Raw genomic sequence first — 72,089 nt, forward strand, 5'->3', positions numbered from 1 at the left:
TGGGATGAGTTGGCAGACAAGTTCATTGAAAAGTTTTTCTCACCGGGGCATATGGCAGCATTGAGAGATGAGATCTTACTTTTCAAGCAGGAGCCCACTGAACCTTTGCATGAGATTTGGGAGAGCTATAGAACAATGGTAAAGGAATACCCCAACAAGGATATGACTGAGGCGATGATTTAACAGACTTTCTACCGGGGCATTAACACTACAAACCAATACATAGTGAACCATCTTGCTGGGGGTAACTTCATGAAGCTGTCTTATGATGAGGCTTGTGACATTCTTGACGAGATGGCTGACACTTCTTCTGCTTGGCAAAGTAGAGCCAATGTGCCCCAGGGTGACCCTATGGTCACTCATTTGCACAAGGAGTTACATGATCATGGACAGGCTATAACTGAGTTGACAACTACAATGAACCAACTAGCAAAGACACAGTTACAACAAGTTCAAAATCCTTGCCAAGTAAATGCTATGGAGGGTGTCAACATGCTAGTCAACAAAAGAAGACAATGAGGTCAACAGAACCAAGGGAATTCAGAGCAATTTGATAATGATTGTGGTGGATTCCAAGATGATAGTTATGATGAGCAAAATGAAGAGGTACAATACGTGAACAATTATCAAGGCCAAAGGGGCAGTTCTTCCAACCAACAACAATGGATGCCCTAAGGCAATTGGGGAAATAAACAACAAGGCAATGATAATTGGGGGAACAACAACCAAAACTCCAACTGGGGCAATCAGAACAATAATCAGAACAATCAGGGTAATTGGAATGGGAACAACAACAACTGGGGTGGTAACAACAATCAAGGTGGGTGGAACAATGGGAACCAAGGAAACCAGGGGCAAGGCTTTCAAAGGCCCCCAATGTACCAACAACCGAACAATCCGCCCCCATTTCCATCCCAAGGTCCTAGTTCTTCTAACCCTAACACGAGGAGAATTGAAATGATGTTTGAACAAATGATGAAGAAGAGTGTGGATTCCGATCCTCAGTTATCTTCCTACAATACTTCAATTAGAAACTTGGAGGTTCAGTTAGGCCAAATCTCACAGTCCTTGAATACTCACCCTAAGGGTACTCTACCAAGTGATATGGTACTAAACCCGAAGGGTGGGAACAATCATGTTATGGCGGTAACTACAAGGAGTGGACGAGGCGGTGATGTGAGTGCCTCCAAACAAAAGCAAATTTTGAGTGATGAAGTTGAGTTGCAAGAAGATGAAGTTCCTTTAGTGGTTGAAAATGTGATTGATAAGAATGTGAATGAATAAGTGAGGATTGATATTCAAGATGCCGAGGTAGAAACTCAAAATGATGTGAACCCGTCTAGGGAACACGTAATAGACATGCCGGAGCCGACTGTGCCTAAAGCCAAGGCTCCTTTGCCAAGGCCACCTCCACCTTATCCTCAAAGGCTCACGAAGCAGAAAAATGAGAATCAATTTAAAAAGTTAATTGATATGATGAAGAGCTTATCCATTAATGTGCCTTTAGTGGAGGCTCTTGAACAAATGCCGGGCTATGCTAAATTCATGACGGACTTGGTGACAAAGAAATGATCCATGGATTGTGAAACTATAAAGATGACCCACCAACTTAGTGCAATAGTGCATTCAATGGCCTCGAAGCTTGAAGATCCTGGTGCTTTCACCATTCCTTGTACCATTGGGAGTGCGGACTTTGCTAAGGCTCTATGTGATTTGGGGGCGAGTATCAACTTGATGCCCTACTCAGTTTTCAAGACTTTGGGTATTGGGCAACCGAGGCTGACTTCCATGAGATTGCAAATGGCGAATAGAACGATGAAGAGACCATTGGGTATTATTGATGATGTGCTTGTCCGGGTGGAAAATTTATCTTGCCAGCTGATTTTGTGATCTTGGATTGTGAAGTTCCAATCATATTGGGGAGACCTTTCCTTTCTACTGGGAAGGCCTTAGTTGATGTGGAAGCTGGGGAACTCACCTTCTGGGTGGGTGATGAAAAAGTGGTCTTTCATGTGTGCAAGTCAATGAAGCAGCCCAACATTTCCGAGATGTGCTCTTTTGTGGACCTTGTCACGGCAATGATAGTTGATGATACCAGTGCAATGATCAATGTGGAGGACCCTCTGGAGGCCGTACTGTTGAATTTTGATGTCAATGATGATGAAGGCCAAGTGGAGTCTGTGAATGCTTTATATGGGATGAGCTATTACTCTTATGAGCCTAAAAAACTATCTTTGGACCTTGCGAATCGGAAGACTCCACCAACAAAACCTTTAATTGAGGAGCCTCCGGTGTTGGAGTTGAAGTCGTTGCCTCTACACCTCAGGTATGAGTTCTTAGGCCCTATTTCTACTTTGCGAGTTATTATTTCCTCTTGTCTTACTAACATGCAGGTTGATGCCACATTGGCGGTGCTTCAAAAGCGAAAAAAGGCAATTGGATGGACTCTAGCTGATATCCGGGGGATAAGTCCCGTATTCTGTATGCACAAGATTATTATGGAAGATGATGTAAAGCCCTCCTTGGAACATCAAAGGAGGTTGAACGAGGCAATGCAAGAAGTTATAAAAAAGGAGGTGATCAAGTGATTGGATGCTAGGGTTGTGTACCCCGTCTCTGATAGCTCTTGGACTTCATCGGTACAATGTGTATCGAAGAAGGGTGGCATGACCGTTGTTGCAAATTCACAAAATGAGCTGATTCCTACCAGAACTATCACTGGTTGGAGGTTATGCATGGACTACCGCAAGTTGAATAAAGTGACCCGCAAGGATCACTTTCCATTGCCTTTTCTTGACCAGATGTTAGACCGACTTACTGGGCGTGCCTTCTACTATTTCTTGGATGGATATTCTGAGTACAACCAAATCTTGATTGCTCCGGAAGATCAGGAGAAGACCACATTCACTTGTCCATATGGCACCTTTGCTTTTTCTCGGATGCCTTTTGGGTTGTGTAATGCACCGGCTACATTTCAGCGGTGTATGATGGCCATTTTCACCGTTATGGTGGAAGACATTTTGGAGGTGTTCATGGACGACTTCAGTGTTGTGGGTGATTCATTTGATGAGTGTTTGAAAAATCTTGATAGAATTTTGGCCCGTTGTGAAGAAACCAATCTTGTTCTCAATTTGGAGAAATGCCACTTTATGGTGGAAGAGGGAATAGTTCTTGGGCATAAAATTTCAAAGCATGGTATTGAGGTAGACAAAGCAAAGATTGATGTGATTTCGAGGCTCCCTCCCCTACCTCTGTCAAGGGAGTTAGAAGTTTTCTTGGGCATGTGGGGTTCTACCGGAGATTTATCAAAGAATTTTCGAAGGTAGTGAATCCCTTATGCAAGCTATATGAAAGTGAAGGCCAAAGCACCTTTCTCGTGGTATAGCCTACAGGGTGATGACAACCCTAAGGGCAAGCATTTCAAGGGGAAATCCACTACTTCAACTAGCCAATCTGAAGAACCAGTAGTGGTAGTGACTACTCCACAACCTCCCTCCACTTCAACAGACATGGACCCAGGCCCATCCACTTCAGCAGATCCAGAGATACCCTCCATCACTGCCTATCCATTGACTGCTCACCGTTTGAGCCAAGCCCTTATCAACATCAACAATTGGATGCAGACAGCTATTTCTAAGTTTTCTGTATTATCTACTACTGTGGCAGCTCAGTTAGCACCTCCTCCTCCCCAGCTCTCACAGTCCATTAAGGACACTCTCAAGGATCTTCTGGACAACCAGAAGAAGATCCTTGAGAACCAAAAATTGCCCATGGACGTTGTTGATTCACACAGAAAGGCTCTCAAGGAGCTTGCTAGGGAGGCTAAGAAGATGAGGAAGACTCAGGCTTCCAAAGATTCGGTGAGGGAGTTTCGGGTCGAGGTGGAGAGATTGAAGGAAGATCACATACCTTTGGATTTTCTATTACATGACCATGTGCCACCAGCCCATCCCCGTCCAGAGCAGTCTAAGAGGCCGCCTAAGAGGAAGAGGGTGATCTCCCAGTTCGATGATGCAGTTATCCAGTTAGCGGACCCACCGGAGACTTCCTCCAGTCAGCCAAAGGTTGCAGCCTAGGAGCCTGTCCAGGTCCAGGCCCAGGCCCCAGCAGCAGAGCCAAAGGTCACAGGGAGCCAGTCTCAGGTTCCCAAGCATACAAAGGTCCTAGGGACCACTCAGGATCCCATGCTGACGGACGACCCATAGGGAGTTTCTATATCCTCTTTCCTCTATTTTTGGTGCTTATTTTGCTTAGTTGACATTGAGGACAATGCCAACTTTCATTTTAGGGGGAATGCCCTACTTGGATTTGGATGACTATATATATGAATGATTTTATTTTTATTATCTTTGGTATGTGTATAATTTCAGCATTTCATTACATTTTTTGCACTTTTTACATTGGGTCTGTATATAAAAGTTGTGTTCCATTGTATATATTCATCTCCCCTATTGTATATTTGATTAAATCCCCTCTTGTACATATTTATTTTACTTTTTACATTTTTCCTTTTCTTAGCTTCTTATTTTATACTCGTAGCTTCTTGTTTTGAGTTTTTTGCAATACTCCTTTGGTTTTCTTAATGTCGCGGTTCTTTCCAAAGGTGGAATTTGTGTGAACCGGGTGGCTCTTCCCGATGATGGATGGCATGACTGTCACACCTCCTTTTTCCGCGCCCGGGGGCGCAGGGGAGTTTTTCCAATTAAAGGACAATCGAAACGGGATTCGTTTAATTATTTCAGAGTCGCCACTTGGGAGATTTAGGGTGTCCCAAGTCACCAATTTTAATCCCGAATCGAGGAAAATAATGACTCTATATTACAGTCTGCGTACCAGAAATCTAGATAAGGAATTCTGTTTAACCCGGGAGAAGGTGTTAGGCATTCCCGAGTTCCGTGGTTCTAGCACGGTCGCTCAACTGTTATATTTGGCTTGATTATCTGATTTTATACATGTTAAACCTATGTGCAAGTTTTAAACTCTTGACCGCTATTATTATTATTTTTACGAGAATTGCAACGTCGTGAAAATATACCTCGAACCACGTTACATCAATGCACCCGTGGTTATTGATATATCTCGACTCGGTTGAGATTTGGATTTGGGTCACATAAATGTGCACCCGAATTAAGAAAAATAGATTATTTAAGACGCGCCTAAAGCAACTAACGTATGGTTGTTTTGGGGAAGGCCGTAAAATTTGCTAAACGGCATGTCCCGAATTCTAAGTATTTTTAATATATATGCATTTAGAGGGCCCCGCAGCTTCTACATTTTTGTTTGTCGAGGCTCGTCTCATTTATTATTAAAAGGAATTTACAACGTCATGGAAATGCATCTCGGGCCACGCCACAATCAATGCGCCCGTAACTAAAGACATATTTCGACTCCGTTGAGATTTGGATTTGGGTCACATAAATGTGCACCCGAGTTTAGGGAGATAACATTATTAAAGGCGCGCCTAAATCAACTAGCGCATTATTATATTTTTTTGGGTAGGGCCGTGAAATTTGCTAAACGGCCCATCCCGGAATCTAAGTATTTAATACATATATTTTGTGAGGGCCCCGCAATTTGTACATTTTTTATTTTTTGGCGAAGCTTGTCCCGTTTTTTTTATTTTTTATTTTTATTATTATTATTTTTTATTTATTTTTATTATTATTATTTTTTTATATATTTTTAAAGGGATGCCATTTTTACGCCTTTAACAATGCTAAACCTTACGGCTTCTTTACAACTACAATCTCATAACTTGTCAAATCATAAAAGAAGTTAAGCGAATGAGTGTTTCGGGCGTAGCAACAACAGGTACTAATACTAATTTTGTCCAAATAAACTAAGACAACAATAACATAACACATTGAACGTAAATAATAACAATACTAATCTTGGGACTACTAATACAACTAAATCAAATGACGTCAAGTAATCAATAATAACATAACACAAAATGAACCAAAATGCAGACAATGAAACATAGGCAGAAAATTTCCATACCAATTTTTATATCGCGTCTCAAACATTCAACGTAAAGTTTATTTATCTAATACATCGAGGTTTACTAACCTTTGCACCTCGACAAACTCAGAGCGACAAACACGATTCCGACAGAACTCAAACCGGACCTTTCTGAACGAAGAACAACGACGAAACCTCGGAACAAACTCGACGCACCGGACCTCGACTCAACCTTTGGACCTTGGACTGGAACTCGACCTCAACACAAGGTCGAGCAGCTCACCTCCATGAACTCCGGCTCAGCTAGTGGCGTGAAGCTGACGGACTGTTTAGTCGACGATTGTGGGGGTCGACGGGTAGTGTTCAATGGCTGGATTATGGTGGTTTGGACAGTAGGGTGATGGTGTTGCGACGTGAGGGAGTAGAAGAACGTAACGACAGCGATGCCACTGCTGGTATTTTTCTGGTGGTTGACGGGGAGGGCTACTAGGGTTTTGCTAAGTTTTTTTTTTTTTTTGTGAGGAAGAAGGCGACGGGGAGCTGGTTGCTACGAGGGGGAGCTGGTTGCGACGGGCCTGTTTGGTGGTCTGTTTGGTGCTGGTGTTTGGTTGGTGGTGTTCGTTGGTTGTTTGGTCGTGACTGGTGTGGTCGCAACGGGGGTGATGGAGCTGGGCGTCGTTGACGGAGGTTTCGGGTAGTAGGGGTGTTGGTCCGGTGGTTTTCCGGCGTTGATGGAGGTTTTGGGCGTGGAGGTGACGGGTTCTGCTCGGGGGAAGTAGGGTTTTCTTTGGTTTTTTAAAGAAGATGGAGGAACAATCGTTCTTTTTTTTTCCGTAGGTTTACTCACTTCTTTCTTTTAAGAAGAAAGAGGAACAGTAGTATGTTCCATTTTTTAAATTCCCATTTTTCAAAAAAAGTCCCTTTTTAAAATTCCCCCGGTCCTTTTTCGTTGGTCCGTGTTTTTGTAATACAATGCCCATGAAAATGAGCCCCACGCGTGATGGGGTTCGAGGCATATGTCCCCCACGCGTGGTGAGGTTCCCCACGTGTCCTGGACACGGTTTATTATGGGCTAGGTCCGAAAATTAGGCCTAAAACCGGGTAGTTTGAACCCGAATATTATTCTTTTGCCCGGACCCGAGAAATAGGAACACGTTGCTTAACTAGTCCTATGTAAGCAAAATAACTACCAAAAATAAGACTAGTATTTAAACAAAACTATATCTTTTTAAATATTTTTCAAGGTTTAAAATAGCTACAAAATATTAATAAAACTATTTGTAATTTTCGTTTTTAAGATAAAATATGAAGTAATTTTTTTTTGTATTTTTCAAAGTTAAAATGACTATAGAATATTAATAAAACTTATATTTTTTTTGTAATTTTCGTTCTTTAATAAAGACAAAAATATGAAGTAATATTTTTTGTATTTTTCAAAATTATAATGACTATAAAACCTTAATAGAACTATATTTTGTTTTATTTTTTTGTAATTTTCGAAATTATATAAAGTAAAAAATAAAGTGCAATTTTTGATTTTTTCAAGTTTATGAGGGATACATAAACTAAAATTTATATATATATATTTTTTGTGATTTTTCTTTTTGCAACGAAATAAAGTAAAATAGTTAAAATGACTATATTGGACCCAATTTCACATATTCACGCTAAAAATGTGAAAATTCTCGGGGAGGGTCAAAAATCACGTGCTTACAGCTGCCCCTCTTTGACTGGAAACACGAAGAGTTTTCCGACAAAGAATGACTAGACGTGTTTTTGACCCGACCATTACTTGGACGGACTACACTTAAGGAAAGGGAGGGAATGTGACCGAGCCCTGGTATCTGAGCTGCCTACATATCCTTGGTTATACAGGAATCAGGCCACGTGTAGTTCGGGATGAGAGAGATAGTGAAGTGTACCGAGGTGAAGAGCCGATCGAGGTGCCGTTCCGTCGAGGTTCCAGTCCGCGGTCCTGTCATTACAACAAAAATGAAAACTGAAAAAGACTAACTAAGCCTATCAGCTACTTGTTACAAGGATTCCTATCTCTTAAGTCTTCTGAAACTTGGTCTTGAGTCTTGAATGGTGCTTCATGCAGACTTTGGATCTGAACCTTGATACTTGCTAGTTGTAGGTGCTAGTTCTTGAGCAGACCACATTTGTTCTCCACTTCCGTAATTTGGGTTCTTTTTTTTTTCTCTTTTCCTTCTTGTTTTTTTTTTGTTTTTTGGTGACCAGCTTTTGTTGATCATCCCAGACTGTTGACTTGCATTCTTGGGGCGAGCTTCTTGTTGCTTCTATCTTGGATTGAGTGCTGGGGATTTTTGTTGTAACCTTCTGCTTTCCAGTGGGTCACTGCTTGATCTTGAAACATGCTTCTCCGTTCTACAGTCGGACTCCTGACTTCTTCTATCTTCGACACGCCACAACCTCCATTCTACAGGCGGGTCCCTGACAATCAAAACAAACAAAACAAACAAAATTTTCTAACCCAGTTTGTACTGGGAAGATTTGTGAGTCGTTAGCAAAATTGTAACTCACTTACACTACTGATGCAATGATGAGAGTAAACTAAAGACTAGGCTAGGATGTGCATCTCCTCTGAGTAAAACCAAAACTCTTGCTAGAAAATGTGTCTGCAAAAATAAAAACCTCAATGACTCAAACTAGAAAGTGTGTCTTCTATGGTTGAATCGGAATGAGCTAAACTAGGAAGTGCGTCTCCTAAGGGTGAAAACTTCAGTGACTAGAACTAGGAAGTGTGTTTCCTATGAATAAAATCTCGATTAGGAAGTGCGTCTCCTACGGGTAAACTTCAAAAACTGGACTAGGAATTGTGTCTCCTATGGTCGAACTTAAAATGAATCAAACTAGGAAGTGCATCTCCTAGGGTGAAATCTCAATTCCGGAAGTGCGTCTCCTGAAATAAAATATAATCTAAAAAGCCAAACTCGGGAGGGTGCCCCCTAAAGCAAAAGTATAACCTGAGTGAACCAGACTAGGAAGTGTGTCTCCTAATAATGAAAACTTAATTCAGGAAGTGCGTCTCCTATTGGTAGAACTAAACTTAGGAAGTGCGTCTCCTATGGGTGAAATGAACTTAGGAAGTGCGTCTCCTATGGGTGAAATGAACTTAGGAAGTGCGTCTCCTATGGTGAAACTGAACTTTAGGAAGTGCGTCTCCTATGGTGAAACTGAACTTTAGGAAGTGCGTCTCCTATGGTGAAACATATCTTAGGAAGTGCGTCTCCTATTGGTGAAACTGAAACTTAGGAAGTGCGTCTCCTATGGTGAAACTTGCTTAGGAAGTGCGTCTCCTACTGGTGAAATATTTTTAGGAAGTGCGTCTCCTATTGGTGAAACTGAGCTTAGGAAGTGCGTCTCCTACTGGTGAAACTTATCTTAGGAAGTGCGTCTCCTACTGATAAAACTTGCTTTAGGAAGTGCGTCTCCTATGGTGAAACTGAACTTTAGGAAGTGCGTCTCCTATGGTGAAACTATTCTTAGGAAGTGCGTCTCCTATGGTGAAACTATTCTTAGGAAGTGCGTCTCCTATTGTGAAACTGACTTAGGAAGTGCGTCTCCTATTGATGAAACTTGCTTAGGAAGTGCGTCTCCTATTGGTGAAACTTGCTTTTAGGAAGTGCGTCTCCTATGGTGAAACTATTCTTAGGAAGTGCGTCTCCTATTGATGAAACTTGCTTAGGAAGTGCGTCTCCTATTGGCACAATGGATCTAGGAAGTGCGTCTCCTATTGGTAAAACTTAACTTAGGAAGTGCGTCTCCTATTGGTGAACCTATTCTTAGGAAGTGCGTCTCCTTATGGTAAAACTGAACTTAGGAAGTGCGTCTCCTATTGGTAGAACTAAACTTAGGAAGTGCGTCTCCTATGGGTGAAATGAACTTAGGAAGTGCGTCTCCTATGGTAAAACTGAATTTTAGGAAGTGCGTCTCCTATTGGTACAACTATTCTTAGGAAGTGCGTCTCCTACTGGTAAAACTTGCTTAGGAAGTGCGTCTCCTATTGGGTGCAATAAACTTAGGAAGTGCGTCTCCTACTGGTGAAACTTTTTAGGAAGTGCGTCTCCTACTGGTACAATGGATTTAGGAAGTGCGTCTCCTACTTGTGAAACTTTTTAGGAAGTGCGTCTCCTACTTGTGAAACTTTTTAGGAAGTGCGTCTCCTACTTGTGAAACTTAGGTTAGGAAGTGCGTCTCCTATTGGTACAATGGACTTAGGAAGTGCGTCTCCTATGGGTGAAACTGAACTTAGGAAGTGCGTCTCCTATTGGTGAAACTTTTTAGGAAGTGCGTCTCCTACTTGTGAAACTTAGGTTAGGAAGTGCGTCTCCTATTGGTACAATGGACTTAGGAAGTGCGTCTCCTATGGGTGAAACTGAACTTAGGAAGTGCGTCTCCTATTGGTGAAACTAAAACAAACTTAGGAGGAAATGCATCTCCTATGGGTAAAGACGTGGAATGTATGCCTCTGTTATCTGGGCGGGCTCCCAATTTCAACATTTGAAAAGTAAAGACTGAATTTATGCCTCTGTTATCTGGGCGGGCTCCCAACTTCAACACTTGAAAATAAAGACTGAATTTATGCCTCTGTTATCTGGGCGGGCTCCCAACTTCAACACTTAAAAGTAAAAACTGAATGTATGCCTCTATTATCTGGGCGGGCTCCCAATTTCAACGCTTGAAATAAAAGACTGAAATGTATTCCTCTCGTTATACAGGTGGGCGCCTGGAACATGAAATGCAAATACTGAAATGTATTCCTCTCGTTATTCAGGTGGGCGCCTGGTGGTGAAATTTAAAGACTGAAATGTATTCCTCTCGTTATACAGGTGGGCGCCTGGTTTCAACAAAATGTATTCCTCTCGTTATACAGGTGGGCGCCTGGTGGTAAAGATATGAAACATGATATGCCCGTATTATACTGGTGGGTGACCTAGAACAGAAATGTATTCCCGCATTATACTGGTGGGTGACCCAGAACAAAAAATAAAAAGACAGAAATGTATTCCTCTCGTTATTTAGGTGGGCGCCTGTCTTCAATAATAAATTTGAAAATAAGATCCTATTTGAGGGCGGATTATCCCAACATATCCTATTTGAGGGCGGATGAACCCAACATATCCTATTTGAGGGCGGATGAACCCAACATATCCTATTTGAGGGCGGATGAACCCAAACATATCCTGTTTGAGGGCGGATGAACCCGACATATCCTATTTGAGGGCGGATGAACCCGACATATCCTATTTGAGGGCGGATGAACCCGACATATCCTATTTGAGGGCGGATGAACCCGACATATCCTATTTGAGGGCGGATGAACCCGACATATCCTATTTGAGGGCGGATGAACCCGGCATATCCTATTTGAGGGCGGATGAACCCGACATATCCTATTTGAGGGCGGATGAACCCGACATATCCTATTTGAGGGCGGATGAACCCGAACATATCCTGTTTGAGGGCGGATGAACCCGACATATCCTATTTGAGGGCGGATGAACCCGACATATCCTATTTGAGGGCGGATGAACCCGACAGATCCTATTTGAGGGCGGATGAACCCAACATATCCTATTTGAGGGCGGATGAACCCGACATATCCTATTTGAGGGCGGATGAACCCAACATATCCTATTTGAGGGCGGATGAACCCGACATATCCTATTTGAGGGCGGATGAACCCGACAGATCCTATTTGAGGGCGGATTAACCCAACATATCCTATTTGAGGGCGGATTAACCCAACATATCCTATTTGAGGGCGGATGAACCCGACATATCCTATTTGAGGGCGGATGAACCCAACATATCCTATTTGAGGGCGGATGAACCCAACATATCCTATTTGAGGGCGGATGAACCCGACATATCCTATTTGAGGGCGGATGAACCCGACATATCCTATTTGAGGGCGGATGAACCCGACAGATCCTATTTGAGGGCGGATGAACCCGACATATCCTATTTGAGGGCGGATGAACCCAACATATCCTATTTGAGGGCGGATGAACCCAACATATCCTATTTGAGGGCGGATGAACCCGACATATCCTATTTGAGGGCGGATGAACCCAACATATCCTATTTGAGGGCGGATGAACCCAACATATCCTATTTGAGGGCGGATGAACCCGACATATCCTATTTGAGGGCGGATGGACCCGAAGTATCCTATTTGAGGGCGGATGAACCCAAAATATCCTTAAGACTTGAAAATGTCTTACCTTGAATACTTGCTGGGGATTGGGATGAATTTTCCTTTTCTACCTTCCCCATTTTTATTATTATTCTTTTTTTTATTCCTTTTTTATTTTTGTTTTGTTTTTGCATAGCTTCTCCCTTCAAAGAATACCTCCCTTGATTTACTTACCTGTTGGGGGGTAAAATGTTATCAGCTGGGGGTACCTGACTTCCAGAAAATTTTCTAAATGGAAGGAAAATTTTCTGCCCCAGTTTGATAATATCCCTTGTGGCATGCAGTTCTGGCATCAATGCCATTTCCTTTACCTGTTTCAAATCAAACAAAATTGTTAGTTTAAAACATGGTGGTTGGTTGTGATACTCCCAACGGGATGGCTTTTCCTCTTTTCCTTCCTTGCTTTGCGTTGCACAACTTGTTGGGGACGATTTTATTTGCTGGGTACAATCCCTTTCTGATGGGGATATCCCTCTTCTTTTGTGGCATAGCTCGGAAACTGGCATTTCCCCGACCTTTTAGTCTAGTATGGATTTCGCCAAATCATGCTCACTGCTCTCCTTGCTTTGAGGTTTATAACCTTGGTTTTGGCAGGGATATCTCTCTTGACGCTCGTCAATCCTTTTGTCAATTCCCTTCGCTGGGGATATCTTTTTGACACTGGCCTCGCGCTTGTTCCTCGCTGACTATACCATTTGGATATACTAGTCAGATCTCATCTTGGAAAGATGATGGCATATTTTGAAGTCATTTCATACTTGTTCTGACTGGACAGACTCTATTGGGGAAAATATTTTATGAAAGGAGAAAGATAACAGAAACAAAATAAAGGAAACGATGACTCTTTTACAAAAGAAGCTATAAATAAAAACCTATCAAATGTAGATACCGACTCTAATGGCCATGACATGCATATGGGGGCCTATCCTTTACCGTCAATCATCTTTCGAGATCCTCAATTGGTGATTCCCTATCTGATTCTTAACCTTATTCGACTTGCAGTGCACGAAGGGTTTTCACTAGCAAGTCTCTCTCATTTTTGGTTCTTCTCTCAGCTTTCATCGCCTTATGGTGCCTGTGAAGGTTTTCACCAATAAGACTCTCTCGTTTTATATCTCTCTCCAGCTGGGGATTTTGGAGTGTTTCTGGTATGACTCTTTCTGTTGGAGATTAGAGTCCTTTCTGCTGTGGAACAGAATGTTATGTTCGCCGGTAAGACTCTTCATTTGTCTGACTTGGCATCTTTTGAAGACTGATCGGAAGGTCTTTCTTTGGACCGTAATGTGGGTTTTGGATAGGGCTAGAAAGAAAGGGTATTAAAGGCTCAAAAATGCATTAATTTTGGGTTATTAATTACAACCTTCGGAATTAGATTTATTTACATCAAACGCAACTTTTGCCCCAGTTTCTTGCTTGGGGATATTTTGATGTTTTTCATTTTTCAAAACTATGACCGAGCCGTGAAGCGCCTACGTATCCTCTTTGAGGAATCAGGTCAAACATAGTTCCCAATTCCTCTTTTTTCATTTGACTTTCCTTTTTTTTGGTTTTTGTTATCATTTTTCTTTTCTCTTTTTCTTTTCTCATTTTCTTTTGTCGTTTTTTTTTCTTTCTCTCTTTTCTTTTATTCTTCTTTTTCCATTTTGTTGTTTTCTTTTCTTTCTTTTCTCTTACCCGCCATGCTCGCGTATTTTATTCGTTGCTACTAATTCCGAACGAGGGGTATGAAAGAAAATAAATAAGGCTCAAAAGGGGTAACGAAGGATAAAGTGTTTAGGTAGCAGAATAAAATGCCTTCGTCATTCCAGTCTTCAAAACATGCCAAGTGCAAACAACACAATTGAACAATAGATTTATAGTCTCTTCCGATGGTGCTGGACTTGACAATTATATTCAACATCTGTTTGTTCATTTGTCACTTCTAAAGCACCGTTGGGCGACACTCTCATTCTCATTATTATGAACGACCCTCATGCCAATTTAGGCGAATCTTTCTTTAACGGTTTTCTTTGTGTTTAACTTGCCCCAGTTCCACATGACTCGGGCTCCAAATAATCTCAAACCGTCCTTATTTTCTTTAAATGGTTTGATCGCCTTTCTGGGGTTTTATGATTAACTTTAAAGACTAGGCCCAAAGTGTGTGCGCATGTCATGTCACTAGAATCGGTGCTGAATAAAAATGACATAAGGACTAAACAAAAGATGACTGGATATAATATAAGACTGAATTTTTTGCATTGGACTGAACAAATGGTTTTAAAAACAAAGCAAACCGGAATAAAATCCTAAACAACTTGGACAAAACTTAAACAAACCGCTATGACAAAACGGAAAGATAAGCGGAAAGATATTGACACAAAACAAATCCGAATTACAATCCTAATAATCCGAACAACGGAAATGACAACAAAATAGACCATCAAAGATCCTCTCCGGTTGACCCAAAATGGAGTGTCTTTCCAACTGCAAAGCATGACATTTTAGCCATTGAGCTCTATATCAACATTGCCAAGACCATCCCCAACTTCAGTATTATCAACATCAATCAACAAGTTCTCAAGATGATTCGCCTGCTCCCTGTCACTGTCGTCGATCACAATTGCCCCTTCCTGAATCATTCTTTCGATTTCCTTTTTCAAAGAACGACAGTCTTCAATGCTATGTCCTTGGACATTAGAGTGGTACATGCATCGTACAGCAGGATTGAACCCTTTTGCATATGGATCTGGAGTATAGCCAAGGAGCGGCTCAATCAGTCCTGAAAGCTTTAGCTTTTCAAACAAACTTGCGTAGGACTCCCCAATTGGCGTGAAATTGTTTCCTTGCCTTTGTTTTCCCCCATGCCCCTGTTTTCTAGGGTCGTTGGGTGCTTGGAAACGATGTGAAGGCAAGAATGCATTATGTGGTGTTGGCTCTCGCCAGCGGGGGTGACCTGATGGTTGACCCTGCGACCGGACCTTGTTCGAAGGATAATACTGAGGCGGATTATGTGGAGCTCGGGGGCAGGCTTGGGCATGATGGTCTGAAAAGAGTGGCTCTGATGGTGGGTAGTAGGGTTGTGGAAGGTTGTATGGAGTGTGTGGATAATTTGTATGACTGGGCCTGGGCTGGTAGTGAGGGGAAGGACCTCTGAATTTGGACCCAGTACCTGCTTCGACTGATGCGACCTCGAGCACACCTCCCGCGCCGCTCTGAATAGCTTGGGTCGTTGCCTTGAGCGCTGAGTAATTTAGGATTTTGTCAGACCTTAGGCCCTCCTCTATCATGACCCCTATCTTTACCACTTCATTGAAGGATTTCCCAACCGTTGTCACCAAGTGACCAAAGTAAGTTGGATCAAGTGTTTGCAAGAAGTAGTCCACCATTTCTCCCTCTTTCATGGGAGGATCAACTCTGGCCGCTTGTTCTCTCCAGCGGAAACCAAACTCACGAAAACTTTCCCCAGGCTTCTTTCCAGTCCTCAGCAATGTGAGACGGTCAGGGACTATCTCGAGATTGTACTGGAAATGACCTGCGAAAGCCTGCGCCAGATCATCCCAAGTATACCACCTACTGGAATCCTGCCTGGTATACCATTCTAGCGCAGATCCGCTCAGACTCTGGCCGAAATAAGCTATTAGCAGCTCATCCTTGCCGCCTGCCCCTCTCATTTTGCTACAGAATCCCCGCAAATGTGCCATGGGATCACCGTGCCCTTCATATAAATCAAACTTAGGCATCTTGAACCCAGCCGGGAGTTGGACGTCTGGGAAAGGGCATAGATCTTTGTATGCTACGCTGACCTGGTTGCCCAAACCGTGCAGGTTCCTGAAGGACTGCTCCAGGCTTTTGAACTTTCTCAACACCTCATCCTGTTCAGGGGCTTTAACCGACTTTTCGATCTCTGCCGGTACCTCCAAGTGTGGATTGTAAGCATGTGGTTCGGGGGCATGGAATGTAGGCTCAGGGGGATAGTATTGCGTATCGTGAGCCTGAAACAATGGCTCACTGGTCGTTCTGTGCAAAGGGGCTGATGTGGGTCCCACAAAAGTGGGGATATCGGGTGTGGGGAGAGGTTGATGGGGTGGTGGAGCCTGGGAATCATGAGGGCTTCTTTCTTGATGGTAATGGGGATTTGGGAGGCTTGTTGAAGGGCCGGAGTGAGGGTATTCCGGCATGTGCCCCAATGGCTCAGGGCTCTTTTGTGCTTTGGCTAGAGCTAGCTGCATTGCATTCATCTCTAGTCCCATCCTTTCTATCTTTCCCATCGCTTCCTTTAACAACTGGCTCATCGGCCTTTCTTCCTCGGTACTATTCTCTGAAGTAGTCATGCTTGTTGTTATCGGTCCTTTGGATCTAGTTTGGTAAGGGTGTGTTGCCAGAATTCTTTAACAACTAACTGTTTGAGATTCGGAAAACAACAAACTTGTTAGCGTTTAAAGTTTAAAAGATTTGATAACAACACATTGAGGATGCAATGCCCCTAGGCAGTTAACGGTTCCTAACATGCTTTGCTTCAAAAACATGCGTCATCCCGGCTTGCTTATTCGCCCCTTTGAAGTACTTTGGGAACCCCTGTATTTTATTATATTTTGTATTTTCTTTTTCTTTATTTATTAAAAGCGGTCGAATCTTATGGGGATTGCCTACGTATCACGTCCCCGCGTGAATCAGACCAGGCGTAGTTCTGCCCAATAAAAGATAAACAATAATGAACATTTTTTCAATTTTCATATTGAAACAAACTGGGTTTCAAAGGTTTATAGATGACCTGCAAACTTGAAAATCAAACAACCCGCCTATTTTAATCAAAAGGTTTACAAACTTCACAAACAAAAGGCTAGCTCCCTTTCTCTGTTCGACAAATGCGCAACCAAACGGTTATTTTTGCAAATGTGGCCCCTTCCAAATTTCACATAAATTTGAGGCCGGGGAGGATTATTTTATGACACTTTTACAAACTTGTCCGTTCTTTTACGAAAATAACCCTTCGACAACTGAAAGATACTCTAAGGCTATTTCGGCAAGAACGGTTTAAGACGCGGCCGAAACTGGCTCGGCTTATTTTATTTTTTCATATATTTTTTGACTAAACATCCAAACGGCATTCACCCGACCGTTGACTCTTTGTTTTTTTTTTCAAATTATGATAAAAACTTGGTGTTGCAAAACACGGCCCTTCAGCGTCTCGGGGATGAAGCTTTCTTAAGGCTGTGTGGGTCCATATCTCAAAATGACCCAAAGGTGTCTGTTTATGCCAAGTCAGCCTTCCGGCGTCCCTTTCGGGAACATTCGGCTATTTATGACAAAACAGCATCACCTGACTTATTTATAACTCTTTTTTCATTGTTTTTCAAATTAGAAAAGTCAATATTGCAAACACGGCCTTTCAACGTCTCGGGGACGAAGATTTTTAGGCTGTGGGGGTCAACTGGACCAAGTCTTAAAAATGACCCAAAAGTGGCTGTTTATGCAAAGTCAGCCTTCCGGCGTCCCTTTCGGGAACATTCGGCTATGTCTTGATAAAACAGCGTCACCCGACTTCTTTATGAAATTTGACATATATTTTTGCTATTTTTTGTAAAAGGGGAAGTTGGACATCACCCGACTTATTTATGAATAAAAACTTGACATGTTTTTTTTATTATTATTATTTATTATTTATTTGTTTTTTGGCTTTTTAGCAAAAGGGGGGTTGGACCCGATGAGGGTTGCCTACGTATCTCACATCCGGTGAGAATCAAACCCGCGTAGTTCGGGCAAATAAACTATTTTTGAGAAGACCCTTTTCCATTTTCTATTTTTATTATTATTCTTTTTTTTCCACAACAATCAAATAGACTATTATTTTTCACTCATAACAAACAAACAAATTAACGAAAAACATAAAACATTCCTTCTTTTTGAGAAGGTGGGGTTGGACCCGATGAGGGTTGCCTACGTATCTCACATCCGGTGAGAATCAAACCCGCGTAGTTCGGTCAAATAAGAATAAGTAGGCAAATAATAATAAGCAGATGAACTAACTTGTTTTTTGAATTTTCGTTTAAAAGAACTACTTTAAAAGAAACAAGGAAATATTATTTTTTGATTGATTTTCTTTTTAAAAGAAAGACTAATATTTTTTGAATTTTCGTTTTTTTTTTATTCTAAAGAAAGGAAGAAAATATTTTTCGGAATTTTACCTTTAATATAAGAAATGCTCCTAAAATGTTTTTTTTTGAATTTTGAATTTTCTTTTCAATTTCTGAAAGAAGAATCAAAATATTTTCGGATTTGTTTTTTTTATATATATATTTTTTTTATTTTATTTTTTAAAGAAACAACTAGAAAGACTTTCTAAAGAAGTCAATAATGGAAAATATTTTTGGATTATTTGTTTTGAAAATTGGGATTCTAAAAACTTTTGGTAAGACAAATGTTCTTGCAACAGATAAAGATATATATATATATACATATTTTGGAAATAAAGAAAACTTTTTGGATTTTTTATATATATATATATATTTGCAACAAATAATAAAACTACTTTCAACGCCCAACTCTTTTTATTTTATTATTTTTATTTTTATTTTGACATTTTCATAAACAGATAAATAAATAAAAACCCATTTTAAAACAAAACCTTTTTTTTATTTTCATTTTTATGGCAAAACAAACTATTTTCTTTTCTATATTTTTTTAAAAACAAGACAGAATGATGATTTTTTTTCTCTATTTTTCCTTTGCTTTTAATATAACAAACTAATAAGACATTCATTTTCATTTTCTCAAAATTTCGGCAGAGTTTCGATACTACTCGGACATTGATTTTTCTCTAAAAATAAGTAGTTATATCTCTATACTGTCATTTTTTCTCCTTTTTTTCACGATTTTTTTTAATCTGTGGAAAATAATGAAAACATACAAAATCTTTTTGAATTTTCATGCTTCGTTTTATTTGTAATTTTATTTTTTATATTTATTATTTCTTTAAAAAATGTGGCATGAGAGACATAATGATTTCCAAGACTTCTTGGATTCCGCAAATGCTCCCCATGCGCTTTTCCCAACATATGAAGCGTGGGGGACATATGGGAATTCCAAGACTTCTTGGATTCCACAAATGTTCCCCATGTGCTTTCCCAAAAAGCAAGCGTGGGGGACATAGGGAATTCCAAGGCTTCTTGGATTCCACAAATGTTCCCCATGCTTTGATTAAAATAACATCATGCTGGAAATGACCAAATGACCCATACGCCCTTGACTAAATACAACATGTAGCACATAGGATGCCGAAAGATTGTCTATTATTTTCAGGTTGCTTGTCCTAGACGGACCCAACCCCTATGTTGAGTCCCCTAAGTCAAATGCACATGATGCAAATAAACGTTCCTACTAGGGATCCGGCATGTGGCTTTGTTATACTAGGTTCAAAAACCTGGGTCGGTGTTCTAGACAGTGTACCCGAGCGGACAACTCGAGCTGAGGAAGGAGCTCCTTTCCGGGAACCAAAAGGCCAGCCGGCTTAGAAACTTTCCGAGCCTCTTTTATTTAGGGTATGACACTAACAGAATAGGGAGTCTCAACCAGTAAGCACATCCCCGGAGGTAAGAAGAGAAAGGTTTCGGCACAGTTTATATACAGTTCAAATAATATCAAAGCGGTAAAAGCAGCATTTAGCACATTAGGCTCAAAACATGTAATAATCAGATAATAAATAAAGCCAAATAATAACAATTATTCTAAGCTCGAATTCTTAACCCTGAACCAGTGGTTCTGGGTGTAAAATCCCCAGCAGAGTCGCCAGAGCTGTCACACCTCCTTTTTCCGCGCCCGGGGGGCGCAGGGGAGTTTTTTCCAATTAAAGGACAATCGAAACGGGATTCGTTTAATTATTTCAGAGTCGCCACTTGGGAGATTTAGGGTGTCCCAAGTCACCAATTTTAATCCCGAATCGAGGAAAATAATGACTCTATATTACAGTCTGCGTACCAGAAATCTAGATAAGGAATTCTGTTAACCCGGGAGAAGGTGTTAGGCATTCCCGAGTTCCGTGGTTCTAGCACGGTCGCTCAACTGTTATATTTGGCTTATTTATCTGATTTTTAATACAATATGAACCCTATGTGCAAGTTTTAAACTCTTGACCGCTATTATTATTATTTTTACGAGAATTGCAACGTCGTGAAAATATACCTCGAACCACGTTACATCAATGCACCCGTGGTTATTGATATATCTCGACTCGGTTGAGATTTGGATTTGGGTCACATAAATGTGCACCCGAATTAAGAAAAATAGATTATTTAAGACGCGCCTAAAGCAACTAACGTATGGTTGTTTTGGGGAAGGCCGTAAAATTTGCTAAACGGCATGTCCCGAATTCTAAGTATTTTTAATATATATGCATTTAGAGGGCCCCGCAGCTTCTACATTTTTGTTTGTCGAGGCTCGTCTCATTTATTATTAAAAGGAATTTACAACGTCATGGAAATGCATCTCGGGCCACGCCACAATCAATGCGCCCGTAACTAAAGACATATTTCGACTCCGTTGAGATTTGGATTTGGGTCACATAAATGTGCACCCGAGTTTAGGGAGATAACATTATTAAAGGCGCGCCTAAAGCAACTAGCGCATTATTTTTTTTTTGGGTAGGGCCGTGAAATTTGCTAAACGGCCCGTCCCGGAATCTAAGTATTTAATACATATATTTTGTGAGGCCCCCGCAATTTGTACATTTTTTATTTTTGGCGAAGCTTGTCCCGTTTTTTTTTTATTATTATTTTTTATTTATTTTTATTATTATTATTTTTTTATATATTTTTAAAGGGATGCCATTTTTACGCCTTTAACAATGCTAAACCTTACGGCTTCTTTACAACTACAATCTCATAAATTGTCAAATCATAAAAGAAGTTAAGCGAATGAGTGTTTCGGGCGTAGCAACAACATGTACTAATACTAATTTTGTCCAAATAAACTAAGACAACAATAACATAACACATTGAACGTAAATAATAACAATACTAATCTTGGGACTACTAATACAACTAAATCAAATGACGTCAAGTAATCAATAATAACATAACACAAAATGAACCAAAATGCAGACAATGAAACATAGGCAGAAAATTTCCATACCAATTTTTATATCGCGTCTCAAACATTCAACGTAAAGTTTATTTATCTAATACATCGAGGTTTACTAACCTTTGCACCTCGACAAACTCAGAGCGACAAACACGATTCCGACGGAACTCAAACCAGACCTTTCTGAACGAAGAACAACGACGAAACCTCGGAACAAACTCGACGCACCGGACCTCGACTCAACCTTTGGACCTTGGACTGGAACTCGACCTCAACACAAGGTCGAGCAGCTCACCTCCATGAACTCCGGCTCAGCTAGTGGCGTGAAGCTGACGGACTGTTTAGTCGACGATTGTGGGGGTCGACGGGCAGTGTTCAATGGCTGGATTATGGTGGTTTGGACAGTAGGGTGATGGTGTTGCGACGTGAGGGAGTAGAAGAACGTAACGACAGCGATGCCACTGCTGGTTTTTTTCTGGTGGTTGACGGGGAGGGCTACTAGGGTTTTGCTAAGTTTTTTTTTTTGTGAGGAAGAAGGCGACGGGGAGCTGGTTGCGACGAGGGGGAGCTGGTTGCGACGGGCCTGTTTGGTGGTCTGTTTGGTGCTGGTGTTTGGTTGGTGGTGTTCGTTGGTTGTTTGGTCGTGACTGGTGTGGTCGCAACGGGGGTGATGGAGCTGGGCGTCGTTGACGGAGGTTTCGGGTAGTAGGGGTGTTGGTCCGGTGGTTTTCCGGCGTTGATGGAGGTTTTGGGCGTGGAGGTGACGGGTTCTGCTCGGGGGAAGTAGGGTTTTCTTTGGTTTTTTAAAGAAGATGGAGGAACAGTCGTTCTTTTTTTTTTTTCCGTAGGTTTACTCACTTCTTTCTTTTAAGAAGAAAGAGGAACAGTAGTATGTTCCATTTTTTAAATTCCCATTTTTCAAAAAAAGTCCCTTTTTAAAATTCCCCCCGGTCCTTTTTCGTTGGTCCGTGTTTTTGTAATACAATGCCCATGAAAATAAGCCCCACGCGTGATGGGGTTCGAGGCATATGTCCCCCCACGCGTGGTGGGGTTCCCCACGTGTACTGGACACGGTTTATTATGGGCTAGGTCCGAAAATTAGGCCTAAAATCGGGTAGTTTGAACCCGAATATTATTCTTTTGCCCGGACCCGAGAAATAGGAACACGTTGCTTAACTAGTCCTATGTAAGCAAAATAACTACCAAAAATAATACTAGTATTTAAACAAAACTATATCTTTTTAAATATTTTTCAAGGTTTAAAATAGCTACAAAATATTAATAAAACTATTTGTAATTTTCGTTTTTAAGATAAAATATGAAGTAATTTTTTTGTATTTTTCAAAGTTAAAATGACTATAGAATATTAATAAAACTTATATTTTTTTGTAATTTTCGTCCTTTAATAAAGACAAAAATATGAAGTAATATTTTTTGTATTTTTCAAAATTATAATGACTATAAAACCTTAATAGAACTATATTTTGTTTTATTTTTTTGTAATTTTCGAAATTATATAAAGTAAAAAATAAAGTGCAATTTTTGATTTTTTCAAGTTTATGAGGGATACATAAACTAAAATTTATATATATATATATTTTGAAATTTTTCTTTTTGCAACGAAGTAAAGTAAAAATAGTTAAAATAGCTAACTGGACCCAATTTCACATATTCACGCTAAAAATGTGAAAATTCTCGGGGAGGGTCAAAAATCACGTGCTTACAATGACAACCTTCTTAAGGGTTTGAGTCTGTTTTTCTTTTCCTTTTTGCTTTTTAGTAGTTAGTGGTAAGGGTACCTCAAGCAAAGCTTCACTTGGGCCTAACACATTTGCCTTTGATCCTTTGGTCAAAAACAAATCGTTGTGTATAGGATGATGAAAGTTGTGACCTTGAGACTCTTGTGTTGGTCGATAGTCATCAAGTGATTTTTTCGGGACCATTATGTGTTCAAATCTTATCTAAGGTTGTTGTGGGACCCCGACTCTGTGTCTTTAGCGATCCCATAGCTTGTGTGGTGAGAAATTGCATTGCAAGTCCAAGTCCCGAGCCATTGGTCTAGAACTTGCCCTGAATGTTTGTCAAGGCAAAATCCTAAGTGTAATTTGACTTGAGACATGATTATAGGCTCTCCTTGATCCAAATAATAGCTTGAACACTTCCATAGCCTACCAATGATAAAATCCCTAGTCAACCCTTTTGAGCCTTAGACCTTTTTCCTTCAAGAACCATGATACAAGCCCTTACCCATTCTAAAAGATACCCTCTCTTGGCACCCGATCTTTCCTTAGCACATGGCAAAAGTATAAGTTGGGGGGGGGAGACGAGGATTGCAACAAAGTGGTAAAAAGGTACAAAATGAGGAAAAAGAAAGGCAATGAAAAAGAAAGAAAAGCAAAAAGACAAAAAGAATGTTCAAAGTAGAAATGAATAAAGGGATTCAATGAAAGCAAAGAATGAAAGGTGTGGAAATTTGAGAAAGGAGAAAAGATTTGAAATGAAAAAAAAAAAGCGACAGTGTGTCTCTCTAACCCCTTAGAAAGAAGTGAAATGACTCAAAAAATCGAGTGACTGTGCGCCAAAATGAAGTAAAAGAAGTGCTAAAGGGAAGATGGAACCTACTTAGACCAAACATTTCCTACCCTGAACCAAAAGCCTTCACTATGTCTCCACAAAAGCCCTATATGATCTTGAGTTGAATGAAACTTTCATTAGTGGTGACTTACATAAGGGGAAAGAATATGGTACTTAGAGCCGGACTTGTGACTTTTCCTTGAGAGAGATGAATGTAGTTCTATTAACCTCGTTCTGAGTGCCACTATCCTAAAGGTAAGGTTTGCTTAGGGAGAGTTGAGGATGTGTGAGTTTAGGTTCCACAATGACAAAAGTAATAGAAAGAGTTTCTTTGATGTGTTGAGTCAACTCTTGATGCTCTTGTGTCGCACTAAATCCATGGTGTTTAAAAGAGTAAATGTTATTAGTGATTCATTTGTATTGAGGACAATTGTTAGTCCCAATTGATGCTAGATGCGGTCACTTTAGGACAACTGAATTTTCTTGGATTTTCTCTTAAGAGGTGGGTCTTATTTTGTTTGCTTGAGGACAAGCAAAAGCTTAAGTTTGGGGGAGTTGATGACTAGGGATTATGATGCATTTTACACTCCTTCTTGCTTAAGTTTTGATTAGAAATGTGTACAAAATAGTCCCAAAGGCTCACAAGTTGTGCTTGATTGCAGGTTTGATCAACATGGTGATAATGTGTCAAAAACCAGCAAAATAAGGAGTGAAACTTGCACAAGTACCAAGACAAGATCAAGCTCAGTCAAATAGGGCCAGTGCGGCCGCACACCATTCTGTGAGGTCTACAAAGATGAAGTTCAGAGAGGATGCTTTTCAGGCCACAAGGCAATGTGGCCGCAAAGGGTTTTATGTGGTCCGCATTGGGTTCATTGCGACTGCACTCGATTTTGTGCGGTCCGCAGAACCAAGGTTCAGAGAGGTGGCATTTCGGAGGAACTGGCCAATGCGGTCCACAGTCCTTTTTGTGCGGACCGCAATAGAAGCCACCGTGACCGCACTCGACTTTGTGCTGTCCGCAAAGCCAAAGTTCAGAGAGCAGATTAATCAAACCAAGAGCCTTAGTTCGTCGGTACTCGATTTTGTACGGTCCGCACTAGCCCTGCAGGGGTATTTTTATCCAGAATTTTTAGCCTTGTATAAATAGTTTCTTTTCCAGTTTTTAGGTTATCAGATAGTTTTGGACGTAGAGCTGCGCTCGTGAACTCATTCCTTTTACTATTTTGAGCAATTTTAACTTAGTTTCAACATTGAATCTTCAAGTTTTATTTAGCAATTAATTATTATGGCTTTTTCATCATCTATTGCTTTGTTTTCTTCTCTAATTATGAGTAACTAGACCCATTATCTAGGGTTGTTGCTCAACCCTAGTGTGGATAATTGATGGGTCTTGTGTTTTGATGCTTGATTGTCTATGTGTGTTTGATATTTGGACTAATTTAGATTTTAATGTGAAAAGTAGTGGTTGCAAACACTAGTTTATGCCTAGTAGACTTTGGCTCTTCTTGAGAAAGAGAGTCTAAGTCCATGAAATTAGTCCAACAAGGAATTGGGGCGTATTCAAGAGATTAATAGCCCCAATTAAAGGGTTAAACTTATAGATAGTAATACCCCACTTGAGCCTTGATTACTTGCACAAATTTGCATACCCAATTGGTTTTGAGAAGGTCAATTCGGGCAAAATCACTCAAACCACCGAGAGGTGTAGAGTGAGTAGAATCGTGCAATGGTTATATCATATTCTCCAAATGTGACAATCTAGCCTTAGACTCAAGAATCCGTCAATTGACCACCTAGGAGAAAGTCACTACCCTATGCCTATTATCTATTTGAACAACTCGCAATAGTTTAATCTTAGCTTTACTTAGCCTAATTTAGCATTGTAGTATTATAAAATTAGAATTAATATTAAAACCAAAAATGTTCAGGAGTGCAATTAGGAACAAATACACAACTCCACTTTAGATAGAAACTCAACTCCAATATCTAGCTCCCTGTGGAAATCGATCCCGAACTTCTCGAGTAAAAGCTGTTTCGACCTTTCTTGCTACTCAATAGTAGTATTGGGTTGGCCTCGATCAGTACTCATAGCTGATATTGAGCTAGTTCCGGTGCGATTAACATGAGACACTTCACCATTAGGTAGACATACCCTCTTAGGATTAGTATTTTCAACAATAGAATTCTGATTTAGCATTTCAATATCAGACACCATATGGTTTGTTGCACCAGTTTCATTAATCCATTCTTTTGGACAATTTGAGACTAACAAAGCAGTATTCATAAATGTTATATTTGCTGCAGAATTAGTGTTGCTGCTTTCAGTGTTAGTTTTGTTGAGAATTTGCAATATTTGTTCATATTGTTCTTTTGTAAAATCTCCTATTTGTGGAATTGGCATTGACTGTGAATTATCAGTATGACCCAAGTTTTGAAAAGAGTTAGTCATCTGGGATTGTGCCTGCTGATAAGTTATAGTTGAGTTCACATTAGGCTGTTGATTTGGTATTTCTGCAAGCACATTATATGATGCTGGTCCTCCTGTTCCACCATTACCTTTCTTTTTAAACTTGAAATCTGGGGGGTAACCAACAATTTTGAAGCAGTTTTCCTTGCTATGACCTTTGAGCTTAGAGAAATCACATTGAACATTGTAATTTTTTTTATATCTCTGATTTCCCATATTTCTTGTATACATTGCTACATCATAATTTCCTGCTGGATTTGCACCTAAGATTCCAGATGTTGCAGCTACTGCCTTTTGACTTTCATCACTTATGATCATTGAATATGCTTGATTAACCGTTGGGAGAGGGCTTCTCATGAGAATTTGACTCCTAGCTTGTGAGTAGGATTCATTAAGACCCATAAGAAACTGATACACTTTTAGCTTTTGCAGATACACCACACAGTCCCTAGATCTTGGACAATCACATCCCCAGGAACTGGTATTAAAGCTTCAAATTCTTCCCACATGTCCTTCAGTTTTGAATAATACACAGATACAGAGGAAGTTCCTTGGGTCAGTGTGGCTATTTCTTTGTGAAAATTAAATATTCTTGCATCATCTACCTTATAAAACCTTTCATATAAATCACCCCAAACCACCTGAGCATTAGATGCATACATTATGCCACCAAGAAGACTGTTATTTACAAAATTCATGATCCATGACAGTACGATAACATTCACTCTCTCCCAATGATTTCCCATAGTTGCAGGAAAGCTTTCTTTCCTACAAGAACCATCTACCATCCCTAATTTGTTCCTTCCTAACAGAGCAACACACATAGATCGATACCAAACTGAGTAATATTTTATCCATGTCAGTTGAAAGGAAATAATCTGTATACCACTCACATCTGAGAGATGAAGAAACAGAGGATGATTATAATCAATACCTGCTGGTTGATTTGATACTCCAGTAGAAGTTTGATTCAGATAGGAAGTATTGTCTTGTTGATCACCCATTTTGTAAATCTTGAATTTTTCTGATACAACCAAGAATTATGAAAATTGAATTTGAATTGCGGAATTGGATCAAATCAAAGCTGGATAATCTTGCTTTGATTGCTCTGATACCATGTTCTGATTACAAGAGGATTGATGAATGTCACTGATTTAGTAACTGAAAGAAAAAGAAGAAGAAGACAAAGCAGAGAGTAGGAAGAAGAGGAAGAAGAAGAAGAAGAAGAAGAGTTCACTACTAAAAAAATCATGTTTTAGCGACGGACAAATTCTGTAGCTAAAAAGAAAAATCTGTCGCTAATATCATTTAGCGATGGATTAGCAACGGATTATCAAGAAATTCTGCTAGCTATGAGCATTTTAGCGACAGATTAACGGCGACGTTCGTAGCTAGTTCTAATTTTTTTTGTAGTGGTTGTACGATAGAGAGAGTTTAGAGAGAGAATAACTAGATCTTTATTATTTTACTTAAAAAACAAATAATGATGTATACTGTGTTATTTATAGTTGCTAACTAGCTTAGACTAATTAAGACTAACTAACTAACTTACTAACTACCATCTTAATAGAATAACTAACTAGCTGATGTAATTACTAAACTATCCTTATTAGCTAAGTAATATTTTCTTTAACAGTTCTAATTCATATGAAATTAGTATAATTTTGAATTTCAAGAATGGACAGGATATAAACTGGAATTTTGATTGGGATTAGAATTCGACGCCAATCATATTATTTTCTACTTCTTTATGGTCAAATTCTTTTTCTATAACAATTCTTTATCCTAGTATGTAGTATTTCTAGTTTTGTCCTTTTCAAATGACATATTTTGAATATTAAGGTAAATAATCAAGGGTATAAAAGTCGATCAAAGTTTCGGGGATATTTTTGTCGTTCAACATTTAGCATAAAATATTCGTGCTTTTATAATAATATAGATATAGATAGATAATATGATGATTTGATGTAATCGCTAGTTAAGGAGACTTACAGGATTTTCTGCAAACTATAAGCGGATAGATTGCAACAACCTGGCTCGAATTATTGGTCGTCAGGAATCTTCATGTGGTGGATATATCCCTTATTTCCACAGTCTAAAACCCTTTGTGTAATGTAAAGAACTCCTAACCCTAGACTCTCTTTGTTGTGTGTATCATTCTCTAAACACCCATAATGGTGTTTATCTAGACATACCTAGGGTTAAGGTCAGATTGCCTAATGGGTCATCTTATGCTCGTATATATTCAAAAACTTGTGCATTACTACTATTAAAATTTTCTAAGTACATGCATTAGATTCGATCCACAAAAAATGCTCTTATTCATGTTGACGTGCATGTAATTTCTAAATGTAATAATCTGAATAAGGAATAAAAAGTACAATGCTGTGAAAACACAAGAGGGGGGGAGGGGGGGTGAATTGTAACTCTTTTAAAAATAATTGCTTATTAGTTGACTTATTACTTGAGTAGTCGACTAGATATGATAAATTGACAAATATAATAACAGAAAGTAAATTGCAGAAAGTAATTCCAGGAATTAAAGACACCAGGATTTTTATACTAGTTTGGATTCAATGTGAATCCTAGTCCAGTCCTCTTGGGTTGCAAGGGAGTTCTCTTTAGTAAATGAGTTTCTTCCGAGTACAGTTGTAGTGAATTTCACTCAGTTTCTCTAGCACTCGTTTCTGATACAATGACTCACCAGTGTTATGCTCTCTTTCTTTCCCTGACTTGTTACACAGCAGATCCTAGTGAACTACAATGCTTGTTTGCAGTAGAATAAAGAGAGTGATTTTGGTTTGATCAAAGTATAAACACTAGGGTTTACAACGAGGTATAAATACTTTGATGGATGGTAGAGGATTGACAACCCAAGAGATTTGATCCCTGGAAAGAATTGATTCTTTCCAAGAATAAGGAATGAGCCGTTACTTCTCTTGATTGCTTTCCTTCAGTAGAGATACGAATGAAGATTGCTCATTGATTGTTGGTTCTTCCAAATACGGTCGCGTACCAAATCTCCTTGTATCCTTCAATCTTCCGTGATTCTGCCCTTGATTTGTGCCTTTACTCAAGGCTTATTTGATTCTTTCGAACTCAGCTAATCGTTGTTATTGCTGATTGATTTGTTGATTATATTCCGCCCAGATTTGCGAGACCTTTCTAGATTTGCCGATTGTATGCTAATTGATTTCTTTCCTTATATATCATGAACCACTCCAGCAGTCTTCTTTACTTCTTGTAATTGATATCCTGCACATGTATAATATTTGCATCATTAAAACAAGATCTAACAATCTCCTCCTTTTTGATGAGGGCAAAATAATATAATAATGTAAAGAAGTAAACACCAGTCGACTTCCCTGTGTATTACTAGTCGACTTGACTTGTCCATGATACCCCCCCTCAATGTATGCAGTCGACTAAATACCCATTTTGTTTCGATTACAGACACATTATCAGGTTTGGGTATTAGTTTCCACACTTGATTCTTGCTGAACTGATCTAATTCCTCTTGCATGTCTTGTACCCAGCTTGAATCTTTCAGTGCTTCCTCTATCTTTTTTGGCTCAATTTGAGAAATCAATGCAATATTTGCTTTCTTCTTAAGAGCAGCCCTGGTTTTCATTCCTTCGTCTATAATAAATTTCTAAGGATATTCGGGTTCGCTTCTCCATTCATTTGGTCGAATTACATTTGTATTCGACTTGATTTGTGGATCTAGAATATTGCTGCTATTTTCACCAGTTGACTCGATCACCCCAGCTGTATTAGTCGACTCTTGTGATTTTCCTTTATCCTGAGCTTCTTGAGTTTGATGTTCGTCACCTGCAGTAGTTCCTTTCTCGACCAAGGGATTATTTTCATCGAATATAACATGTACAAATTCTTCTACACATAAAGTACGTTTATTATAAACTCTAAAAGATCTGCTATTTAATGAATAACCAAGAAAAATACCTTCGTCACTTCTTGGATCAAACTTTCCAAGATTATCCTTACCGTTATTATGAATGAAACATTTGCCTCCAAAGGGATGGAAGTGACTGATATTCGAACGTTAACCTTCCAGAGTTCATATGAGGTCTTCTTCAGAATTGGCCTTATGAGGCAACGATTGAGGATGTGACAAACAGTACTTATACTTTCTACCCAGAAGTGGTTTGGCAATGAATGTTCTAGTAGCATGGTTCTTGCCATATCTTGGAGAGTTCTATTCTTTCTTTCCACAACCCCATTTTGTTGAAGTGAGCGTGGTGCAGAGAAATTATGAATCCTTGATCGTTACAGAAGTCTTCAAAAGCTCTGCTTTCAAATTCTCCTCCATGGTCACTCTGAATTTTTGAGATCAGATGTCCTCTTTCTCTTTCAACCCTTTTGCAGAAAACTTCAAAATTTCTTAAAGCTTCATCCTTATGAGACAAGAAGATTACCCAAGTGAAACGTGAAAAATCATCAACAATAACAAATGCATACCTCTTTCCTCCTATGCTAGCAGTTCTAGTAGGCCCAAATAAGTCCATATGAAGTAATTACAAAGGTTTTGAAGTAGATACTATATCTTTATTTTTGAAAGAATTTCTGGTCTGTTTACCCATTTGACATGCATCACAAATATGAGTTCTAGAAAAATTCAATTTAGGCAAACCAACAACTAAATCATGTTTGGACAGTTTTTCAATCAAATGCATGCTAGCATGACCTAGTCTCCTATGCCATAACCATGGATCATCAGACATAGAACATAAGCAAATATGGCCACCTATATTTTCAAAACCATCAAGTATATAAACATTTCCATACCTTTTTCCAGGAAGAATTATCTTACCTGATTCGTCTTCAATAGCACAACTTGTTTTCTTAAACTTTACCTCATATCTAGAGTCGTAGAGTTGACTTATGCTCAAGAGATTGTAGTTTAGTCCATCAACGAGATAAACTTCAGTAATATCACAATTGTTATTGAAGGTAATTGTTCCAGTACCGACTATTTTGCCCCTTGAATCATCTCCAAATTTAACACTTCCTCCATCGATTTTTGTAACTTCTTTGAACAGGTTTTTGTCTCCTGTCATATGACTGGAACACGCACTATCTAGATACCATTTTCCTTTGCGGCTTACTCTGTGGTGTTCCTGCAAGACAAGATGATTACTTTCTTTTAAGTACCCAAGCTTGCCTGGGTCCTGGAAGGTTAGTAGTACTAGGTTCAGAATTTTTTGGTTTCCAAACCCATCCTGACACATTTGATTTACAAAAATAACAAAAGGAATATTTATGCCCACTTTTATTACAGTAATGACATGTAGCTTCAGACCTGCTTATAGGTCTTTCATAAATGTTTGAACTAGCTGACTTAGTTCTAGCTGGTTCTTTCCTAGTTGACTTGTAAGTCACCTGGTCCGACCGACTGGTTGACTTGGTTCTGGATGGTTCCTTTCTAGTCGACTTGTAAGTCGTCTGGTTTGACCTAACAAAACTATGACTAGTGGATTTGCGCAAGCTGTTGAGCTGCATTTGCAAACCCTCAAACTCTTCCTAAAGTACTTCCTTTTCAATGTCACATACTTCATGTTTGAGTTTCCAGTCTTTAACCTCCCTAGTGAGTCTCTTAAGCTCACTCATCATTTTTTGAGACTCTTTCAAGGTTGAATCAAGAATATCCTGCAATTCATTACATCTTTCACAGTCATAAGATCTTACCTCACTAGTTTCACCTCGTGCCATGAAACAGTTCTCATTCTCGTCATCTGAATCGTCTTCATCTGTCCAACATGTTGAAGTTTTGTTTATTTCATTTTCCAAAATTGTCATGAAGCAAAGATTTGCTATTTCTTCGTGGTCAGAGTCATCCTCATCGCTCCAGCTTCCGAAGGATTTGTTCTTGTTGAAGCCTCTAGAGATCTTCTTTTTCAGTTCTGGGCATTCAACTTGAATATGCCCAAATTTTCCACATTCATAGCATTTTCCATCGTTCTTGTCCTGTTCGTTGTGGTGTCTGGATCGTTTTGGTGGGTATCTTACTTTCTTTGTGTTTCTGTATCTTTTCATCAGTCCATCCATATTTCTAGACATCATAGCAATCTCTTCTTGTAGAGCTTCAAGATCATCAATTTCATTTTCAGCCATTTCAGTAGAGGTTTTGAACACAACTATTTTCTTTTTCTCTTCTTGATTTGTCTTTTTCAGATGCGTTCTTTCAAAAGCAATGAGTTCTCCTCGTAGTACATCACAGGATAATTTGTTTAGGTCTTGAGATTCCAATGTGACTACTTTGGTCTTCCAAGTGGTTGCCAGACTTCTGAGAATTTTTTTTACTTGATCACCACTGGTGTAGGGTTTGCCAAATGCCTTTAAGTCGCTAATTATTTTGCTAAACCTGGCAAACATCTCTTCAATGGATTCTCCTTTTTTCATTGAGAAGAGTTCATAATCATGAACTAGCATGTTGATGTGTATTTCCTTTACTTTGCTGGTTCCCTCATATGTGACCTCAAGTTTGTCCCACATCTCTTTGGTTGTGTCACAACTCGATATTTTCTCGTATTCTTCACCATTTATAGCATTATGAAGCAGGTTTCTTGCCTTTTTATTCACTTATACCGCTTCCAGTTGCTCTTTTGAGTATGAATCTATATCATCAGGATCAACAAGTGGTGGAGTGCTAGCCGGTAGGGGATAGTTTCCCTTTTTGATGACTCTCCAGACTTTGACATCGTAAGCTTTAGCAAAGATTTCCATTCGTACTTTCCAGTGAGAGAAATGTTGTCTATTGAAGTATGGTGGTCTAACTTGTGAAGTTTCTTCCTGGAAAAGAGCTCCTATGATAACCTGATTTGCCATGATCTTTAAAAATAATTGCTTATTAGTTGACTTATTACTTGAGTAGTCGACTAGATATGATAAATTGACAGATATAATAATAGAAAGTAAATTGCAGAAAGTAATTGCAGGAATTAAAGACACCTAGGATTTTTATGCTGGTTCGGATTCAGTGTGAATCCTAGTCCAGTCCCCTTGGGTTGCAAGGGAGTTATCTTTAGTAAATGAGTTTCTTCCAAGTGCAGTTGTATTGAATTTCACTCAGTTTCTCTAGCACTCATTTTTGATACAATGCCTCACTAGTGTTATGCTCTCTTTCTTTCCTTGACTTATTACACAACAGATCTTAGTGAACTACAATGCTTGTTTGCAGTAGAATAAAGAGAGTGATTTTGGTTTGATCAAAGTATAACACTAGGGTTTACAATGAGGTATAAATACTTTGATGGATGGTAGAGGCTTGACAACCCAAGAGATTTGATCCCTGGAAAGAATTGATTCTTTCCAAGAATAAGGAATGAGCCGTTGCTTCTGTTGATTGCTTTCCTTCAACAGAGATACGAATGAAGATTGCTCTTTGATTGTTGGTTCTTCCAAATGCGGCGCGTACCAAATCTCCTCGTATCCTTCAATCTTCCGTGATTCTGCCCTTGATTTGTGCCATTACTCAAGGCTTATTTGATTCTTTCCAACTCAGCTAATCGTTGTTATTGCTAATTGATTTGTTGATTAGATTCTACCCAGATTTGCGAGACCTTTCCAGATTTGTCGATTGTATGCTAATTGATTTCTTTCCTTATACATCATGAACCACTCCAGCAGTCTTCTTTACTTCTTGTAATTGATATCCTACACATGTATAATATTTGCATCATTAAAACAAGATCTAACAATCTTCCCCTTTTTGATGAGGGCAAAATAATATAATAATATAAAGAAGTAAACACCAGTCGACTTCCCTATGTTTTATTAGTCGACTTGACTTGTCCATGATACTCCCCATCAATGTATGTAGTCAACTTGTTCCATGATATTCCCCCTCAATGTATGTAATCAAATTGTACCTGTACAATATACCAATATATGCTACCTATACACATAGATTTTCTCCCCTTTTTTGTCATCAACAAAGAGGAAATAAAAGAATATATAGTAGTAAAGCAGAAGAGGTAAAGAGATTATCCAGCGGCTGGTAAAACATCCCACAGTAGCAGCAAAAACATAATTATCCAGGGGCTTAAACCACAACCAACAAACCACCAAAACAAATTGTCAAAAAAAAAACATAGTCTTAAAAACATCCATACTAGCGGCGTAAAAAATAGGTAAGGGTGTTGCAGATGGCCTCTTTTAACTGTTCGAAGCTTGTATTTGCAGAGACGCTCATACCATCCAGCCTGTCCTGAACCTCCTTGAAAGCTTTGACAGCATTCTCCCTCACTCTGAGAACAACAACTCTGATTTTTGACACGTCATACCCTATTTCCTTGGAAATAGCATGAATGTCACCCACAATAGACTGAGTGGCGGAAAGAAGGTTCTTGATGTCAGAGAGTTGGGAGTTAAAAGTTCAAAGCTTATCACTATGCTCAGAACTGACAAGAGTAGGAGGAGGAACAACGGGTGAAGGTTTGGATTCTATAGGGGCCTGCTTTGCTTCACTCTCACTTTTCTTAACCCAGGAGACCTTGATACTCACATAGCCCATACTAGTAAAAGCTCTAGAATTATAGGACTTAGAGACAGTGATGAATGGATAGTTGGACAGAGAAATTTGATGGGCTTCCAGAATATGAGTGATTGCCATGCTATAGGGTAAACTAGTGGGATCTTCAGCACTTTCTATCATGAAATTGATAACCTAGGAGGAAAGCTTGATTTTGAGTTTGGTGATAAGGCAGTAGACAAAAAATGTATCTCTTTGAGAGAAGGTTGAAAAGGAACCAGTGCGGGGAAGCAGGGTGGTTGCCACAATATGGGCCAGAACCCGAGTTTCAAAATTGACATCACTGGGGCCCAATTGGTTTGGAAGGATTTCAGAGGGACACTCAACAATGCACTATTTGGCTTGGTCAAAAGAGATTTCAAAGTCATCAGGCCACACCTTTTTAAATAGAGTAGGGAAACCAGAGCAACGACATTGAAAAAGTGAGTCAAACAAGGCACAATCAAGAACAATGCGCTTACCTAGCACTAGAGATTCCAACCTATCCGGTTTACTAGAGCGAAGATTCGCATAAAACATTTTGACCAGGGGTTCATATACCTTAGGCGGAGGAATAGAGAGGAATTTTTCCCATCCTTGATAAACAAAAAGTTCTTTAACCTTACAGTTAAAGGCTTCCATATCATCAAGATCCATGACCCTTCCATGGGCGATGGGCTTGTCTTTAAGAGTAATGAAAAGATCCTTATTTGGGGTATCCCAGAAATTTAGGTCAGACTCGAGTGAGGCAGAGAAATCAACCTTTGATTTCTTTGGGGTGGATGAAATAGGGGGATCTTCCATGGGTCGCTTGCCTAAAGCTTTTTCTCCTAGAAGTTGGGGGTGTTCAGAGAAATCTCCCTGAGATGAGGCGAAGCCTTCAGAGTGATCAGACCCTAGGTCTACTTGCTTAGGAGGCGCAGAAGGGGGTTTTGCTTTGGAGCGAGTACTCTTTCTGGTGGAGGTAGAGGGATTTTTGGAGTGTTTCACCATTATAAAGAAGGGGCTTTGCTAGAGGTATTTGAGAGGAGATGGAGATGAGAGTGACTGAATGGTTTTTCTAACTTAAGAAGAGGGTTTTGATGGATGAGTATAGGAAAGGAAAATTTATCAGTTGAGAAGACGTGATGATTGGCTTTCCATCTTCGAACTGTGAACTGATGTGAAAGAAGCGAAAAGAGAGGGAAAAATCGGAGATGTAATTAAGGCATGGGAAAAGGACAATTATAGCACTTTAAAAGTAGCTGAGCACATAGGTCCTAAGAGTTATTATAAATGCAAATAATTCCAAGTAATTTTCTCAAAGTACAAAATCTTTCTTCTAACAAAGGCTTAGTAAAAATATCAACTAATTGAGCAGAAGTTCCAACAAAGGATATTTCTATGTCTCCCTTAAGAACATGATCTCTAATAAAATGATGCTTAATATCTATTTTGCTCTAGAATGATGCATAGAATTTTTTGAAAGACAAATAGCACTAGAATTATCACAAAAGATTTGTATAGGTTTAAATGAAAGCTCATAGTCACCCAATTGATGAGATATCCACAGTAGTTGTGCACAACATTGTCCAATAGCAATGTATTCAGCTTCAGTAGTGGACAAAGTGACTGATGCTTGCTTTTTACTGTTCCAGGATATTAAAGCCTTTCCTAGTAATTGACATGTGCCGCTTGTGCTTTTTCTATCTTCTTTATCACTTGCAAGATCAGCATCTAAAAAACCTTCTAGTTTAAAAGAGTTAGAGCGTGGATACCACAATCCATAAGATATAATTCCAATGAGATATCAAATGATTCTCTTTACAGCAATCATATGTGACTCCTTGGGATTGCTGACTGAAACCTGACACAATTACATATGCTGTACATAATATCTGGTCGACTTGCTGTCAGATATAGCAGTGGTCCAATCATTCCCCTATATTTGGTTTCATCAACAGGGGTACCCTGTTCATCTTTGTCTAGATTTGTAGCGGGGCTCATTGGAGTGCCAATTGATTTTGCATTGTTTATACCAAATTTTTGAATCAGCTCTTTTGTATATTTGGTCTGACATATAAAAGTTCCTTCTTCGGATTGTTGAATTTGTAGCCCAAGGAAGAACGTGAGCTCACCCATCATGCTTATTTCAAATTCGCTTTGCATAAGATTTGAAAATTCCTTGCACATAAGAGGGTTAGCACTACCAAATATAATATCATCAACATAAATTTGAATAATGAGGTTACCTTCTAACGATTGTTTAATAAATAAGGTAGTGTCTATTTTACCTCTTGTAAAGCCATGATCAATAAGAAAGGTACTCAACCTATCATACCAGGCACGTGGAGTTTGTTTCAACCCATACAGTGCTTTAGTAAGCTTGTATACATGGTATGGAAATTTTGAGTCCTCAAAGCCTGGAGGTTGTTTCACAAAAACTTCTTCCTCGATAAATCCATTTAAAAAGGCGCTTTTAACATCCATTTGAAATAGCCTGAATGCTTTAAAAGATGCGTATGCCAGAAGAATTCGTATGGACTCCAAACGAGCTACTGGGGCGAAAGTCTCATCATAGTCGACTCCTTCTTGCTGTGAATAGCCTGAGCAACTAGTCTAGCTTTATTTCTTATGACCTTTCCATCCTCGTTCAATTTGTTTCTAAATACCCACTTTGTTCCGATTACAGACACATTATCAGGTTTGGGTATTAGTTTCCACACTTGATTCTTGCTTAACTGATCTAATTCCTCTTGCATGGCTTGTACCCAGCTTGAATCTTTTAGTGCTTCCTCTATCTTTTTTGGCTCAATTTGAGAAATCAATGCAATATTTGCTTTCTTCTTAAGAGCAGCCCTGGTTTTCATTCCTTCGTTTGGATCCCCTATAATAAATTTCTAAGGATATTCGGGTTCGCTTCTCCATTCATTTGGTCGAATTACACTTGTAGTCGACTTGATTTGTGGATCTAGAATATTGCTGCTATTTTTACCAGTTGACTCGATCACCCCAGTTGTATTAGTCGACTCTTGTGATTTTCCTTTATCCTGAGCTTCTTGAGTTTGATGTTCGTCACCTGCAGTAGTTCCTTTCTCGACCAAGGGATTATTTTCATCGAATATAACATGTACAAATTCTTCTACACATAAAGTACGTTTATTATAAACTCTAAAAGATCTGCTATTTAATGAATAACCAAGAAAAATACCTTCGTCACTTCTTGGATCAAACTTTCTAAGATTATCCTTACCATTATTGTGAATGAAACATTTGCTTCCAAAGGGATGGAAGTAACTGATATTCGGACGTTTACCTTCCAGAGTTCATATAAGGTCTTCTTCAGAATTGGCCTTATGAGGCAACGGTTGAGGATGTGACAAGCAGTACTTACACCTTCTACCCATAAGTGGTTTGGCAATGAATGTTCTAGTAGCATGGTTCTTGCCATATCTTGGAGAGTTCTGTTCTTTCTTTCCACAACCCTATTTTGTTGAAGTGAGCGTGGTGCAGAGAAATTATGAATCCTTGATCGTTACAGAAGTCTTCAAAAGCTCTGCTTTCAAATTCTCCTCCATGGTCACTCTGAATTTTTGAGATCAGATGTCCTCTTTCTCTTTCAACCCTTTTGCAGAAAACTTCAAAATTTCTTAAAGCTTTATCCTTATGAGACAAGAAGATTACCCAAGTGAAACGTGAAAAATCATCAACAATAACAAATGCATACCTCTTTCCTCCTATGCTAGCAGTTCTAGTAGGCCCAAATAAGTCCATATGAAGTAATTACAAAGGTTTTGAAGTATATACTATATCTTTATTTTTGAAAGAATTTCTTGTCTGTTTACCCATTTGACATGCATCACAAATATGAGTTCTAGAAAAATTCAATTTAGGCAAACCAACAACTAAATCATGTTTGGACAGTTTTTCAATCAAATGCATGCTAGCATGACCTAGTCTCCTATGCCATAACTATGGATCATCAGACATAGAAGATAAGCAAATATGGCCACCTATCTTTTCAAAACCATCAAGTATATAAACATTTCCATACCTTTTTTCCAGGAAGAATTATCTTACCTGATTCGTCTTCATTAGCACAACTTGTTTTCTTAAACTTTACCTCATATCTAGAGTCGTAGAGTTGACTTATGCTCAAGAGATTGTAGTTTAGTCCATCGACGAGATAAACTTCAGTAATGTCACAATTTTTATTGAAGGGAATTGTTCCAGTACCGACTATTTTTCCCCTTGAATCGTCTCCAAATTTAACACTTCCTCCATCGATTTTTGTAACTTCTTTGAATAGGTTTTTGTCTCCTGTCATATGACTGGAACACACACTATCTAGATACCATTTTCCTTTGCGGCTTACTCTGTGGTGTTCCTGCAAGACAAAATGATTACTTTCTTTTAGGTACCCAAGCTTGCCTGGGTCCTGGAGGGTTAGTAGTACTAGGTTTAGAATTTTTTGGTTTCCAAACCCATCCTGACACATTTGATTAACGAAAATAACAAAAGGAATATTTATGCCCACTTTTATTACAGTAATGGCATGTAGCTTCAGACCTGCTTATAGGTCTTTCATAAATGTTTGAACTAGCTGACTTAGTTCTAGCTGGTTCTTTCCTAGTTGACTTGTAAGTCACCTGGTCCGACCGACTGGTTGACTTGGTTCTGGATGGTTCCTTTGTAGTCGACTTGTAATTCGTCTAGTTTGACCTAATAGAACTATGACTGGTGGATTTGCGCCAGCTGTTGAGCTGCATTTGCAAACCCTCAAACTCATCCTGAAGTACTTCTTTTTCAATTTCACATACTTCATGTTTGAGTTTTCTGTCTTTAACCTCCCTAGTGAGTCTCTTAAGCTCATTCATCATTTTTGAGACTCTTTCAAGGTTGAATCAAGAATATCCTGCAATTCATTACATCTTTCACAATCATAAGATCTTACCTTACTAGTTTCACCTCGTGCCATGAAACAGTTCTCATTCTTATCATCTGAATTGTCTTCATCTGTCCAACATCTTGAAGTTTTGTTTATTTCATTTTCCAGAATTGTCATGAAGCAAAGATTTGCTATTTCCACATTCGTAGCATTTTACATCGTTCTTGTCCTGTTCGTTGTGTTGTCTGGATCGTCTTAGTAGGTATATTCCTTTCTTTGTGTTTCTGTATCTTCTCATCAGTCCATCCATATTTCTAGACATCATAGCAATCTCTTCTTGTAGAGCTTCAGGATCATCAATTTCATTTTCAGCCATTTCAGTAGAGGTTTTGAACGCAACTATTTTCTTTTTCTCTTCTTGATTTGTCTTTTTCAGATGCGTTCTTTCAAAAGCAATGAGTTCTCCTCGTAGTTCATCACAGGATAATTTGTTTAGGTCTTGAGATTCCAATGTGACTACTTTGGTCTTCCAAGTGGTTGGCAGACTTCTGAGAATTTTTTTTACTTGATCACCACTGGTGTAGGGTTTGCCAAATGCCTTTAAGTCGCTAATTATTTTGCTAAACCTCGCAAACATCTCTTCAATGGATTCTCCTTTTTTCATTGAGAAGAGTTCATAATCATGAACTAGCATGTTGATGTGTATTTCCTTTACTTTGCTGGTTCCCTCATATGTGACCTCAAGTTTGTCCCACATCTCTTTGGCTGTGTCACAACTAGATATTTTCTCGTATTCTTCACCACTTATAGCATTATGAAGCAGGTTTCTTGCCTTTTTATTCACTTGTACCGCTTCCAGTTGCTCTTTTGAGTATGAATCCATATCATCAGGATCAGCAAGTGGTGGAGTGCTAGCCGGTAGGGGATAGTTTCCCTTTTTGATGACTCTCCAGACTTTGACATCGTATGCTTTAGCAAAGATTTCCATTCGTACTTTCCAGTGAGAGAAATGTTTTCCATTGAAGTATGGTGGTCTAACTTGTGAAGTTCCTTCCTGAAAAAGAGCTCCTATGATAACCTGATTTGCCATGATCTTTTCTCACAAGCTGTTAAGCAAAAGTAAAATGTGAGCCTGGCTCTGATACCAGTTGAAAGTACAAGGGGGGGGGGGATTGTAACTCTTTTAAAAATAATTGCTTATTAGTTGACTTATTACTTGAGTAGTCGACTAGATATGATAAATTGACAAATATAATAACAGAAAGTAAATTGCAGAAAGTAATTGCAAGAATTAAAGGCACCTAGGATTTTTATACTGGTTCGGATTCAGTGTGAATCCCAGTCCAGTCCCCTTGGGTTGCAAGGGAGTTATCTTTAGTAAATGAGTTTCTTCCAAGTATAGTTGTAGTGAATTTCACTCAGTTTCTCTAGCACTCGTTTTTGATACAATGCCTCACTAGTGTTATGTTCTCTTTCTTTTCCTGACTTATTACACAACAGATCCTAGTGAACTACAATGTTTGTTTGCAGTAGAATAAAGAGAGTGATTTTGGTTTGATCAAAGTATAAACACTAGGGTTTACAACGAGGTATAAATACTTTGATGGATGATAGAGGCTTGACAACCCAAGAGATTTGATCCCTGGAAAGAATTGATTCTTTCCAAGAATAAGGAATGAGCCGTTGCTTCTCTTGATTGCTTTCCTTCAACAGAGATACGAATAAGATTGCTCCTTGATTGTTGGTTCTTCCAAATGCGATCGCGTACCAAATCTCCTCGTATCCTTCAATCTTCCGTGATTCTGCCCTTGATTTGTGCCTTTACTCAAGGCTTATTTGATTCTTTCGAACTCAGCTAATCGTTGTTATTGCTGATTGATTTGTTGATTAGATTCCGCCCAGATTTGCGAGACCTTTCCAGATTTTCCATTGTATGCTAATTGATTTCTTTCCTTATACATCATGAACCACTCCAGCAGTCTTCTTTACTTCTTGTAATTGATTTCTTGCACATGTATATTATTTGTATCATTAAAACAAGATCTAACATGCTGGTGAGAGCTTCTCTTAATACTTCTTGTATATACAAGATGAAATATGCAGCACAATGGGCTTCTCTAAATAATTGGCACAAGTGAAAGGTACACTGGCAATGGGAAAGTTTCACCCAAAAGTAAAGTTGAAACCAAAACACTGAAAGCAGGCTCTCTACTCTTAATTATGTGAGTAAATGAAACTGCAACTTTTGACATGCTCACTGTTGCAGCCACATGCCCAATTGTGTGTGCCACAACAACCCAAAATAGAGCCCAATCTTGAGCTTCTGAGCACCAGCAGCCTGAGCTTCTTGGACAAACTCAATGCTGATTCGTATCGATTGTGGTCGACTAGCTTCATATGCATTGCATTGGACTAAAGGGACCCTACATTTCGACTGCTTATTTGAATTTGATTCATCAGCATATTCAAATCCACTTAGTGCTGAAATGTATAGTGGCTTTCTTGACAAGATGTTGGACTTGTCACATTTTCTAAAGGTGATGTTGTTGAAGGAACATGATGAAACATGAGGTTAGAACCCCAGGAATTTTGTTGCAAGGGATCAAAAGTTGTGGAAACTGCATAAGATTGCCCAGCAGAGAAGGCCATTACTGTTAATAATTGAAATATAGTACTAAAACAAGTGTCTAACTCCTACTATGCAAAGAAGACTAGTAAGGCTAGTAGTACAATATTGTATTTCCCGGAAGTCGTAAAAGAGAGAATTGTTAGTACAAAACTGGAGGGATTTAGCAAAAGCCCAAGCTCTGTGCTCACATGTAGCAATACTACATTATTTTGTTTAAAGGTTTGTGAAGAACAAAAGGTCAAAACATATGGCGTATGTACGCAACTAAACACAACAAGACACAAGAAATCATGAAACTTCTGCATAGAGTAAATCTATTGAAGTGAAATCTTGGAGTTAGGCTGCATTTCTTGAATATGTCAATCATCTTTGATGCATCTTCATTTTTAAAAAGATAATTTCTGAGCTCCTGTTCCTCCATACTTGAAAAGTTTTCCATTTTGACTTCCTTCAACTTATGCCTCCAACAATATTTCAAAGGCAGAAATGCAGAAGAACATGTTTTCTCATATTCATCTGATGCATCTTCATATATAAACTTCAGGTTACTCATTAGGCCTAGACGATGTCGAACAAAACATAGGCTGTCCAATTGAGGAGAAATCCAAAGCAAACTATCAAGAACTACTGCAACTTTCACATACAGCTTGAATAAAGTGCTCGCCTAAAAGTGCCTTAGAGAGGTCTAACACTCTCAAAGACGAAAACTTTATGCCATTGTGGGGGCAATTGAAGCTTAAATCCACGTCAATCAAGAACATTTAGGTCTTTGGCAGCAAAGATTGCTTCAGGCAAAGTGTTGTAACTGTCTTCAGGTGTGTCTACACTTAAAAATCAACTCTTTGATGCTTAGCGCTACGAGTGTCTCAATCCAGTTATAGATATAAGAGCTCCAACGACAAGACGGAAATGCTAGCAAGAACTTTTGTATAGAAATCTTCTGCTTCTGCCGATTTGCTATAATTTGATCCACAATATTCACAAGTTCTGTTACATTTTTTGATTGTATACGGTGCTCATCACTCCTTTATGAGCCCGTTTCGATTGGCTTAAAAAAGTGGCTTCTAAGCACAAGCGCTTAAAAGCGGCTTTTAAGTGCTGGAGCTTGTTTTATAAATAAGCAGTTACCTGTTTGGATAAAAGTGCTGAAACTTAAAAAAAATTGTTGAAGTGTTTGGTAAACAAGTACTGGTAAACACTTTTTTCTATTAAAAAGACAAAAATATCCTTAAAGCTGTTAATATTATAAAGGAGCTAATTACTATAATATATTTAATTATAAATTAATGCAAATAAAAAATAATTTATATTTTAATTTAATTTCAATTTATATGATTACTTTAGATAATTTTTATAAAGTAGAAGAAAGATACTATATAGTCAAGTAGAATTGGTAGAAAGTAACGCAAGTGGACCAGAAAATGATACTTAAGGAAAGTGCAGAAAATAAAAGATAAGTGGAAAGGAAGATGAAAGAAGAGGAACATGTCCTTCATGTGTGAAGAAAATAGGAGAAGAAAATGTTTTGGGGTTTCCTTGAGTGAGGATAAGTTTGATATTATGAAAAGTTATAATGAACAAACGAGTAATTTTATTGGTCAAACCAAAATGGCTTTTAAGCCAAAATTAGTAAAGTTGGGTTCAACCAACTTGTTGCTTTTGACTTTTTCTAAGCACATTTTAACTTTTTTAAGCAGTTTTTTTTTTTTGCCAAACACTCCATATAATAAAAAGAAGCCCATCCAAACACCCTCTTAATTGTGCAGCTTCTTTAGCCAAAAGAGAAGACATAATTTTCTGCAAAATTGGCTCTGGCAATTTGGATATGTAATCCACTGCTGCATCCACACTTTTCTCTTCCATCCTTCTCAAAAATATTTTGACACAGAATCTATTAGCACCTCCAAGTTCTCAGCCTGCCGAAGAGAATATATAAAGAAATAGTTATGTTTTTTTCTTCTCCCAACCCTAGACGCAGCCTAAACCAATTGGAAGAGAAAACAGATTTTTTCCTACAAAATAGGAGAGGAAACAAAAGAATCTGAAAAGACAAATACTTTTTTTTTTTTTTTTTTTTTGGTGTTTACGTTTTTTCCCCCCAAGTAGAATTAAGTTTCTTTCCAACAAAAGGTGGAAATAGATAAATAAAAGGATCAGATACCTTATTTTTATAGTACAATACAATTGAATAAAGAGAGAAGACTATTTTGCTGGTAAGGACCACAAGAATACGAGAATAGAACACTAACCAGAAATATAAGATTTAGATATGGCCTTCATGATTCGGTTTAGATCGATTTTTCTCTAAAAAGAAACTAAATCAATTAAGTCGATTATTCAAATATTAGAGCCAAACTATTTTTGTAAGTTCGGTTTAAGTCGGTTCCTCAGTTATTTTGTTTTTTTGTCGATTTTTTTCTTAAATATAAGACATTTGCCAAGACACATATCACCGACTATATTCTAATACAGTACTATCAAACCAAGTATTTTTTAAGAAAATTTACCATTTACTAAGATATATTGATAATATATATATATATATATATATATATATATATATATATATATATATATATATATATATATATATATATATAATTGAATTATAGTGATGAATAGTTTAAGGACTTAATTAAAGATAAATTTTTTAAACATGAAATAGATTCTTGGACTTACCAAAATAAAATTACTAGTATCAAACTAGAATTAAAGGCAAAAACCTTGATTATTATAATGGCAAAGAACTAGACTACCAACTAAGAGAGCAAACAATTAAATATCTACCATAAACTCTTAAAACTTTTATTAAAAAAATATACATATATATGTATAATAATAAAGTTTCAATTTTATAGTCGGTTTGGTTCCCTTTTTTCCGATTTTTTTTTTTTGCTTAAAACCAAAATCAAATCAAATTTGGTCGATTTTTAAAATTCAAAACCAAAATCAAATCAAATGAAAATATCCGTTTTTGTATCGGTTTGATTTGATTTTCGGGCTAGTTCGGTTTTTCGGTTGTTCGTGAACACCCCTATCTATCGTAGACAAAAAGGGAGAATTTATATTAAAATAAAGACAAAAGTAAGGATGAAAAAGAAGACAATTTAAGTTACAGGAGGACTTAAATAGAACAAGAAAAAATTGTAATGATTATCCCAGCACATCAAATTGGCCGTTACATAAAATGCGACTTTTCATTTTGCGTAATAATAAATTTAATAATACGATATAATAAATTTTAAGTAACAATGACATTAAATATTATGTTTATAGTAACAATACAATATGATTTAATGGGCAACAATCCTCCAAATAATTAAGCTGTAAGTATAAAAAACAAATAAAAAATCTTAGGTTTTTTATTCCGATTAGGAAAAGTCATAAAAGGAAAATTCTATATATCTCGATCCTACATGTGCGTGCTACTTTTTTATTTATGCAATCTTCTTTTTTTTTTTGGTAAATAAGTTTTCTATTTATCTGAAAGCTCTATATATGTAAGTCATCATCCTAAAGTTGGACATGCAGCCCCAACTTTAATGTGCATCTCTAGCCTTCTCTACTAACTCTAATTATTTATGCAATCTTGCTAATTAAGTTTGACATCAGTCTGCATTTAATGAGACTTCTTTTTGTTAATTCAGTGCAAGTAATTTTTATATGTTATAACTATTGGAATTGGAATAAGAACTCTTATTATATACGCAACCTTGTTATATCATTAATTAACTAATTTTACTTTTAAGATTACAAATTACATATTTTACAGAAACTTATCCGTAAATATTGTTTGGCTGATAGTTTAAAAGTTTATTTACGTTGACGATGTATATAACTAAAATTTAAAGGGATATCACATCCATGCATTCACCATACATGGTAAGAATTTAGTCAAAAGACTTTGTTTTTTGCTTTTCATTTGTATTCAATATTATGCAAGAACCCTAATCATATGATGATTTTAGATCGTTATTGTTTTCTTTTTATTCATCAGAAAACAATAACGGCCTAAAATAAATAAGGTGTTAATCTTTGCTATAGGAGGTAAAAATTCCTTAAATAATACTAATAGACATCGATTTCTTTAAAGAAAACATGTTAGTACTTGTGCAACACTAACATACGTGTGTATATATATAGATTAGCACTACTGCTCTACACATAATAAACAATCAAATATATTTGTTAAGATTAGATGAACTTGGTCTGTATCTTTTGCAGTTAAGTTCTCCAGCCTGTTTCATTAAGTTCCAACAGTAAACTGCCCTGAATAATTTGCAGTCACCTCTTCATCTTCAGTATATGGTCAATGATCGTATTTTGGAACCTGGACATTAAATTTATCCCAAATCCACTTCTCTTAAACCACCAGTTCATTTATTCTGATGTTGTTAGGCCTTGATCCTTCAGGAAAATTGAGATTGAAGTTTTAAAGAAGAGTATTTGTGGTTGAAGTTGAAAAGGAGTACTGTTTGAAAGTTGGTTTTTTTTTGAAGGAAAAAATTCCTTTAGCTTTTTTTTTTTTTTAATAATTATGCCATCACCAAGGCTAGTGCCGTTGGTGTTGGGGGTTAGGCTCGACCCCTACCATGTCTATTCACATGAAAAAATTGCAAACTGGAGGGGACATGGATCTTAACCTCCAAAAGAAACATAACTGATGCAGTCTTCAAAAAAAGATGGAAGAGAGAGCCTATACAACTCTTCCATAGCTAACTATGAATTCAACTTACAAAGAAATTACTTTTGTCGTATCTTCTTTTAATAATAGGAAGTTGCCATTTGTCAAGTTGAAAATGTCCCTTCATCTCTTCCGGAAGTTGTTGAAAAGAGTAGTAGAAGGTACCATTTCCACTAGACGAGGTTTTTTTTTTTTTTAAAAAGTTTTCCAGGTTGATTGGGGGTGTAATATTATCTGAAATACAGTACAAGAGGGGGGTTGACCTTACCTCAATAATACTACACAAGGATAAGTTTTTATCCTTCAAAAAATGAGCATTAACGAATACTTATATGCTCCTGCTCTAATCCAACAAAGTTAACTTACAAAGAAATTTGCCATGTCATATCTAAGTCTTATGCATGGCAATTGGATTTTGTCCAGATGATATGGGCCTTTAACACCTGTAGGAAGTTGCTGATATGAGTAATAGAAGGAGCCAATATCACTTGTAGAACCGATTTTGGCTAATTGATCAGCTGTTTGGTTTGCTTCCCTAAAACATTGGCAAGTTTTGACATTAGCATGGTTCAATATTTGTAAGATTTCCTCAATAATCTTGTTCATTCTATAATTGTTCGCTCTCCTGCTGGTGATCATCTAAGTAACATTTAAGGAGTCTAGTTGCAGGATGAACTAAAAAATACAACATTGAATCTTCTCCTCTTATTAATTAGCGAGTAAAATTAAAAAAATTCTCTCTCTTCAGGATGAACAAAATCAGTCTAAAGGGGAGACTTCTCACATGCAAGGAAATCCCCTAGGAAAACAATCATATGCTGATAAAATTGCTTCACCATCAAGCTCCCCTCTAGCTGAGAAACAAGAAAAAGAGAAGGTGAAAGCTAGACACACAACTCACAATGGTATGCCTGCAGTCATTTTCAAAGCTTCTGATTATTATGGGATTATGGCAGATTCTTGCAAATTTACGATTGTGGGTAGATTTCTTAGACCCCGCCCTCAAATTGATAGAATTAGGTCTAGATTCAAAGAAATTATTCCTCTAAAAGGGTTAGTAAGTATTGGGGTTTTTGATAATCACAATGTTTTTATTGATCTGTTCAATGAGGATGATTGGAAAATTGTGTAGTTCAGACGAGTCATTGAAATTGACGGAATGCAAATGTGGTTGCAAAAATGGTCTCCAGATTTCAAACCAGAGGAGGATCTTCCGGTGGCTCCTACTTGGGTTCTACTGCCCAGCTTGCCCTTCCATATGCATGATTGGCACTACATAAAATAACTTTTAAGTTTAGTCAGTACTCCTCTAGTTTTGGATGCTGCAACTATGGGTAGAACAAGGCCAAGCATGGCTAAAATTTGAGTAGAAGTGGACTTGCTGAAACCGCTACCTCAAAGTGTTTTTGTTGGACAAGAGTATGAGGATTCACCTCTCAAAGGGTACATTCAAAAGTTGGAGTATGAAGGGGTCCCAAAATATTGCAAACACTGCAGGAAAATTGGTCATTATATGATTAATTGTAGGGCTCTTGAAAAAAAGAAAGCTGAAAACAAAGAAGAAGAATAATAATAATAATAATAATAATAATAATAATAATAAGAAGAAGAAGAAGAAGAAGAAGAAGAAGAAGAAGAAGAAGAAGAAGAAGAAGAAGAAGTTTAGATTCAAGTTAAAGTCCCGCAGCCATCCTCAGGGCAAGAGGGAAACATTCCAGCAAACAACCGTAATGTAGAAGTCTAAAAGCTTCAGAATTCAGAGTCTACTCAAAATCAACAAATTGAAGATGGCAAACTCAAAATCAAAAAAGATAGCAGGAAGAAGTCCAAGAAAAAAAAGACCAAGAAAATGCCAAAAAAAGAAGAGCAAAGTGTTATTCAAACCAGCCAGTAGCAAAAGAAGAGACAAATCTGAATCTCCAGCAAAACAAAATGATTTTTCAAGGCAATCCATAGAAGAAAGTATCCTAAGCCCTACTACAAAAGATAAAACCTCGTAACAAGATTAGAGAGAGGAGAAGAATAACAGTGAAACCTTTCCTGAAGCTAATGAGCTTAATACAGAAAAAGATCAACAAATGCTAAATGACATTAGACAAGTCAGTCAAGAGAATAGAAGTGAGGGGATAGAAAAGATGGATCAGTGTTGTGAGTCTACCTCTTCTACTGTCTCTACGGAGATAAGGAATCAGCCAGAGCTTCAATTGGTCGTGGACTTATATGAGAATAAGGAAAACTGAACAATACTAATCAGGAGAATGATGACTCAGACAGTTATCAAGAAACTGAGCAAGTGAGCAATTAGCAGGATTTAAGAAAGGAAGATCAAGCCTCTCACACTTTTACTGATGATCAACAACAAAATACAAGGAGAGGGAGAAGTGAAACTAGGAAAAGTGGCAAAAGACACAGGAACAAGATTCAACCTTCAGAGAGAAGGAATCAAAAAGAAGACAACTCCCCTAATAGTTTTAAATGATTACTGCTCTATTTCGGAACATTAGGGGAGTTAGATCCAAAAAAGCTATTCACAGGCTAAAGAAACTGATCAACCTCAATAACACTCAATATGTGACTATCTTTGAACCCTTTTGTTTCGAAGGAAAAATTAGATGGCTACAGGAAATTTTTAGGATTTCAACACTGTTGCTTCAACAACAATGGTCAAATCTGGTATTTTTGGAATACATTCAACTCCTCCAAGGTTACTTCCTCCAGTGATCAACACATTACTATTAAAATCAATAATGCTATTGGTATGCAGGATATTTGCATTATACCATCTATGCTAAATGCAAATCCAAAGAAAAGAGGGATCTTTGGCAGTCTATTGAACATGACAACATGGTGATTGATGTTCCTTGGTGCATATGGGGACTTCAATATTATTTTGGATCCTAATGAAAAATTTGGAGGGAAGCCTCACAGAATGTATAGAAGCTTAGAGTTTCAAACTTGTATCAACAATTGTGGTCTCGTAGATGTTGGGTACAATGGTTCTAGTTACACTTGGTATAATAACAGAAGACCTGCAAAGAGAATTTGGAAAAGATTAGACAGAATTCTTGTTAATGACCTTTGGGATCATCTGTTTCAAAGATATTCTGTTAGGCACTTTGCAAGGACTGGCTCAGATCATAGACCACCTTTTATGAAGAATTTGGCTAGTAATCAACATCATATTAGTTACTTTAGATTTTTGAATTGCTGGACAAACATTGAAGGCTTTCATGACATTGTCAAAGAGACCTGGAATACTGAAGTGACTGGGAATCCTATGTGGATTCTTCAAAACAAGCTCAAGGCTCTTAGTAAAAGACTCTCTCAATGGTTCAGGAATGAAGTTGGGGATATCAATGAAGCTGTTGTAAATTGGGAGGACAAACTCCAAGAGCTAGAGGACATAGATATAGAAGATAATTCGAAAAAGTGGAGAAGATGTCAACAAGGCTCATGCTCAATATGTTAGGTGGATCAGTCTTCAAGAATCCATGCTCAGACAAAAATCTCAGTTACAATGGTTCGAAGAAGGGGAAAAGAATACCAGATATTTTCACTCTACACTCAGAGAGAAAAGAAGAAGGCAACAGATAAATCGTATCAAAAACAGTACAGAAAAATGGATCAAGGGAGATGAGAAGATAGCCAAGAAAGCTGTTAGGCACTTTCAAACAATCTTCAACCTTACCCCTCCTACAATAAATAATTCTATTTTGGATATTCCTAATTGAATTTCAAGTGAGGATAACAACATGCTCAGCAAAATTCCAGAGCATAATGAAATCAAGGATGCAGTTTTCAGCCTTAGCTTTCACAGCACTGTAGGACCAGATGGCTTTAATGGTACCTTCTTTCAGAATTGCTGGGATATAATCAAAAGGGAAGTCATTGCTTTTGTCAAAGAGTTCTTCAATGGAAAAAGTTTGACCAAATTCTACTCTCACACTTGTCTAGTTTTAATCCCTAAAATTGACAATCCTGCTACTTTTGCTGACTTTAGACCTATTAGCCTATCTAATTTTACTAACAAGATTATTTCAAAAATTGTCTCTATTAGAGTAATTACCTTGTTGCATAAGTTAGTCTCCTTGAATCAAAGTGGCTTTGTTAAAGATAGGCTAATTTCTGAAAATATTCTGTTAGCCCAAGAAATTGTTCACACTATTACTCATAAAATAATGGTGGTAATGTTATTATTAAACTTGATATGGCTAAGTATTATGATAGAATGGATTGGGATTTCATCTATGTTGTCCTTAGGAAATTTGATTTTTTTCAGAAAATTGGATTGGTTTGGTTCATAATATCATCTCTAATGTGTGGTACTCTGTTATAATAAATGGTATGAGACACGGATTCTTCTCTTCTTCTCAAGGGCTTAAGCAAGGGGACCCTCTCTCCCCAACTCTATTCATAATAGTTGCTGAGGTCTTATCAAGATCTCTTAACTCTCTCTACAGTAATCCTAATTTTATTCCTTTCTCTATGTCTCCTAACGTTCCTAGGATTAACCACCTAGCTTATGCTGATGATATTGTTATATTCGGTAGCGGTGGATCTACTTCTGTTAAATTGGTTATGAAGGTTATTAGTAGTTCTGAAAGAAGCTCAGGTCAATTGGTTAATAGGGATAAAAGCTATTTTTTGACTGCTCCTAATACTGCTGCTACTAGAATTAACAGAATTAGAAAGTGTTCAGGTTTTATGGACAAGCCTTTTCCTTTTACTTACCTAGGTTGTCCTCTTTATGTGGGAAGAAAAAAAATAGAGTTTTTTGATAACATGATTAGTAATATTGTTAAAAGGCTAAATGGCTGGCAAGGTAAGTTGCTTTCTCCGGGTGGTAAGGTTACTTTGATTAAGAGTGTCCTCCAATCTATCCCTGTCTATACTCTCTCTGCTGTGACTCCTCCTAAAGGAGTGTTTAGATTAATTGAGAAGTTTTTTGCTAATTTTTTCTGGGGTTCCTCTGAGGAGCACAAGAGATATCATTGGAGTTCTTGGAACCATCTTGCTCTCCCTACTGATGAAGGAGGATTAGGTCTTAGGAAATTGGAAGATATTAGTAATATGTTAGCTATGAAAAGATGGTGGAGGATAAGAACTACATCATCTATTTGGGCTAGATTCATTAGTAATAAATATTGTGTGAGGTCCCATTTGGTCTCAAAAAAATTGGCTCCAGGAGATTCTCATGCTTGGAATCATGTTCTCAAAATAAGGAATATTGCAGAGAATTATATTGTTTGGTAGGTAAATTCTGGCACAAGTAATTTTTGGTGGGATAATTGGTCTCTTAAGGGACCTTTGGCTATGCTGGTACCTGATGTCCCAAAGAGTGCCAAAACCTTGGTTGGAGAGTTCATTTTAGAAGGTCAATGGAACATCAACAAACTTAAGGATCTCTTACCAGATCATGTAGTACAACATATCCAAACCATTTCCATAGGCAATCAAACTAAGGAGGATCAAGTCTTTTGGGAAATATCAGACAATGGCAAGTTCACAAATAGAAGTGCATGGAGTTTGGTAAGGAAAGCTAGTCCTAAGATGCAATTCATCAACAAGGTATGGAACTCTACAATCCCTTTTAAAATGTCTTTCCTGGCTTGGAGGCTCTGGTATGGTAAACTTCCTTTTTATGATGTCATTATTAATTTTGACAAACAAATTATTTCCAGATGTAACTGTTGCAGAGATCCAACTACAAATAATATGAATTATGTATTTGTAGAGGGTCAAGCTGCTAGTTATACTTGAAAACTTTTTGGAAAAGCTCTTGGCATAGAGTACCACCCCTACCCAATTAGATATATGCTCAATAAATGGTGGACTTCTAAGGCTGCTAATGATGTCCATAAACTTGTTTTAAACATTACACCCATCATTATTTGCTGGTTTCTTTGGAAAGAGTTTTGTGCGTGCAGGTACGGAGATCAAAAAAGCTTCAACAATTATAAATTACAACAACAAATAGCTTGAAGTATTGAGTCTGCAGTCAGAAAAGCATTTCCTAACTGTAATCTAAAACTTCCATGGAACAGCTTTTGTGACCTCCTAACAAGGCTTCAACCTGTGCACAAAAGTATGGTTGTTCTCTTGAAAAGGCCGGATAGGGGATGGGTCAAGATAAACACTGATGGGAACTTTTTACAAGGGGAAGAAAAAGCAGGGCTAGGAGGAGTCATCCTTTGCAGAGGCTCAAGCAGCATGGATTGGTATCAATTGGTGCATTCAAAATGGTTTCACTCAAGCCATTCTTGAATGTGACTCTCTTTATATTATAGAGATCCTTCGTAAAGGAAGTGCAACCAACTACAAGATTAGTCAGATAATCAGCAAGACCAGAGAGGCGATCATCACCTTCAATTTCCAGATTAGCCATTGCTATAGAGAGGCCAATCAATTAGCATACTCCTTGGTTAAAAGGGCAGTCAACACTCAACATCCAGCCTACTTCTAATCTAACCAACATCTGCCTAGTCAGGCAAAGGGCCCTTTTTTGCTGGACAAAGATCAGGTTCCTTCCATAAGGAACAAATATGACAAGACCAATTTTTTTGTTAGCTAGTTTGTAATTCTATGAGGGGGTGAACTATTTATAATCACCTATGCCTCAATTCTTTTGAAGGGTATTCTCCACCCTTGTGTTGTTCATCAAACTATAATTTTGCTAATACAACACCCCCATGAATCCTGGGAAAATTTCATAAAAAATAAATTCCAGGATGAACTCTCTATAGCCATTCCTGATGCACCAATCAGCCCCAAACTTGGCAGCTTATGCTTCTGCAAACTAGACGAGGCTGACTTAGTTAAAGAATTCACCACTTGATTTGCTTCTCTAAAGCAATGTCTGAAGTATACCTCTGCCCTAGTCACTGCCGAGATGATGTCTTTGATTATCTTTCTAAGCTTGAAATTGTTGGTGTCTTCATTTTTCAGCATATTCGTCACAATCAGAGAGTCTAATTCCCAATCGAAAACACGTATTCCATTTTGAAAGGACCAGTCTACCCCATATTTGGCTGCTTGTGCCTCTGCTTGGTTGTTGTTGTTTCATTGGATAGGAATTGAAAATGCCATAACCAAATCACCTAGTTCATTCCTCATAACTCCTCTGATGCCTGCTCTTGAATTGTTGCCTAGAAAACTTCTATCTGTGTTAACCTTAAACCTTCATGCCGCAGGCTTTTGCCAAGATACCTGTCTCCATACTACCACTGGTTTGAGTTGTTCAATGGTCTTGCATTTTTGAGCCCAAGTGCCAATTGTTTTTAATTTTGGGAAGGCAATAGAAAGAGCTGCATTAATGGTCCATTATATTTTCACCTCCACTCTTATAGTAACAAATTTTCCTTGTTCCCCATATTTACAAGTTGTCCAACTCCTCCAAATTTCCCAGAAAATACAAATTGGAACAATTTGAAGGAGTATTTTGTTAATCTCATTATTAGGCCTTGTATCCTTCCAATTTTTCAATATCATATTTGAAGACCAGTGGTGATACCTAATGCCGAGCGATGTACCAAAGAAATTCCATATGTGGTTGGCAGCCTGTCTTTCAATGAAGACATATTGGATCGACTCACACATAGGATTTGAACAGCAGAAGCACATAGGGGATAACTAGTTACCAAAGTTGTTAATTATTTCATCGAAAGGTAACCTGCGCAAAAATAATCTCCAAGTTAGAAAAAATATCTTAAAGGGAGGAATTTTGTGCCATACCTGAGCTAGAGCATGGTTCATATCCTTTTGTGTCTGATCATATTCCATGCAGATGTTTAGGAGAATTGTCCATCTTGAGTAGCATTCCAGATGACATAATCAGGTTGATCAGCATGGCCAATCTCAATGTTGTTGATCTACTGCACCATATATTCTGGAAGGATTCTTCTCAATTTATTAAGGTCTCATCTTCTATTTGTGAAGTACTCCTTGACTTTAGCTTTATGGTTGGTTACATCATCTGAATAGAGAGTAGCCAAAACACCCCTTTTGCTCCAATTATCCCACCACATATTAGTGTCTCCATTGTTTATTTTTCAAAGAATCTTTCTTTCTGCATTATCTCTAGCGTTAAGAAAGAATTTCCATGCTTGAGAGTTACCAATATGCCACTTTTTTGCTGAAGGGTGAGATCTAGTGCAATACTGTGATGACCCAAAAGGTCATCACTTATTTTAAAAGTGGATTCTACATTCCGAGGCCCTAAACACCTCTTTTGGCATCACCTCGATTTGCGTGTGCAGTCCAGGCGCGTAGCCAGAAAACTATTTTTGTGAAAAATGATGAATTTTGCATTTAAAAGGAGTTTTTGTTGTCTTCGGTCAATATTTTGGGTAAATGGATCCGGACCTGTGATTGGATGATCCCGGAGGGTCCGTAGGAAAATATGGGACTTGGGAGTATGCCCGGAATCGAATTTCGAGGTCCCAATCCCGAGAAATGAATTTTTAAAGAAAATTATTTTCTGAAATTATTTATGAGTTTTGAAAATGAATTGTGATTAAAACTTGATGGTATCGGGCCCGTATTTTGGTTCTGGGGCCCGGTACAGGTCTTATATGTGATTTAAGGTAAGTCTGTGAAATTTGGTAAGAAACAAACTTGAAATGACGTGAATCCGTATGATATTTTTAGGTTGATGTGCATGTTGGTTTGGAGCCCCGAGGGCTCGGGTGAGTTTTGGATAGGCCACGGGGTGGATTTTGGACTTGGTGAGTTGCAGGTTTTTAGCTGGTGTGATCAGGCCTGCAGGCTTCGCATTTGCGAAGCCTGAGTCGCAAATGTGAAACAACCCAGGCCAGCTCTTCCTCGCAAGTGCGATACGCCCTTTTTGGGCCTGTTATCGCAAATGTGATCCTTTGTTCGCATTTCCCAACTCGCAAATGTGAGAACCCCTTCGCATATGCGAACATAGCAGAGGTTGGGGTTCGCAATTGCGAACCCTGGTCGCAATTCCCATATCTGCACCCTGCAATTTTATAACTTAACCGAAAATCTCCCATTTTTCACACTCTTTCAAAACCAAAACACTCTTGGACGATTTTTCAAAGACAACTCTTCTTCCAAATCGATTGTAAGTCAATTTTAACTCGTTTCTGTAATGACCCGACCGGTTGTTTTGAGTTCTAGCGCGTTGTTCAGTAGTTTTAGGCTATGAACATCTTCACTTCAGGTATTATGACTTGTACGCATGGTCAGAATTGAATTCCGGGAAGTTCGGAGTTGATTTGGAATGAAAATTCTCATTTCATATGCTTTAAGTTGAAAGAATTGACTAAGATTGAATTTTTGAGTAAACAACCTTGGATTTAGGATTCAAAGGTTCTAGCAGGTTCGTACGATGATTTCGGACTTGGGCATATGTCCGGATCAAGTTTTGAAAGACCCGAGAACGTTTTGGCGCCTATTGTGGAAGTTATCATTTTGAAGGAATTTCATAAGTTTGGGTTGAAGTGCATTTCAATGTTATCAATGTCCATTTGGGATTCCGAGTCTAGGAATAACTCTGTATGGTAATTCTGGTGTTGGGAGCGCGATCGGAAGTAAATTCGGAGGTCTGTGGGCCATTTTGGAGTCATTTGGCTAAAGATAAAACCTTGAAGGTTTTTGATAAGTTTGACCGGAAGTGGAATTTTTGATATCAGGGTTGGATTCCGATTTCGGAAGTTGGAGTAGGTCCATAATGGCAAATATGACTTGTGTGCAAAATTTGAGGTCAATTGGACGTGATTTGATAGGTTTAAACATCGAAAGTAGAATTTTGAAATTCTAAAGTTCATAAAGATTGGATTGGAGGTCGATTCGTGGTTTTAGCCTTGTTTGATATGATTTGAGGCAAAAGCATGCAATACTTGGAATATTTGTAATCTTATTGACATTGGAATTGCTTAAATCCTATCGAATTGGTAAATGGATTTCTATAAAGAATTAAACTTTAATTTTATAAATTGTTAAAAGAGAAGTGGTTTTCTTTGGATAATTGTTTCCTGATGACTTCTTGATTGACTGTCTGTGTGTGTTTAAATTCTGGAACGGGCCTAACGCCTCGGTAGATTAAATAGATGCATCTATAGTTCACGTCATTCGACCCTCTGACAGTGCACAATTTAAATATTGTTAGATCGGGCCGTACGACCTCGGCATGATTTGCGCATGCTTGTATTGCTTGCCTTGAAACTTATTGAATTTGTTATTGCCTCTTCTTGGTTTGAGAATATTTGTCTAAACGTTGAAAAGGAATTTGGAACTTTTCTATAAAAGAAAGAATTTCTTACTTGCTTCATTCCATTGAATTACAATCATGTTTATAAAAATCACTGATTTACTATATTATTAAGATAACATTATTTGACCACTAGTAAGTGTCAAAGCCGACCTCTCGTCTCTACTTCTTCGAGATTAGACGGGATACTCATTGAGTACACATTGTTTTAGTACTCATACTACACTTGCTGTGCATTTTTGTTGCACAGGTTTATGAGTGGCATAGCAGCATGGTTGATACGGAGACATAGGTGAGTTGCATTTATCGAGACGTCCGTAGCTAGCAGAGTCTCCTTCAGGGTATTGTAATGTATTTTCATTTCTGTCCGCTTGTATTCCAGACAGTCACTATATTTTATTTCATTCACTGGTAGATGCTCATGTACTTGTGACACTGGGTTCTGGGATGATCACGGGATTTTTCAGTAGTTAAATTTTGTAAAGACACCTCATTTATTTAGTGGAGTTTATTATTTATTATTCATTTATTTAAAGGAAATGATTTCAAAATAAATAAAATGAGAAATTGCTAGTAAATTGTTGTTGGCTTGCCTGACAGTGGTGTCCGGCGCCATTACGGCCCTTATTGGATTTTGGGTCGCGACAACATGGTATCAGAGCACTAGGTTCTCTTAGGTCTCACGAGTCATGAGAAAGTCTAGTAGAGTCTCGCAGATCGGTACGGAGACATCTGTACTTATCTTCGGGAGGCTACATGGTTGTTAGGGGTACTTCCCTTCTTGATTCTTCATCGTGTGATTTGACTCCTCGAGGCTTATTCCATTGCTCCTTCTTACTGAATCTTATGCGACGCGAACTACTGGTTATAAATCGAGAATTGAAAAGTTGTAATGGCACTACGAATGTGGTGCGGGGTGTTTCTCCCTGTGGGGTTGCCTGAGCTATTATCGTCGCCTTGTGGAAGGATATTATGTCATTTCAGTTCAGTAGTGGTACTTCTAAGAGTAGTGAGGCTTGGCACAAGTTTCCATGATTCTATGAGCGATTGTTCTGCAGTATTGATATGATGGTAGGATGTTTGTCTACGTGTCAGGGGCAGTGAATGACTTGAAGGGAGGTTTACTCAATGTATGATCTATAGATTCGGTATTTTATTCCTGGCAGGGGAAAGGCAATCAGACTAAGAATGTTTAGATTTGGGTGGATGAAGTAACGAGACTTGGTATTTGCAAGCTTGGTAGAATTTTTATCTGCGATGTAGTGTCACCGTCCTCGATTGTATATGTTAAGTTCGCCGGTGTTATGGTCTCCTGCAATTCGCCCTTGGAGTAGGATATTGTGAAATAATATTGGAGAAACGACTGTTGGATATCGCAGGGTGCGGTGGTTTAGGATTGAGTCGGTGTTTCTAATGTCGACGGCTCGATAAAGATGATCCTCGGAAAGGTTTAAAGTAGTAGCGATTTGTGGGTTCAAGTGCTACGAAGGTAGATTTTATTAAGGCAACAACCGAGCAACAAGGGATGAGGAAGGACATGTGGGAAGTGTCAAGCGGTGGTTAAAATTTCTAGAAGTCCAGGTGTAAGAAGCAAAGGTCGAGTAGTCGACTAAAGGGGTGAGTTTCGCCTAAGTGGGAGAGTGGCAGAGTTGCATATGGGCTTGTGGTAGGATGACCATGAACCTTAAGGAGAGTTGGAGTGATTTGAGAATTTTAGTGATTGGTGATTTGGGCCTACGGATTGATTTGAAGTATGGACTATTATGCGGCAGGAGATTTGATGTAACAGAAGGAGCTGCTTGAAATGAAGGGAGATACAACCTAACTTTGAATTGGTAAGATGTTTCCGCTCAATTAATTGATGTCCATAGGGGTGAAAGGACTTATGCAGCTAGAGAGTGAGCCCAAACTCAGGATGGGTTATTGATGTCGTAGTGATTGTACCCCGTGCAATAGCTTTGGTAAATGTCGGGAAGTGATTTCCACAAGTGGGTTATTCCCTGTGAGCAGGTTAGCGGTCGCGTGGTTGGCGAGGCTTCTGCAAAGAATTCTATGGGTTATACAACAAAGAGATCGGTTGTGCGAATATGGTTGATGATTCAGAGTATAGAAAGGGGTTTTACAAAAAGATCCGAGAATTTTGACGGTTGATTGCGCAAGGTTATATCAATAAAAGATAAAGAATCCTGGTGAATTTTAGAGTAGTGTAATAGTGCCTTCAAGCTAAGTGGGAGAGTTCCACCGCCTATGATTGGGTTGCATGGTTAACTAATTGCGAGGTTTCTGGTTATTAGCATATTGATGGGCTATTTCAGCTACGGGAAAAGAACATAAGTGGTAAATTGAGCAAAGGAATTGTTAAAGGTGTGCTATGGTTGGCCTTATTGGCTCATGTTCAGACTTGGGGAAGGAGTCAGGATTTATGCCTTGTATAGATGCGGGTTTCAAGGGAAGTGATTCTTCTTGGTACTTCGTCGAGAGGGTATTCATGTGCTATAATATTCATGGAGTTAATTATATTCGGGGCCAAATCAGAGCGGGTGGCTCTCAACAACGGTCCTAGTGGATTCAAAGGGGTAAAGTGTGGTGCCTAATGATTTCGAGCCTACAGGTACGGTTAAGAAGCAAGCTTTGTAGCAGCTTATGAGAAGAGGACCAGAATATCCTATGATGTTTTGACTTGTAGTGTAGCATTTGGGTGGTATGAAATGGTTCGTGGGATTTGAGACAGCATGGTCTCGTGATTCAAGGTCACTCGGGATGAGTGCAGATGGGGTATGTTATATGTTGGATGGAGTTATTATTATTTCTAAGGCAATCAAGGATAAATTGGAAGAAGATAGATTGATTAGCCATAGTTGAATTGGCATATTGGTGGTAGTGATCAGTTCCTGCAGCGAGACCAAGTTATGCAAGTGATTTGTGACGGTACGTGTGAGGTCACCGGTCGGCCGCCGTAATTGATGTTATTCAGAAGTATTCTACTGTTATGGCCTATTATGTGTAGGCGGATCCCGGAAGGGCCTGTGGTGTCTTAGACCACTAATTAGAGATTTGCATATTCCACGGTTATGAGAATTCACCTGTGTGTTGCTATGGTTCTCCTGAAATGAGTTAAGTGAAAAGTTTTATATGATGAAGTGTTAACCTATTAGTGGTTCTGGAGTTATGATGAAAATCGTGTTCTATCGCATATTGGCAAGATGGGTGCAGTAAGAGGTATGAAAATTGAAATAAGGATCAAGGTTGCAGTTCAGTGTTGGCAAGGATGTCATGGGCTCGGATGAGCAGGAAGGGTGCTTCGATGTTTAAAGTAAGTTGGTATTGTCCTCAGCGTCACCTGAGATTGGTGCTTTGTAAAAAAGGGTTTGCATCCTATTTAAGGATTCTTGATCGCTTTTCAGCGTTAGTACGACCGGTGGTTTGGATGTACAGACCTGTTACTGATACGGAAGGGTTGTGGAAGCGTGCCCCACGAGAAGGTTGTATAAGTGTGGCATGTAGTCACTTGATTGATTGAAGAGTTAAACCAAGTATGAAGATTGTGGTGATGACGTTAAATTGAGAATTGATGCCTGAAGGGCACTCGGTCTATTAGGTTGTGGATTGTGGAGGATTACTCCGGTTAAGATGGTTGTTCTTGTGTGTTATGAGAAAAAAGGAGTTATTATGGACCTTTGAAAGGTTATTAGCCTAGTTCAGTGCGATCAGAATTAGCTTGAGGTCTATGGATGGTATTTAAATGTGAATATGGGCCTTATATCAGGCCGAATGTGTTCATTTCAGCATAGCTCTCCTTATGGAGGAGTATTCAGGCGTGGGGTTTTATTTCGTCGTCGGCTATTTCATGTAATGCTATATTGTGCCGTGTGAGTTGTGAACGACTCGATAATTTTCTTATGTATTGAGGTTCCACGTAGCGATGATAATATGTGAGCAGGATGGCTCTTTAGCTTCAGAACATATATCGCACCTCAGTTGTGCTTGAGTTTTTAGCTTATGGCACTATATGTCCCCTCAGGGATGGTATTATGCATTAGCGTGTTTGGGACCGATATTCGGTATTTTGTTGTAATGAGCAATTTAGCTCGGTGTGTATCTCCTTATGTGAATTTTATGTGTGTATAGGGTGGCACGCCGCCATGGGTATGTTGTTTGGATCGGTTTGAACGCCGCAACAATATGATGTTGAGTACAGTTTTCTATATTCTAATTTTTGTATGTCATGTTTTTCATTTTCTGAGGAAAGTCCATATTAGCAGCGTGAGTTGAGTAGTCCCTTCCAGAGTTCGGTTTCCTTATGTATCACGTTCGAGTTGGTAGCCTATTGGCACATGGTGTCATCATACTAGACTTTTGGTCATGTCTGGGGTGGCTTGTTGCCTGAGCAGTTTGTACTGGGTAAGACAAGGTTATTGGATCTAGGATCAGTGCAATCGGATTGTATGAAGCATATTAAAGAGCAAAGGGCATTATTTGGTTCAAAATGAAGTAATGTTCTTGTCAGGAGTGTAGCCTTAATGATTTGTTGACTTGGTAGTTGGTTCTGAATTTCTACACATCTCTTCTATCGTGGCGATATTGCGAGAGTTGGAATAAGACTTATATATATCTTGAGGTGCGTTGCGAGCATCAGATTCAGGGAATGCTGGTTATTATGATTAGAGAATGTTATTATGGTCCTGTGAATAATGTGATGCATGGTGAGAATTCAACAAAGGCATGCAGTCATGTTCTTGTACCTCGTGTAGCGATTAATACGGTGTTCATATATTGGAAGCAGGCCTGACAGAGAATTTCGGATGTTGGAATTGGGCTCTAAGCTTATTTGCTTGAATAAAAGGGAATATCTTTAGAATTTATCGAGCTAATCTGCTCAACTGAGTTGTGGTAGCACGGATAGGTGCACAAGGTGTTAAACAGTGATTTTGGGAAACTCCAGTGCAGTTCTTAGCACGTTCGAGGACGAACACATGTTTAAGTGGGAGAGAATGTAACGACCCAACATGTTGTTTTGAGCTCTAGCGCGTCGTTCAGTAGTTTGAGGCCATGAACAACTTCACTTCAGGTATTATGACTTGTACGCATGGTCGGAATTGAATTTCGGGAAGTTCGGAGTTGATTTGAAAAGAGAATTCTCATTTTGGAAGCTTTAAGTTGGAAGAATTGACTAAGATTGAATTTTTGAGAAAACAACCTCGGATTCAGGATTCGAAGGTTCCAGCAGGTTTGTACGATGATTTTGGACTTGGGCATATGCCCGGAACGGGTTTTGGAAGACCCGGGAACGTTTTGGCGCCTATTGTGGAAGTAAGCATTTTGATGGAATTTCACAATTTGGGTTGAAGTGAATTTTAGTGTTATCAATGTCCGTTAGGGATTCCGAGTCTAGGAATAGCTCAGTATGGTGATTCTGGTGTTGGGAGCATGATCGGAAGTGAATTCGGAGGTCCGTGGGCCATTTTGGAGTCATTTGGCTAAAGATAGAAACTTGAAGGTTTTTGAGAAGTTTGACCGAAAGTGGACTTTTTGATATCGGGGTTGGATTCCGATTCCGGAAGTTGGAGCAGATCCGTAATGGCAAATATGACTTGTGTGCAAAATTTGAGGTTAATCGGACGTGATTTGATAGGTTTAAACATCGAAAGTAGAAATTTGAAATTCTAAAGTTCATAAAGCTTGGATTGGAGGTCGATTCGTGGTTTTAGCGTTGTTTGATATGATTTGACGCCTCGAGTAAGTCGTAATGTGTTTTGGGACTGGTTGGGGTCTCGGGGGCCTCGGATGGATTCCGGGTGGTTAACAGATCGAAACTGAAATTTTGGAAAAGGCTGAAGTTGCTGGTTGCTGGTGTAACCGCACCTGCGAGACTAGGGCCGCAGGTGCGGAGCCGCAGAAGCGGCCCTATGGTCGCATATGTGAAATTGGTAGGGAGAGCTGGGACCGCAGATGCAGTCATTTCGCCGCAGATGCGAGACCGCATCTGCGGAGGAGAGGACGCAAAAGCAGAATAGGCTGGGAGCCCTGGACCGCAGAAGTAGCGTTTGGTCCGCACCTGCGGAACCGCAGAAGTGGTCGAGATACTGTAGGTGCGGAAAGGGCTGGAGGCAGTGAGTGTTTTAAAAATTGGGATTTGGCCATTTTCTCTCATATTTTCTTGGCTTGGGCAATTCATGGAGGGTTTCAAGAGGGGATTTTCATTATCAACGATAAGGTAAGCTATCCTTACCTATCTTGAGTTAAATACATTGATTATGTACAGAGTTAAGCATGAAATTTGTAGAAACTTGGGGTTAGAGGGAAAACCTAGAAAATTGATATTCTTGGAATTTGACCACGATTTTGGGCATGAAATTGAGAATAAATTATATATTTGGGTCCGTGAGGTTATGGGTAAACTTTATCTTCGAAATATTTCGGAATCCGAGCACGTGGGCCCGAGGGCAATTTTCTCAACTTTTTGATCGGGGTTAGGAATTGCTATAAATTGGATTGTAATGAGTAGTTGAGCATATATTAATGGATTTGCATAATTTTTGGCTAGCTTTTGAGCATTTAGCATCGATTCGGGTCTTCGGAAGGGCGTGAAAATGCCGGTTATAAATCTTCAGAGCGAGGTGAGTCTCCTTTCTAACCTTGTAAGAGGGAATTGTCCCCATAGGTGAAATAATTGGTTAGGTGCTCCTATTTGTGGGGGCTACGTACGCACGAGGTGACGAGAGTCCGTGCGTAGCTGCTATTATGTTTAAGTCCGGGTAGTCTAGGACCCAAAAGTATGCTATACTTGGAATATTTGTAATCTTATTGACATTTGAATTGCTTAAATCCTATCGAATTGGTAAATTAATTTCTATGAAGAATTAAACTTCATTTTTCTAAATTGTTAAAAGAGAAGTGGTTTTCTTTGGATAATTGTTTCCTGATGACTTCTTGATTGACTGTCTGTGCGTGTTTAAATTCTGGAACGGGCTGAACGCCTCAATAGATTAAATAGATGCATCGATGGTTCGCGCTATTCGACCCTCTGGCAGTGCACGATTTAAATATTGTTGGATTGGGTCGTACGACCTAGGCATGATTTGCGCATGCTTGTATTGCTTGCCTTGAAACTTATTGAAGTTGTTATTGCCTCTTCCCAGTTTGAGAATATTTGTCTAAATGATGAAAAGGAATTTGGAAATTTTCTACAAAAGAAAGAATTTCTTACTTGCTTCATTCCATTGAATTACAATCATGTTTATAAAAATTACCGATTTACTATATTATTGAGATAACATTATTGGACCACTAGTAAGTGTCGAAGTCAACCTCTCGACTCTACTTTTTCGAGATTAGACGAGATACTCATTGGGTACACGTTGTTTTCGTACTCATACTACACTTGCTGTGCATTTTTGCTGCACAGGTTTATGAGTGGCATAGCGGCAATGTTGATACGGAGACATAGGTAAGTTGCATTTATCGAGATGTTCGTAGCCAGTAGAGTCTCCTTCAGAGTATTGTATTGTATTTTCATTTCTGTCCACTTGTATTTCGGATAGTCACTGTATTTTATTTCATTCACTGGTAGATGCTCATGCACTTGTGACACCAGGTTCTAGGATGATCACGAGATTTTTCAGTAGTTAAATTTTGTAAAGACACCCTCATTTATTCAGTGGAGTTTATTATTTATTATTCTTTTGTTTAAAGGAAATGATTTCAAAATAAATAAAATGAGAAATTGCTAGTAAATTGTTGTTGGCTTGTCTGACAGTGGTGTCCGGCACCATCACGACCCCTATTGGATTTTGGGTCGTAACAGTTTCCTTCAATCATTAACATCTTTATACATGATTTCAACTCAAAATCAATGAGTTTCATGGGGGAAATTGGGTGTTTTGAATAGAACCTAGGTTTTTCAAAAATTGGGGATTTGGACCTCGATTTGAGGTCCGATTTCAAAACAAATTATATATTTGGGTTCGTGGGGAATGGTAATCGGGTTTTGGTTCAAACCTCGGGTTTTAACCATGTGGGCCCAGGGCGATTTTTGACTTTTTGGGTAAAACTTTAGAAAACTCATTTTCATGCATTAGAATTGATTCATTTAGCATTTATTGATGTAATTAAGTAACTTGTGACTAGATATGAGCGAATTGGTGGTGGAATCAAGAGGTAAAGCGATATTAGACGCTTGAATTGTGTTCATGGCATCGAGGTAAGTGTTTGGTCTAACCTTAGCTCGAGGGATTAGGAGTCGAGTCCTATTTGCTATGTGGTATTTGTCGAGTACAACGTATAGGCATGATGACGAGTGTCTATACGTTGGTGTCAAGCATGCACGTGAGTCTTATATTGTGATTATTATGGCTTCATTCTATTATTCATGCTTTGATGATGATTCTTATTGTCGGTCAAAGTTTGTGGAAGTAATTGTGACATTTGAACATTGAGTTGGCTCAAGTTGTACACTGAAATGTGAAAGCATAAGTGGAAATTGAACCTTTAGAGCATTGGCTCAAAGTTGTGAAGTGAGTTGTGAAGTAAAAGTGAAAAGAGAAGAGAATCATTATATTAACTCCCTTGCCGGGATATTGTTGTTTTTCATGTTATCTCCCTTGCCGGGATGTTGAGGTTTCTTTTGATGTTATTCCCTTGCCGGGATTTAATTGTTGAACTATTGTTCTCTTGCCGGGATTCTTACCATAATTTCATTTATTCCATTTCCCTATTCTTTGTGATTGTTGTTTGGGTGAGGAAGATTGTAAAGCACGAAGGGTGATGACGTGTATTGTTTTGGTGAGAGAGTGTTAAAGCACGAAGGGTGATGTCGTGTATGATTTGTGAGGAAAGAGTGTAAATAATGAAGGTTGATGCTGTGCCGCACGAAGTACCATTCCGTGCCGATTGAATTGATTATATGGTGAGGACGAGAGTAAAAGCATGAAGGGTGATGTCGTGCACATTTCATTACTTGATTGCTTTGGTGAAGACGAGAGTAAAAGCACGAAGGGTGATGCCGTGCACTTATTGATTTCTGATTCTTTGTTGATATCTGAGATATGTTGTTTCTTTCAATTTCCTGTTTTCTTTCTATTCTAAATTGATAGTTCCCCCGCCGCACGTTACCCCTCCCATACTTGATCGTATATTTCTATTCTTCTTTTTCGCTGTATATAGTTAAATTGCACAGGTTTATTTGGTAGTCTGGTCCTAGCCTCGTCACTACTTCGCCGAGGTTAGGCTAGGCACTTACCAACACATGGGGTTGGTTGTGCTGATACTACACTCTGCACTATGTGTAGATCCCGGAGCAGCAACATTTGGATCGTAGATTAGGTGGCTGCCTTCAGTCCACGCAGAGATCCAAGGTAGACCTGCAGGTGTCCGCACGCCCTGGCGTCTCCCTCATTCCCTTTATTCCTGTTTCATTTTCCTTAATTCAGAAACAATGTATTGTTTGTTTTCAGACTTTGTATGTAGCATTCTTAGATCGTCTGTGGTACTCTGACACCAATTATGGGTGATCGAGGTTCAAACAGTTATATTTGACATATATATTCAGATAATTTACTGCTTTACTTCCGCTTATTGAAAATTTCCGCTGTCCACACACTTTGGCTTAATAATTGTTAAAGAGTATATTATGGATAAAGAAGCAATTTGTTCAAATAATTGGCTGGCCTAGCTCACATTAGTAGGCACAATCATTACGCCCGAGGGTGGGAAATCCAGGTCGTGACAAGTTGGTATCAGAGCTCTAGGTTACATGGGTCTCACAGTTTACAGGCAAACTTAGTAGAGTCTGAGGGATCCGTACGGAGATATTTGTATTTATCCCTAGAGGCTACAGAGTTAGGAAAAACTTCACATTTATTCTTTCCTCTCGTACGGTTTGGTTTCTCAATGCTAATTGAATTTTTACTATGTTCTTTCACAGATGGAGAGAACACGTGCTTCTTCATCCACTAACCAGCAGCCCGAGCCCCCAATAACAGCTCCTACGAGGGGCAGAGGGCAAGGTCGAGGTTGTGCTAGAGGCCGAGGTAGGGGCAGAGCTCAGCCCAGAGTAGCAGCACCAGTGACAGAGCCTCAAGATGACTTTGATTATGAGGTTCCGGCCCAGACAATTATGGCAGGCCCAGCTCAGGTCCCAGAGGGGTTTATTGCTACCCCAGTACTCTAGGATGATCTGGTCCGTCTGGTGGGCCTTATAGAGAGTGTCACTCGGGCAGGCTTGCTTCCTGTAGCACCAGCCGTCTCTCAGGCTGGAGGAGGAGCCCAGACTCCTGCTACTCGCACTCTAGAGCAGGTAGCTCCCCAGTTCCAGACTCCCATAGTTCAGCCAGTTGGAGTAGTTTAGCCAGGTATGGTAGCTTAGACCGGTGATGAGGCAACTATGTCTGCCGATGCTTTGTGGAGGTTAGACAGGTTCATCAAGCTCTTCACTACTACTTTCAGCGGTGCATCCTCTGAGGATCCGCAGAATTATCTAGACAGCTGTTATGAGATTCTCAAGAACATGGGGATAGTGCAAACCAATAGGGTTGATTTTGCTACTTTTTGCTTGTCTAGATCCGCCAAGACTTGGTGGAGAGATTATTATTTGGCTAGACTAGCTGGATCACCAGTTTGACTTGGGAGAAATTTACTCAGCTCTTTCTGGAGAAATTTCTCCCTATTACTCAGAGAGAGATCTATCGGAGGCAGTTTGAGCGTCTCCAGCAGGGTTCCATGACAGTTACTCAGTATGAGACCAGATTCATCGACTTGGCTCATCATGCTCTTATCATACTTCCCACCTAGAGAGAGAGATAGAGAGAGAGGGTGAGGAGGTTCATTGAGGGACTTATTCAGCCGATTCGACTTCAAATGGACAAGGAGACTAGGAGTGAGATTCCTTTCCAGGAGGCGGCTAATGTGGCTAGGAGAGTGGAGATGGTTCTATCGCAGAGAGGTGGTCAGTGGTCTGACAAGAGGCCTCGCTATTCAGGCCAATTTAGTGGTACCTCGTCCAGAGGCAGAGATTCGTATGGTAGAGTCTATCCTCCTAGGCCTTTCCAGTCAGCACTTCAGGTATCTCACAGTGCTTCAGGTGGTCGTGGTTCCCATATATAGTATTTTGATGAGTAGTCCTATAGTGCACCAACAGCTCCTATCAGTGCACCGCCGCTTCAGAGTTTTCGGGGTGGTCATTCAGGTCGTCAGGGTCAGCAGTCTCAGCAGCCGAGGGCTTGTTACACTTGTGGTGATATGGGTCATATTGCTAGGTTTTTCCCTCAAGCACCGAGCAGCTCTCAGCATCAGGGTTCCCATGCCATGGTTCAAGCACCGAGTGTTCCACAACCCGCCCAACCAGCTAGGGGTAGGGGTAGAGATGCTAGAGGTAGAGGTAGAGGTATTAGAGGTGGAGTCCAGCCAACAGCAGGCCGTCCTATAGATGTAGTCCAGGGTGGTGAGGCCCAGCCCCGATGTTATGCCCTTCCAGCCAAGCCCGAGGCTGAGGCTTCTAATGCGGTTATCACGGGTACTGTTCTGGTTTGTAGTAGAGATGCTTCAGTTTTATTTGATCCGGGATCTACGTACTCATATGTAACATCTTATTTTGCACCGTATCTGGTCATGCCTAGTGATTATTTGAGTGCTACTATTTATGTGTCTACACCGGTGAGTGATTCTATTGTGGTAGATCGAGTCCATTGTTCATGTGTAGTTGCGATTGGGGGTCTCGAGACTCATGTAGATTTGCTTCTTCTAGACATGGTTGATTTCGATGTCATATTGGGGATGGACTAGTTATCACCTTATCACGTTATCTTGGACTGCCATGCCAAGACTGTGACCTTAGCCTTACCGGGTTTACCTCATTTAGACTGGAGAGGGACTCCCGGTCATTCTACCCGCAGTGTTATCTCTTATATGAAGGCTCGACATATGGTCGAGAAGGGGTGTTTGTCCTATGTTTGTGATTCTAGTGCTGAGATCCCTTCTATTGATTCTGTGCCCATTGTTCATGAGTTTCCTGATATATTCCCTTCAGACCTACCGGGTATGCCCCCCGACAGGGATATTGACTTTTGCATTGATTTGGCTCCAAACACCCAGCCCATTTCTATCCTACCGTATTGTATGGCCCCGCCTGAGTTGAAAGAGTTGAAGGCGCAGTTGCAAGACTTGCTTGAAAAGTGTTTTATTAGACCTAGTATTTCGCCTTGGGGTGAGCCGGTGTTGTTTGTTAAGAAGAAGGACGGATCGATGAGAATGTGTATTGATTACCTGTAGTTGAACAAGGTTACAATCAAGAATAAGTATCCACTGCGAGGATTGATGATTTCTTTGGTCAGCTTTAGGGTGCCAAGGTATTCTCGAAGATTGACTTGAGATCTGGCTACCATCAGTTGAGTATTAGGGCATCCGATGTCCCTAAGACAGCTTTCCGCACTCGGTACGGGCATTATGTGTTCTTGGTGATGTCATTCGGGTTGACAAATGCCCCAACAACTTTTATGGAGTTGATGGACCAAGTGTTCAGGCCTTACTTGGATTTGTTTGTGATAGTCTTCATTGATGATATTTTGATCTATTCCCGTAGCCGGGAGGAGCACGAATAGCATCTTAGAGTGGTTCTTCAGACTTTGAGGGATAGTTAGTTGTATGTTAAGTTTTTGAAGTGTGAGTTCTGGCTGAGTTTAGTTGCATTCCTGGGTTATATCGTATAAGCAGAGGGTATTCAGGTTGATCCGAAGAAGATTGAGGCAGTCAAGAACTGGCCTAGACCAGTATCAGCTATAGAGATCCGGAGTTTCTTGGGGTTGGCAGGCTACTATCGCCGATTCGTGGAGGGGTTCTCATCTATTGCAGCCTCGATGACCAGGTTGACCCAGAAGGGTCCCCAGTTTAGATGGTCTGACGAGTGTGAGGTGAGCTTTTAGAAGCTCAAGACAGCTCTGACTACGACACCAGTGTTGGTTTTGCCCACAGGTTCAGGGCCTTATACGGTTTATTATGATGCATCTCGTATTGGACTTGGTGCAATGTTGATGCAGGATGTCAAGGTCATTGCCTATGCTTCACGACAATTGAAGATTCTTGAGAAAAACTATCTGGTTCATGATTTGGAGTTGGTAGCCATTGTTCACGCGTTGAAGATTTGGAGGCATTATCTGTATGGCGTGGCATGTGAGGTATTCACGGATCACAAGAGTCCGCAGTATTTGTTCAAACAAAAGGAGCTAAATTTGAGGCAGAGAAGGTGGTTGGAGCTACTAAAAGACTATGATATCACCATCTTATATCATCCAGCAAAGGCCAATGTGGTGGCCGACGCTTTGAGTAGAAAATTAGCCAGTATGGGCAGTCTTGCTTATATTCCGGTCGGTGAGAGACCGCTTGCTTTGGATGTTCAGGCTTTGGCCAATCAGTTCGTGAGGTTGGATGTTTCTGAGCCCAGCCGCGTGTTAGCTTGCACAATCGCTCGTTCTTCTTTATTGGAGCGTATCCGAGATCGGCAGTATGATGATCCTGATTTGTGTGTCCTTAGAGACACGGTGCAGCACGGAGGTTCCAAGCAGGTTACTTTAGGTGATGATGGAGTTTTGAGATTGCAGGGTCGAATTTGTGTGCCTAATGTAGATGGACTTCGAGAGTTGATTTTAGAGGAGGCCCATAGTTCCCATTACTCTATTAATCTAGGTGCCGCGAAGATGTATCAGGATTTGCGATAGCATTATTGGTGGAGAAGAATGAAGAAGGATATCGTTGCATTTGTGGCTCGGTGTTTGAATTGTCAGCAGGTTAAGTAGGAGCATTAGAGACCTGGTGCTTGTTCCAGAAGATTGAGATTCCTGAGTGGAAGTAGGAGCGTATCACTATGGACTTCATTGTTGGACTCCCACGGACTTAGAGGAAGTTTGACGCAATGTGGGTTATTGTTGATAGGCTGACCAAGTCAGCACATTTCATTCCTGTGGCAGTCTCCTACTCTTCCGAGAGGTTAGTTGAGATCTATATCCGGGAGATAGTTCACCTTCAAGGTGTGCCCGAGTCTATCATTTCGGACCGAGGTACGCAGTTTACCTCCCAATTCTGGAGAGCAGTTCAACGAGAGTTTGGCACACGGGTTGAGTTGAATACATCGTTTCATCCTTAGACGAATGGGCAGTCCGAGTGGACTATTCAGATTTTAGAGGATATGCTCTGCGCTTGTGTAATTGACTTTGGAGGCTCGTGGGATCAGTTTTTGCCTTTAGCAGAGTTTGCCTACAACAACAGCTACCAGTCGAGTATCTAGATGGCTCCTTATGAGTCTTTGTATGGTAGGCGGTATCGGTCGCCAGTTGGATGGTTTGAGTCGGGAGAGGCTCGGTTGTTGGGTACGGATCTGGTTTAGGATGCCTTAGACAAGGTCAGGATTATTCAGTATAGGCTTCGTATAGCTCAGTCCAGGCAAAAGAGCTATACCGACTACAAGGTTCGAGATTTGGCTTTCATGGTCGGTGAGCGGGTATTGCTTCGAGTGTCACCTATGAAGGGCGTGATGAGATTTGGGAAGAAGGGTAAGCTTAGCCCTAGGTTCATTGGCCTGTTTGAGATTCTTGATCGAGTGGGAGAGGTGGCTTACAGACTTGCATTGCCGCCGAGCTTATCAGCCATGCATCTAGCGTTTCATGTGTCCATGCTTCAGAAATATCACAGCGATCCATCCCACGTGTTAGATTTCAGCACTGTCCAGTTGGACAAGGACTTGTCTTATAAGGAGGAGCCGATAGCTATTCTAGACTGGCAGGTTCGTCAGTTGAGATCGAAGAGTTTTCCTTCTGTTCATGTTCAGTGGAGAGGTCAGCCTATTGAGGCATCGACCTGGGAGTCTGAGTCCGATATG

At 39.2% G+C, this 72,089-nt stretch overlaps 4 protein-coding genes across 4 annotated transcripts; 1 reads left to right on the forward strand and 3 right to left on the reverse strand.

The window, feature by feature from the left end:
* Nucleotides 1-26,701: 26,701 nt before the first annotated feature.
* Nucleotides 26,702-27,286, reverse strand: LOC138869552 (uncharacterized). Its single transcript, XM_070147179.1, has one exon. The coding sequence runs from the start codon at nucleotides 27,284-27,286 to the stop codon at nucleotides 26,702-26,704; it is 585 nt and encodes a 194-aa protein (XP_070003280.1).
* Nucleotides 27,287-29,934: 2,648 nt separating this feature from the next.
* Nucleotides 29,935-32,795, reverse strand: LOC138869553 (uncharacterized). The gene is made up of 4 exons (XM_070147180.1): nucleotides 31,833-32,795; nucleotides 31,089-31,420; nucleotides 30,934-30,995; nucleotides 29,935-30,176 (listed from the first exon to the last, which is right to left on the reverse strand). The coding sequence occupies exons 1-4, from the start codon at nucleotides 32,793-32,795 to the stop codon at nucleotides 29,935-29,937; spliced, it is 1,599 nt and encodes a 532-aa protein (XP_070003281.1).
* A 7,041-nt stretch (nucleotides 32,796-39,836) lies between these two features.
* Nucleotides 39,837-40,769, reverse strand: LOC138869554 (uncharacterized). The gene has a single exon (XM_070147181.1). It carries the CDS (start codon nucleotides 40,767-40,769, stop codon nucleotides 39,837-39,839), a length of 933 nt encoding a protein of 310 aa, XP_070003282.1.
* Nucleotides 40,770-49,921: 9,152 nt separating this feature from the next.
* LOC138869555 (uncharacterized) lies at nucleotides 49,922-50,461 on the forward strand. Its single transcript, XM_070147182.1, has one exon. The coding sequence runs from the start codon at nucleotides 49,922-49,924 to the stop codon at nucleotides 50,459-50,461; it is 540 nt and encodes a 179-aa protein (XP_070003283.1).
* Nucleotides 50,462-72,089: the final 21,628 nt, after the last annotated feature.

This window comes from Nicotiana sylvestris, chromosome 5 (assembly GCF_000393655.2).
Source record: "Nicotiana sylvestris chromosome 5, ASM39365v2, whole genome shotgun sequence".
NCBI lineage: Eukaryota > Viridiplantae > Streptophyta > Magnoliopsida > Solanales > Solanaceae > Nicotiana > Nicotiana sylvestris.

What these genes read in the sequence shown, in the direction of transcription:
- LOC138869552 (XM_070147179.1), bottom strand. Translation starts at nt 27,286, where the DNA reads ATGGGTGATCAACAAGACAATACTTCCTATCTGAATCAAACTTCTACT.
- LOC138869553 (XM_070147180.1), bottom strand. Translation starts at nt 32,795, where the DNA reads ATGTGGGACAAACTTGAGGTCACATATGAGGGAACCAGCAAAGTAAAG. An exon ending in TATGTGACATTGAAAAGGAA is followed by an intron (nt 31,421 to 31,832) that starts GTACTTTAGGAA and finishes CTTGTCTTGCAG; the next exon opens with GAACACCACAGAGTAAGCCG. An exon ending in ATAATTCTTCCTGGAAAAAG is followed by an intron (nt 30,996 to 31,088) that starts GTATGGAAATGT and finishes GTTATGGCATAG; the next exon opens with GAGACTAGGTCATGCTAGCA.
- LOC138869554 (XM_070147181.1), bottom strand. Translation starts at nt 40,769, where the DNA reads ATGGCAAATCAGGTTATCATAGGAGCTCTTTTTCAGGAAGGAACTTCA.
- LOC138869555 (XM_070147182.1), top strand. Translation starts at nt 49,922, where the DNA reads ATGTATAGAAGCTTAGAGTTTCAAACTTGTATCAACAATTGTGGTCTC.